The sequence below is a fragment of the Ctenocephalides felis genome, unplaced genomic scaffold (genome assembly GCF_003426905.1).
Source record: "Ctenocephalides felis isolate EL2017-DRISC unplaced genomic scaffold, ASM342690v1 CF-g0.4_SCAFFOLD_03571, whole genome shotgun sequence".
Lineage (NCBI taxonomy): Eukaryota > Metazoa > Arthropoda > Insecta > Siphonaptera > Pulicidae > Ctenocephalides > Ctenocephalides felis.
Window position 1 is genome coordinate 44,492,931 of NW_020539725.1, and position 72,089 is coordinate 44,565,019.

The 72,089-nt window shown below is 30.1% G+C and overlaps 3 protein-coding genes across 3 annotated transcripts in view; 2 read left to right on the forward strand and 1 right to left on the reverse strand.

The window, feature by feature from the left end:
• The first annotated feature begins 16,017 nt into the window (after window positions 1-16,017).
• On the forward strand, window positions 16,018-58,382 carry LOC113386109 (protein tiptop-like). The gene is made up of 4 exons (XM_026623915.1): window positions 16,018-16,117; window positions 55,002-55,248; window positions 55,632-55,714; window positions 55,783-58,382. The coding sequence occupies exons 1-4, from the start codon at window positions 16,018-16,020 to the stop codon at window positions 58,380-58,382; spliced, it is 3,030 nt and encodes a 1,009-aa protein (XP_026479700.1).
• Window positions 58,383-63,207: 4,825 nt separating this feature from the next.
• Window positions 63,208-72,089, forward strand: part of LOC113386825 (acyl-protein thioesterase 1-like) — an 87,764-nt gene continuing 78,882 nt past the window's right edge. The window contains exon 1 of the mRNA XM_026624588.1: window positions 63,208-63,412. The gene's annotated coding sequence lies outside the window, so the exon portion shown is untranslated. The remainder of the gene's footprint in view (window positions 63,413-72,089) is intronic.
• Window positions 70,393-72,089, reverse strand: part of LOC113386110 (TBC1 domain family member 24-like) — a gene marked incomplete at its 5' end in the record, with an annotated part of 1,782 nt that continues 85 nt past the window's right edge. The window contains 5 exon segments of the mRNA XM_026623916.1: window positions 70,393-70,550; window positions 70,847-70,943; window positions 70,946-70,982; window positions 70,984-71,073; window positions 72,070-72,089. The exon segment at window positions 72,070-72,089 is cut by the window's right edge and continues 85 nt beyond it. Coding sequence (XP_026479701.1) covers window positions 70,409-70,550; window positions 70,847-70,943; window positions 70,946-70,982; window positions 70,984-71,073; window positions 72,070-72,089 — 386 coding nt within the window.

Sequence of the window (72,089 nt, forward strand, 5' to 3'; positions counted from 1 at the left end):
AAGACAAGCAGAAAGTTCTTTGAATCATTTAAATAGGACGCTTAGTTCTCTCAAAAACTGCCATTTTTTACACATGTAGCTCCGTATCTTCGAAATGGTTGGCAGGTCCATTAGTTTTGCCAAAAACTAATAAACACTTCTCCCAATCATTACTAATTGAATGTTTTTTGATCATTCAAATCGGATACTCCGTTCTCTCAAAAACTCGATTTCTATTTTTCTGCACTCTTTGTTCCGTATTCCGAAACGGCTGGACCTGCCTCTGCCAAAAACTAATCAGCTCTTCTCCCTATCGATAGGAATCGAATGTTTTTTGAACCATTCAAATCGGTTGATCCGTGCGCCCGAAAACGTGACTGGAAATTTGTATCCATACATACATACACAAACACACATCCATTTTTTTTGAGGTATGCCAAAATGTTCAGAAACCTTCAAAACGTCGAGAAATGTAAAAAATTTCAATTTCGATTTTCGGCCCATTACAATAACTTACCCTACGGGAAGTTAAAAATATAGTTTTTTTTCAGTTTTTATTTTCGAATTATTTTAGAACTTTTGCAAAATGATACATAAATACTATCGAAACGTACAAAATCAATATCTCTTATTTATTGTTATTTTATCTTCAACATATGGCGTTATATTGCATGTATGTATATATAAAATATGCACTATCGCTTTTATTATTTTTGAATAGTAACAATTGTCTTGAAAAAAAACTCATTATCCAATGTGTTTTCCTTATATTTAGTTTAATAAGACCTAGAATTCATCTACCAAATTTCATTCCCGGTTTTCAGAAAAGTTGTAACTATATAGATGAAGTTAAGCTATATACGCACCAAAAACAGTATTTTATGTATGATGGTATGGTCGAAAATCCGACAAGATCAGTAATAATATTGAGAACTTTCGGAAGAGCTCAGAAAATGTTTGTTAATAAGAGTAGTTTGCGCTTCTGGATATAGACAGTTTTTCATAGCTTTGGGAACTATATAATGTAATTTGCGTACTTATCAATACTGTTTACATTATAGAAGTATTGACAAATATATAGAGCAGACTCGATATTTGAAAAATAATTAATTTATATTAAGATAGTATAATGATATTCCTAGAATAGGTGTATACAATTTAAATCTTTATGTAAAATCAATGTATGTACTTAAGTCAAGTAAAGCAAAGTTTCAAATAAAAAAACATTAAATTTAACCATTTTAATTTTGTGAAAAAGAAAGGTTTGCCCCTATATTTATTAACGAACTGCGAACGAAATATCTAAAATAATATTGTGCTTTCAAATTACTCGAAAACTTAGTAAACACAAAAAGTGAAGAATGTATAGTGATGAGTATTTCGGATTCGTAGAAATATATATGTATATGTATGTGTGTGTGGGTGCAGTTGTGTGTATGGACGTTGCATAAAAATATCCGTACCTGCAAAGTGATTTCTAAAAAGCACTAGCGCTCTGCTAATAAATGGCTCCTTGCTAACACACGTTTTTCTTTGTGTTGCCCCTTTGCTCCGCCGCCTTTTCTACAATACGCACAGACGGCTGTGATTTAATTTTATCGCCAGTTTTATTGCATATTAGGAGGAACTCCACTGAATTGGATTAATTTTATGCAGAATTCGTGAACCGGCGCACTCATTTCGCCCTGGCACTACAGAACTGGATGCAGAGCAAACAATATAGAACAAGTTAAAAGGTTTTATTTCATTAATCAGCCTATGTGTTCGGCTACATATCTTTATCTCGCAATATACGTGGATACGAGAACATTTTGAATATATTTGGGAAATAGGTGCGCTAGCAGATTGCTTGCACTGAATAATTCGGAAGAGGAAAGAATGACTTTAGAAGCATTATATGTGCTAATTTTCTAGCTCGCGCGCATTAGTATTTTGATTTTTTTTATTATATGCTGCAGAATAATGAATAATTCTATTTAACTTATTTCGGTTTGAGGGTACTTATTATTTGACAAACTTCAAGAGGTCTTAATTATTGCAACTGTCGCAAAAGTCTTTATGTTTTTAAATATTAATTATTATTTAAAATAATTTTATCATTGGAATTTATGAAACAAATATTATTTTCATGATAATAAAAAGTAACGTTGAAGAAAAGATAGTTATCTATTAGTTATACACCATATACTATTTACAGAAGTTTTTTCCTTAGTTTTTATCACATCACACAAATAAGTTTTCCTTAATTAATATGTTTGTATGAAATTTTTAATAAAAGTTTTGTTATTTTTCCAGTAAAATATTTTTATTGATGTGTTTATAAAGTTTAATATTTAGTTTGAAAATTTTGATTATTTTGTCTGTTTTTGGCAAAAATCAAATTGTTATAACCAAAATGTTAACTTTTTTAGATTGATTCTATCACAAGCTTCGATAATTATTTCAGAAAACAGTAGTAGGTAAAACAGTCGAGAATTGAAACGTTCTGCATTGCAGATTCATTGAGTTAATCCATGTAAGGGTGGTTCTCTTCTTTAGCGCATTGCCTATTACGCATATATTGAAATATCAAGAATAAGCTTTATATGCAGATATTTTCAAAAATAAATAAATAGTATTACTCATTAAATAATATAATCAACAACATAATTAATATTTAATATTTATATTTATATTATTTTGTTTATCTCCAGAAGTTTGGGTTAGTACAAATTACTGTAATTGAAAATTTGGTAATTAAAGACGTATTCTAAATTAGAATTTCATTTCATATATTCAAATATCGTAAACTAAACCACAGTACTCAAACCCAAAAAATAAACAACGAAAAAAGACATATACATTCAAAACACAAAACAACTATTGGCATATAATTACTATTGTTTTTTCCACAATTACAATGTAACTTTTTTGGAATATATTCTTCAATTATGAGCATGAATGTCTTTTGAAAACAAACATGTTCCCATTGTGGTGACATCCATCAGACGCGATGCGACGTGAGCTCTTCATGCGACAGTAGCAGCTTCATGTTATTATACGGATGTTTGCTCACATTTTTAATTTTTTGACCTATCCTTTTACATATTATTTTCATTATTTTATTATTATTTACCATAAAGTGTTTGGATATCTAGGCTCACAGTTTTATGCTAAAATAATATTTGTATTACTTTTTTTAATTTGATTCTAATATTTTTTATAGTAAACATTATTTAGATATTATCATTCTAGAATAATAGTTTCTAGATGATTATTTATGTCTCTATTAATAACAACCCTTGGAATATGAATTCCAGAGATATTGTTTTATTATACTCAGTCTGTTAAATTGATTGATAAAATTATTTTAATCAACAAATATAATATAATGCAACTTTTGTGAATAATTTGAGTTATTCTGTTTTGATATTCGTCAAAATTTTTATTTATTTCATAAGACACTTTTTTTTAGCTCTGTTTCATTTAGCAATTAGAAATACATAAAGATTCCTATGAGCTAAATTGACAATATGTAAGAGCGATGTCTAAGAAGAACTCCAATGAGGTCTTAAGACTAAGTCTAAAGGCCATTGTCGTTTCAATCTCCTTATGCCAAAAGGTTGAGTAATGTCAACTATTGATGGGTTCGAATGTGAGTCCAGTTTGAGTTTGTATTGTATTTGTATTTTTCCTTGAATTCTTTGAACGTTAATTGCACGGTTTTCATGTTGAGGTCGCTGTGAATGGTTTTATTTGTCACGTACCATGGAGAATTAAGAATTGTACGTAAAATTTTTGACTGAGTTCTCTGCTTTATAGCTATATTTGATTTGTTAGCACATCCCCAGAGCTCAATTCCGCAGGTCCAGATTGGTTTAATGATTGATTTATATAGCAGCAACTTATTTTCAACAGAGAGCTTAGACTTTTTACGCAGTAGCCAATCAAATACTTTCGTTTGATTTTTTTTTTGCGTGTGGTTTTTTTAATTAGACAGCCACACATACATAATTATTATGCATGGACGTGAGAAGGTGTTTTATAATAAACTATATATTCAAATAACATATTCAATAATCAATATTTTATTTTAATAATATTCAAGAAATTAATATGAATTTCAAATTTACAATTTTTGAATTTTTGAAACATATAAATTGCTAAGATCACTTTGATGATTTTTTCAACATTTTTTCAAAAGCAATAGTATTGAAAGTATATTTCAAATATTATTTAATTTTTAAAATGTATACTCATAATTTTTGTTTGTAATGTGAAAAGCTTTACAGATTTACCTCAAAAACCAATATCATACATCACTAATGTGTTTTTTTAATCGATGCCACCCACGTGATTATATATCTACAATATCAAGACAAGTTATATCCATATAGACGACACTCAGCATTGCATATTTATTCCCATTCATCTCCCGTATGATTCCTCATTTCGTTCCCGAGCCATTTCGTCGAATCTTTATCTCATATCTCGGGTCCCATCCTTGTCCCGCTCGTATAAAGTTGCCCGGTTTATGTGGTGTCTTCTCCTTCATTATTTATGTCGTCATTAGGATAGCCGGACTGGTGATAGTCCGGCATAACTCTACCGCGTGCCGCTCTTCGCTGTACTGCAGCTGCGAGAGGGTCGCCGGTCGCCGGTCGCCGGGATGGAGGGTTGGAGGGATGATGGCGGGATAGCGGCTTACGTGGTAGCTTATCAATAGCCATAAAACATAATAGAGAACTGTTTCTTGCTCTATTGCAAATGCGCATAGCGATGAACGAGTGTGAGAGGCTGTCGACAGAGTTTTGGGGATGGAGGGGGAGGGGGGGGATAGATCTGTAAAACTTGAGTGTCGTTTTTGGAGGTAATTCTTGTATCGTATCGTAATTTGTGGTCATGAATAAGACTATTCCAAACTTAATAATCATTTAGATTTAACTCGAGAGGCTGTCGACAGAGTTTTAGGGATAAAGGTCGGTTACATCTGTAACATTTGCGTGTCGTTTTTGGAGGTTATCATTGTATCGTATCGTAATTCGTAGTCTAGAATAACACTATACCAAACTTAATGATTATATAGATTTAACTCATAGTTACAAAATTGTAAAGTTGTACTTAGGATATTGCTCATAAAACATATTTTGTAGTAGTATCAAAATTTTCATGCCAAGCCTATAACTTTGACTACTTTGTTGGTAGTTAATTTTTTTTAAATTAATAGGATATATAATCCTAGTTTTCTAAATTAACACCGTTTTTTGAATATTTATTCCTTTATTTAGTTATTTAACGCCAATACCAATATTAAAAAAAAACAAGTATAGTAATATGTATTTGTTGTCATTAGATACTTATATATATAGTCAACAAACTAATACATATGGTATAAATTTAATAGACCTTATTTAATAGACAATCATTGAATTTCTTATTTAGTTTTTCTATTTAAAAAAAATATGGAACACATTAAGTTCTTGATTGCAATGAGCTACAATAAATTTATCTCCAAGAGCATAAAATAAAAAAAAAAGTTCTAAATTATTTGAGAAAATCATTATATTATATGAATTAACCAGATTTTTTAAAGTGCAAAAACAAACTTTATCTATAATTGATTCAATTTATTGTTTTTTTATTTTCTCACAGCAGGTATATTTTTTCAAATCATATACTGAATCTTTTTATACAAAATCTCTCTATAAATATTTTCGCAAACAATATTTTACTTATAACAAGGATATTTTACTTTGAATGTGGACGCTGTGTTATAATGGTAAAAAGATATTTTTAGGACTCTTCTGATTAAAAAGAAAATGTTAGATATTTAATGAAAGTATATTACAATACTTTAATGTTTGTTGAACTTACTTATCACTTAAACCGTCTAAAATTTGACTGCAACAATATGTTAATATAATTGATAAAAATTGATATAAATATTGATAAAAAATATTAAAATATATAAAGTTACTTAATTTTGTAGCATCTATAAAATTTCATGTTTCACCGCCATTAGTACAGTTTTTACAAAATTGATCTAAATTTTATATATATATAACTTTGGATTATAATTATTTCATTATTATCACAATATATAATACATTTATACGGATCGCTTTAATTGCGTCGTCGCATTTAAATATAAAGTAGATATTTCACATAGATGTTAATGCATGCAATCAATTCTAGTATTGCACAAAAATCCATTTCGAATTTATGCAAATTTTTGCTATAAAATTATGCAAAAATATTATTGTACCGGTCTATAAGCTCTAATCCATAATACGCAACTCATTACAAATGTAATAATAAATAAATAAATAAATGTATAAACTGAAATTAATATCCGGTCTCGATATTCATTGCAACTTGATTATTAATTTCAGGTATAAATTCCATAAACAGTCAAGTGAAAACCAACAATATTATCAAAATAATGTATTCAGCAAAAAATTATTCATATGCATATCGAACTGTATAAACATATCGAATGTCAAAATATGTAGAACTTTGTTTTAAAATCCCGCTGTTAATTCACAATAAAAAGCACATATACACACACATATCTATATATTATGAAATAAATTGCACTTTCACGTCGGTGTGTGAATTTCACACTTTAGCAAAGGTATTTTTTGTAATTTTGAAACTGATTAATGTCGTTGATTTTTAAGGCACAAATGAATCATTCAAATTTTTTTTATATAAGAACAATGTTTATTTTTGTGTTTTTTGAGATCATGTAATAGTTAATCAATATCGAACTTTCAGTCCGTAATGTTTTCTTAATTTATAGATTTTTGAAATACTTACAATTCTGCCTCTATAACTCTTAAATATGCAGTTTGAGTTTTAGATATGTATGTAAAGATATTTAAAAATGTTTTAGGTAAGTAATATATACTTAAGAAAAAAACTAGTATATCAATAATTTTACTATTTTTAGTATAATGTCCTTGTATAAATATACACAGCAACAACATAACAAATGCTAAAACTAAATCCAAAAAATCAATTATAATTGTGTGCCACTATATATGCCTGGGTGCACTATATATGCATGGGCATTTTAAAAAGAACTAGAAGATACGATGGAATTGTTTATTAGGTTTGAACCTGTCGTCTCTAATTCTCACGATAATTCTATCGTTTATTATGTTGTAAATAATGAAAGTCATTTTCGAAATGTGACAATTAGCCGTTCGAATTCGCCCTCCGCCGCATTGTCATTGTCAGTGTTCCCGCATTTTCGATACCTTGCATTTGAGTCAAGTTTTCTTGTTGAATATATATCGGCTTAATTAAAACGGGAACGACAAACGCTAGTCGTTGTGCATGAATATTCAGACCGAGGGTCGGCGAGTTATTAGAAGCTTTGTCTTATTTATTGCACCAAATCACAGAACTGGGAATTCAAGTTTGAGAATCCGCGAAGTAATGGACCATAAACTAAAATTATAGTCAGCGGGGATATAATCATTATATTATATGCATCTGTGCCACATACATATAACCGATCAGATTGATATATAGAGATAGGCCAGGACAGTCGGAAAGATACATTACGCTCGTGTACTAACTTACGTTTATTAGTAAAGTTAATGATTTATGATGTAAGTTGCTTATATTTGATTAAATTAAATTTGATAATTTGATTCCGACTCATATCTGATCTTCGATAGATCTTTGGTTTGTCATACTCTACTATTTGTTTCTCTTTTTTCGTATATGTACTCTATTTTTTAGTAATTTTGAATATTAATCTATCTTCTATTCCATTATAAAACTATTTATTAGAAAAAATAAATTGTGCTGTCGATTCATGCATATGTGTACTTTACATATAAACATTTTAATAATAATTTGGCCGCACTTAAATAAATCGCTAATTTATTTATATTATAGCAAATTTTAAAAACATTTTGCATTATTAAAGGAAAGATATCTTGTACTAGTATGCGTCACTATTGTTTATCGGTGCCGTAGTTTTTGTAATTTTGTAAGTGTAATTTGAAAGATAACAGTCGGTTTAAAATATGCATATTATCAAAAAATTGTTACAGTGATGAATTGATGATTGATGAATAGTTCAATATAATTTGCTAAAATAATTTTATATTCTTATTATTTAAATATATTACAACGCTTTACATATAATATCAAAAAATATACTCATAGTATGTCATGAAATTTTTTATGCGTATTTCATGAAAGGTCCGACTCGTCACTCTGCTTTGCAATATTACGGTGGAGCGATCTGGTACATTTCGCCACATACGCTAATTTTGTGTTCGCCATCTCTTATACATCACCACTTCGCATTATTCACCATTTAACTTAAAATCATAACTTCGTTCCTTGTGTTAACAAAATGCTTATACCGTTATCATTCGAGTGAAGATTTGCCATCTGCAGACATTGAATTTACTCGTGTGAGAATTAAGTCAACAAAGATGCAGCTCTAATTGTAAACCATAATGATAACACGTAACGAACATAACGTGTCTTGCACTGTAATTCCGCATTATCCAGTTGAGTCTTTTTACTTAGTCGTCCGCTCGGCGGGTGGAAGAGGTTGCGCTACCCATAATGCATTTTATTTAATTACACACTTAGCTACGCGTAGCACTCTGCAGACATTCGATAATACTCTTCACCACTCCCATTTCTAAGACAGGGATCGGAAACTTGTACGAATCATGCAGGGAGGAAAAATTTATTTTAATAGTTATAGTTTTAATATTATTGCTAATAACAATTCTACTAAGATACTACTTAAGATACTAAGAAAACAACAGTGTTTTATTAGTTTTGAACTTGGGACAATCATGAATTTATTGTCGTATGTTATTGTTTCGGATGAAACAACCATTGAATTCTATTTTTACAAAAATTAAAAATGTTTAATCAATATGATTCGAAATAATTATTATTTTGAATTTTGTTCTGGTTCACAATTATAACTGAAATTGACATTCAATTATGTTATTGAAATATGATTGTATTTGTGTTGTTTTGTAGATTGCAAGTGATATAGAAGTCCCTTAACCTATTTATTCTAAATTATTTGTACAATTTTATTCAAATGTCTACTGAAAGATAAAATTTATATACTATGAAGTTTCTTCTTCTATATCTGATTTATTGTACCATATGTATACCACAATTAGCATCTGTAGAACCTTACATAGTCTACTCACTAGATTGGAGCGATTGACTATGAAGGTTGCCGACCACTGTATTAGGCTATTTCCACTACAGAAACAATAGCCGTCTAATTCCATCTCGCGTTATACTTTCAGTAGATCTCTTACATTCGCTTTTATGACTTTTGATCTTGTTCAGTCTATTGATTGTATCTTAAGAAACGCATATTAAGCCAATCGTTTGAATAATTTACGTAAAATATTTGATACACTCGATACAATGAAAATTATCTATACTTTCTAAAAGAAGTATACATATATATTAATTATATCAATCATTCAATAAGTAGAACTCATATTGAGTTTTAAGGAATAATATTTTATTCACTGACTCAATATTACCTGCAGATTTTCATTGCAATTAAGGCTTTGTTTATTGACAACTTTTTAGTCAAATTTCAGACAAATTTTTAGTGGTTTTAAGAAATTAATAATTAATATATAAAATAATATATTTTAAATTCTTAATTGCTATAAGTTCTATCATTAGGCATTAGAATATCCATAGAATTGTAGGTGCATAACAAATTGATTATTTACAATTAATTTAATAGACTTGGAAACGTTTCAAAGATTTCAAAAAAGGAAACGTAATATCAGATTTGAAAATGTTAAATAGTTAGTTAAAAAGCTTCACAAATCTTTGGAGTTTAAGATATTACAAATACTCTATAATAATTAAAAATATTTGTTTTATACTGATTGAACACTTTTTCACACAGAGAGCTGTGAATTTGAATATATTTTATAATATAAATTATATGCATTGCAATGTACTCGTAGATAAAAGATTCTAGAAAATGTAATATTATATCTTGCAATTACAAATGTTTGTTTTGTAAATCTATTATATTCTAATGTTAATTATAATATTTGCAGTTAATAATAATCAAGTTAAAATCATCAATGACTTCCCCATCATCTCTCTCCGTATTACTGCTTTTCTTCAAAATGTAACATTGCATTTTTATATCAAAAGTATTTTTAGATTTGCAGTATGTTTAGATTTACGAAATATTTATTATACAAATAAAAAGTAAATGCAAGTTTCTCAAATGTATGTCTGATCATAATTAATTTTGAATTATAATAATGTTTTGCACAAAACAAACATTTCATTTAATAAAATTAGCCAAACGTTTGCCAAACAAAAATATTCATTTCGTCAAATCCTCGTATTCGCATTCGCATTTAGCGTCAGCATTCTCAACCCTAACGCATTTCACGGGCCAAAATCGCCCATAATTCTCCCCTCGCAACCCTCATTCCCTAGAGCCATTCCGAGCCGAGGTCCTCCTCGTCTAAGTCCGTATGATACACAAATGTGTAATTACTTTCTGATTTATGTGTTTTTTGTATAATACTTCTCGTCTGAATAAACCCATAACCATATATTTCAAAACGCACACTCCCGCATTGTCACATACACATGCACGAGTGGATTGTCGCTGGGAAGGCGCTCGAGAAGTCATCCCACGGGCCGAGAGGAAACTGGGAAAGAGGCTGATTATATACTCGCGAGCAAAATTATTTTCATACTGGCGATTTCAATTTCGAGCGAATTCGTATCGAATCAAAATTTCCTACGCCTTTTTATAGCAAATAATTTTTAAAAACTGTTTTCAATAAATCTACAAACACACACACACACTTACACACGCACGCACACACACACTCACACACACACCCATATATATATATATATATATATATATATATATATATATATATTTGTAATATGTTTGCAGCCCAATCGTCGAATTAAAAAAAAGATTAAATAACAAAATTATTTATTCCATTAAAAGTTTCAAGACTTGATGTGTGTCATCATTCAATTGAAAACAGAGGGACTAAATGGATTAGGACGACGATGTGTAATATAAGCATACGCATAATATTATAATAATAAATGGTTGTCTGCCAGAAGACAGGTCCATAGTATCAGATCATCACAAAATCAATGATTCCCTTGACCCAATCTCATCTAACGTTTTTATTTCAACTTTAAGGGGCACAACTAGTGTAACCGCCTAAAAAAAGGTGATTTTTGGGAATTTATATTAAAAAAACTACTTTATTAATCATTTCAAAATTTTAGGAATATATTTATACATGTTTTAAGAATACATAGTAAAATTTTTGAAGAAACAAATTAAATATTTTTTAAGTTATTGTCAGTCTCCAACGGCGCGACAAAAAAAGGCCCTTCACTGCTGCAGTGATTCCGGTCTTCTACGTGAATGAAATTAAAAAAAAATTCTCGTTAAACTAGATAATATTGTCTGTAAAATGAACTACGAGAAAGAAAAAAAATCAAAAATTGACAAAATGGCCGCGTTTTTTTAAAAAAAAAGTCGAATTTTACCCAAAATTTCTGTCGTTTTTGGACTACCAAAATTCGATCAAAAAATCGATAGTTCTTTTCACAGAGAACTATAAATAGAACATGTCAAAAAATTGAAAGTGATTGGATCATTTGTTTCTGAGTAAGTAAATTCGGAAAATGCTGTTTCGAGAAAAACGCATTTAAAGATTAAATGATCTTCTCTAAATATATACTCTTTAAATGGCTGTGACTCAAACCTATTTAAGATGTCGATTTAAAATTTTGGTATGTTATTTTTAAAGGTATAGCCTATCGAAATATGGTAAAATTGAATATTCGATTTTTTGAAAATTTCACACCAGTTGTGCTCCTTAATGCGTTTTCCTTTTCAAACTTCTGCTTCCATGCTTCCGGGTCTTGCGCTTTGGCTTTCTGTTTCCTGCATTTTCTCTTCACGATGGCACAGGTCATCAATAATCTGCATTCTTCTTCTTCCCAGTTCTTTTATTCTGACCCCGGCGACGTCGTGTAGGAGACACTCTTCATACCGGCCATAGTCAAGAAAGTTGAAAATCGAGACAGAAATCATGATAAGATTTAAAAATTGAAAAGATTTAAATGTAAATTCGGCAGGAAAATGTTGCATGGAACTACCTTCGTCAATCATTTGATGGATTTATGACTTTTTGATTATCAGTTTTTCAAGTAAAAAATGCCATTAATTGATCGGTTGAAGGACAGATCGTGAAAACCGTCGATAGTTCCGTCGCCGTTGCGGTGCATTCGAATCGTGTGCATTTCAATTTTATTCTCATTTCGCACAACGTAGCAGTACAAAGTGTTTTATGTGTATTAATGTTTTCCTGTCCCGGTGCACAAGCAACGGCAGTCGGTCCGCAGCAATGATCAATCGTTTTTCATTTTCCATATTACGGCAATGTACTTCACGACCATAAATATGCATATGGATTTTGAAATAAATGCGTCGTTACACGAGCCGAAAGCAACGGGAACGATTGCGAAAATTCTAGGCGGGAACTCTTCAAGCTTCTGTTCGTGTTCATATAAGATTAAAATAAAATTTAGTAAATGTATAGAGTACAAATAAATTATCAGGGATACATATGTTTCATAATGATTTATATTGCTTATAAAGACTACATAACACACTCCCACAAATAATACAAATAGTTCAAATAGGGAAAACATATGAATGAAACACTTATTGAATTCTTTTAAACACAATTTATGAAAAACTGTTGAAAATCCTTTTTTATTTATAACAATAATATTAAATTAATTGGTGAAAAACATCAAAATTTGGTCAAATGTAAACAAACTTTGAATATGTAAAATCATATTTTCAGTGCTCAAATATGATTTGGATTTGATGAAAATTACTTACAGGTTGCTCAAAAAATATTTTCACCCGGCTAAATTAGATTATTTTTAATATTAAGTAAGAAAAAATATTGAAGCTGAGTACTTCTTCTTGATTAATTTTATTAATTTCTTTTGCGTTTCATTCACTCACTTTTGAAGGCGAGATGCAAAATATATAGGTTACTCAATGAAATATGTTTTTCTGATCCCCTTGTTTTGTGAACTTGTGCATTTGATCTCTATTGATGAAAAAACATATTTCTCTCATTTTTTTTTGAAATTTGATATTAATCTTTTTAATAAAACATTAGTAATTCAGCGTTCATTAATAACGTGAGCGATTTTTTAAGGATTTTTTCTCCCCCTTGGTCAACCAAACATCGCTTGTAATTTTAGTTAGGTGATAAAACTGTAATTTTTTTTTTTTTTAATTTTTGATTTTTTTATATCAGTTAAAAAATGAATACACTAATATTTTTTTGTCAACCACCCCTCCTTCTAAAAACCTCACGTGATTAATGGACGCCACTTTAAGTGATATGAAATTTTAAAACTTTAATTTCTTGAGATCATATAATATCTAATCATATGTTTCTGAATCGAATTTAATAGGTAAACTATTCTCGGATTGATATTGCTTTTATACCGTTGTTTATAGTTTCTCATTATTGATATGTTAATTAAATTTTTTTGACCATTGTTTATTTTCATTTTGATAATAAAAAATTATTTAAGTGAAAATGATTTATAAATCAGCATCTTGGCATAAACTTCTGATAGGATTTCTAATACATTTCCATATAGAACTTTATATATCTATTCTCCCTATTTCTAGAATCCATTCAATGTGTAACATATTAGAAACATAGTTCCATATAAACTCGAGTGGCCGTCCAATAAATAACGATGTAGTTTTATTTTTACTTACGGCTTCGAAATATTTTTGTGGCATACGATAATAAAGCAAGCGACGGAGACGAATTTTTCATTTGAAACTTTTTCCAATTTGAGAGTGTGAATAGATCACTCCTGGTGCTAAACGACCACCCACTCAGCAACTTAAAAACTTTTAGGTGTATTGTATTAGTAAAAAAGTTTGTTCTCGCGTCACGCACGACTACAGTCGCTAAAGAAATAATGCCACGAGCTTTGTAAATATTCTGCGCGCTCTGTAACTCTCGCCTCCGGGATGAATGATACACTTTTTTATAGTTAACCATGCCAAATCGTAAATTTCGATATTTTTAGTGAATAATATTTTTTCACATAAATTATAAAAGTTTTAACAAACATAATGGGGACGGTGGACGGAGGATAAATGCTTTTGCTTATTTTGTGTAAATTGCAAATTGGTATTTACTAAGGTTTTTACAAAACCGACATTTCAGAAACCCGGTTTTCAAATTCTAATTTCCTCTGAAAACCGGTTTTAACCGATTTCGAATTTCATATAGAAAAAACATTTTTGTTCGAATATTCTGCAAGTCGAACAAAATAAATAACAAAAAAAATTAGGGTGATTAAAGCAGTTTTTGACTAATTTTATTTATCAATTAATTTTATTGGTAGTTAATTTTTATTCAATTTACTAGAACAGAAAAATAATTGTTGACCAGGATTAAAAAAGTTTAGAAACATTTATTCGTTGTTAATTCATAATTTTAATATAATTATGCAAATTATTTTATGACATTAAAACGAGTTATTTAACTGATGATTCAAATAAAAAATAATACAATTTCAAAATTGAAAAAAAAATGATTCATTTGTTAGATATTGTAGATATAATAGAGATCGATTGATGCATACTTATTTAAGTCAATTTTGGTATTAAAAATAATTAAGCAATGACCGAATATTTTGTATTTCGAGCAATTTTAACGCAATTATCAAAATATCAAAATTAATTTATACAGTACACAACGTTCCTTCTAATCAGAAGGAATTGATATGATTTCAAATGATAAAATGCCAGTTTTTATAAATAGAATTTCATAAAATCCGTCAAAAAATGGTTTTTCAAAACTGACAAACCCTAGTATTCATTAAAATATATAAATCATTAATATTAGAATCAACACTTCGACAAAAATCTATCATTGGGAAAAAGCTAGTTGTGATGCTCGATTTTTTTTTTTGATATCTTTGGTGAATGAATGATAGTTTGTAGATATTATAATATAAAATTAAATTTCTGTATATTCAATTTATTAACGAGTCTTTTATTTTTTCAGGTGAGTTCAAAATCTAATGCTGACGATTACTGAGACGTACGTAAGTCATTTTTGTGCATTTTTAAAAATCTTATTTAGTTTGGTTGTATGTATATTTTGTATGTATTCATAAGGTATTTATTATATATTTATCATACAAATAATATAAAAAAAAAATTCAATGAAAATTGTAAGAACTAAGAATTTTGAGAAATAATTACAAGTCAAAAGAACTTTTTGTTTGTTTTTACAACAGTACTATAGGGGGAAGTCCCCGAGTGCCGGACGCCTAAGGTTATTTATAAATAAATCAAAAAATATTTTACGAAATGTTTATTAAATTATGACTTATGTTAGATAACAAAATTAGAAATCAAACTAAATTAACAAAAACGCAATCTTTGCTAAATCATAATTAATACTATCAATCAAACTCTGGTAACGAAAAATGTGATTTTACGAAGTGGCACCTAGTGCCGGACATTTCAAAATAAGCAGCATTGAACACATATGTGTAGCCATCTCTACACCTTGGAATATCTGCACATTTGTGTTTGACGAACATTCTTAGATATTGCAGAAAAAAATCACTAATTATCCACCCTTTTGGCTGGGCCACACCGATGCTCTTAGCTGGAGCATTCATCATAAGATTTTCATTCTTTGGTTAGAAAATACGAAAAATGGGGGTATGTAGTGACCGTTAGCACTCATACAGAACAAAATTTAATAATTCGAATAAATTACGTCCATTCTCACAAGAAATAGCAATATTTTTACTTCCGGCGCTAAGGGACGACTTAGTGTCCGGTGATAAGGGACAAACAATTTTGTTCATATGGTGGTACCTACTAAAATTGTTTAAAATATCTAATAATATTCTACCATATTGGGGATAACAATTAAGTACTACTTTTATTTCTGAATGCCACTAATAGATAAATGCATAAATACACTAGAATTACTTCTTGTAAAACGCCTAAAACAACAAAGGGTTGCTCCCGCCGTGGCCGTGTGCGTTACAGGTGAGTTTTGGCGCATGATCCTGCACATGTGTGCCCCCCGCGCTCTTGTCACTTGTATTTTGAAATAAAAAGATTTATACTCGCTTAAATAATAAGGGGTTAAATAGAGTGTCCGGCTTTTAGTGCCGTCCGGCGTTACGGGACTTCCCCCTATATACAATAACTAACTTCAATATAGTATGTAATACATTTCATTTCAATATTAATGTGAGATGGGACGTTCATAGTTCCAAAACGTCGGCAATGAATCATATTTGTTGTTTCTTTTTTATTGTTTTTTTAGTCAAGATACTAAAGTCCGAATCACAACACAGCATACATACAAATCTAAAACTTATAAATCCATTGTGTTTTTATGTATGAATATATGTATGTGTATATATATTAAGAAATGCCTCTGATTATATTTGCTCCAACGTTTTGTTTGCATTATAATTGAACTTAACTTGTTTCCATTTATACACTCGTTATTCTCGTGCAAGTAGAATGATTTCAACATGATTGAATATATCTGCACATATTCCTATTCTCAATAGCAGATTAAACAGTTCAGTCAGAGCGCATTGTTCTCGTACGTCCAATCACCGCAGTCGTTGGCGTAATTAAATTTATAAAACGAGATTTAATTTTCCTCACCGGACTGTCGTCTTTCGAGACCATGGCCTGTCCACTCCCGTTTTCCACCCTCCGACCCCCCCATTTTGCCAGTTGCCGCCGACCGTCGAGTTTTGCCGTAACTCACGAATGCACACTGCGCAACATCACGTTACGGCAACGAGTGACATAGGAAACTTCAACGGATTTCTAACTTTCACGACCGTTGCGGTCATTACGTCATCGTCGTGCAGTTGACACGTCACGGCCGACGCCGCATTGTTATGACGCACGTCCGCAGCCGCGGGCCGTCAGCACATGACGTTTAACTAGAACAATCCCGAGCGACCCTTCGTTTCCTTACAGCAGACTGAGCTAAGCTAGCCGAGGATCGCTTTGGTCAATCTTCGTATGAAGGGATTTATAATAACCAAAGGGTGAAGACAGAGGTTCATTGTTCTAAATTCGCTGGACGTCTGCTTGGATGGATCGGTATAAGCGAGTTATATAATGGAAGATTGAGAATTGGATTCTTAATAGTATTTCACAATACACCCTAGTTTCAACTTTATTAAATTATAATTAATTTTTTTTTATTTTTATAATTATTATCTTCTAAATAGACTACATATATCGACTTTCATATGATGTAAGTTTAAAATTAATATGATGTAAATTAGCTGTAGGTAATTCGTTAAGGCAAGTTTATAAACTTCCTAATGTCTGAAATTAAGTGGATCAACAAGAATTGAACTCCCTTAGAAAGAAAACAGATTATCCAGGATTTACAATTATTTATTAAAAAACATCATTTTTTAAAATCGAAAAGAATTAGAATTTCCTGAGAAAATGTGATAAACGACGTCTTATTCTCTCACTAACGAAGAAATGTAATATACTAATCTACAGAAGTTCAACTTTCTTAGATTTTTTTAATACAGCTGTTAATTATGAAATAAAACAGATTATCCAGGATTCACAATTATTAAAATTGGAAAACTTATTTATATTTTAAATATTTTTTTAGTCGTATTAGGATTTTCTGATTATGAGAAAATGTGATAGACGACGTCTGATTCTCTCACTAATGAAAAAATATCATATACTAATATACACAAGTTCAACTTTCTTAGATTTTTTTAAAACAGCTGTTAATTATGAAATAAAACAGATTATCCAGGATTTACAATTATTTATTAAAAAAACATCATTTTTAAAATCGGAAAACTTATTGATATTTTTAATATTTTTTTAATCGGATTAGGATTTTCTGAGAAAATGTGATTGACGTCATTTTATTCTCTCACTTATGAAGAAATTTAATATACTAATCTACAATCTGTGTCTATGTGTGTGCGGATACAAATTTTCGTCGACGATTTCGGGAACACCGATCAACCGATTTGAATAATTCAAAAAACATTAGATTTGTATTGATGAAGATACGTGCTGATTAGTTTTTGGCAAAGGCAGGTCTACCCATTCCGAAGATACGGGGCAAATGTGCCAAAAAAGGTAACCCAGTTTTTAAGAGAACGGAGCGTCCAATTTTAATAATTCAAACAACATTTAACTTTTATTAACAATATGAAGAATTGATCAAATTTTCATGAAGGCACGTAGCGGTTTCGGAGATTTAATAAAAAATGTAAAAAAAATGCCATTTGGCAGTCAAAAATGATCATTAGACATATGCACATCAAATTATCAGATACTTTATAGAGATTTTAACAATAAGTATAAATTTTGTTTACATTTCTTTGGGTTCCGTACCAATGTTTTCCGTTTGACGGCGACGCGGCGCTGATGCGCTTTGACTCAAATTTTTGTTTCTCAAAAATCTAATTTTTTCGAAGTAAAATTTTTTCAAAAATGTTAATCGTTTTTACAAAAATAATAATTTTTGGTACGGGAAGTTCCAGCAATTTGCCTTAAGGCACGATGCCATGCGCCCCACTAGTTTTTCTGTATACTCTCATTCATGATGCAATATCTCGGTCTCTGCGCTGTAAATGCTAAAAGAAGTATATTATTCGAGGGGTAGTTTGTACAATTGTCGATCAGTGTTGATGTGATCTGTTATAGTTTGATACAATGTTAATTTTTTTCTTAATATTTTTAACCTAACATATTAATAAGTAATTATTAAAAATTAAATGTATTTGTTTGTAGACTCAACAGACAATTTTATGTTGTGCTCTGCATTAGGTATAATACATACATTAATTAAAACAATCTGTTCGTGTATCAATCAGTCATACCATGGTCTATTTTCCTTGATATAAAAAGCAGAATATAAATTGAAGTTTTTTGAGATACTCGGATCTTTTATATATTATAAACACCATTTTAATGAGAATTTCAATTCATGGCATCTCAATAATCTTCGCGTTCAAAAATATTTATAATTTTATTAAACAATTCTTTTTCTAAATTGATAATTGCGTTAAAAAATAACAAGAAAAACTTTGATCGGAATATAATAGGTTCATAAAGGCTTTGGCCAAATCATGGGTGGTTTGTTGCAGCCGAGCGGGACGGCTGGGTGACCGTTCGGTCGTCGTATTGATTAGTACTTCTGTCTGAGGCGCTGTGAGCTGTGAGCCAGTCGCCCACCTCAGCTCTCACTTGGACCCCGAGCTTTATGCACCACGCGACATGCATATCTTGCATTCTGTCACTCTTTCCAGTGCAACGTCTCCACGCTCTCGTATCGATGAAATAGACAGGCAACTGCAGTCTTAACGAAAATCGGACTTTTTCTATTCAGACACTCAACTAGTAGAACTGAAGGTCGATTATTCAGCGGGAGTAAAATGTTTTAAATTGTCGCTCTTTAATTTATTGGTACTTTTAATTTGTTATTTATAGTTATAATTTAGATTTTTTTGAGTTTAAGGAATAACTAAGTTCCAAATAAAAAAGTCTAAATTCTTAATAATCATAAGAAATATATTATTTTTTCTTAAGTTTATAAAAATTCAAACGTTTTGCCTTTTCGTTCTAGTCTTTATTTATATTTCAATGCTTACAATGAGTGTAAAAGAAAATTAATCCCTAATTGTTATTAATATAACACTATTATTTCGTAGTATGATGAAATATCTTTATACTAAACTTTATACTTTATACTTCATAATACTTAAAAAAAACTAATAAGACTAGTGGGGTGTGTTGCATCGTGCCTTAAGGCAAATTGCTGGAACTTCCCGTACCGTAACGAAATGTTCGAGGAATATTAAATGTTTTCAAATAGATTATCATAAATATTGTAACATTGTCTAATATTTATAAGAAATATATAAACTGAATTGCAAAGTCGAAATTATTTGTTTAAAGTATATTAGAACTATAGTCAGAAATAAAAATAAAATCTGAATTATTTTCGATATATAAAAAATGAAAAAAAATGAAAAAAAATTGAAACAATTTTTTTTTTTCCAAAATCAATTATTTTCTTAAGACAAGCAGAAAGTTCTTTGAATCAATTAAATCGGACGCTTAGTTCTCCCAAAAACTGCCATTTTTTGTACATTTAGCTCCGTACCTTCAAAATGGCTGGGCCTGCCTTTGCAAGAAACTAATAACCACTTCTCCCAATCATTACTAATTGAATGTTTTTTAGATCATTCAAATTGGATGCTCCGTTCTCTCAAAAACTATTTCTATTTTCTATTTTCTGCACTCTTCGCTCTTTATCTCTGTAACTGCTGGACCTGCCTTTGCCAAAAACTAATCAGCACATCTCCTTATCAATAGGAATCAAATGTTTTTTGAATCATTCAAATCGGTTGATCCGTACGCCCGAAAACGTGGATGAAAAATTGTATCCATACATACATACACACACACATCAATTTTTTCTGAAGTATGCCAAAATGTTCAGAAACCTTCAAAACGTCGAGAAATGTAAAAATTTTCAATTTCCATTTTCGGCCTATTACAATAACTTTTTCCCTACGGGTAGTTAATAAAAAGGAATTTTGTCATCTAATAATAATAAATTTTTGTTACGGTGCGTTCTTTATAAGATTTATTGTATATTGTAATTAAATGACTATTTTCATTATAATTCATCAAGTATTTTTACCAATATTTATATATGCAATGGTAGTCTTCATATATAAATTTTTATCATTTATTATAATATTTTATTACTTATTATCATAGTATTTTATATAAATTTAAAAATGAAATGATAAACCAATTTTAATAAACATCTTGAAAAAAGTGTGTCAAAAATGCAAATAATCTGTTCAGAGACCATTCTGATTCTCTCCACATAAAACATTGTCTTTTTTTGAATTTATTCAATTTAGTACAATATTTTAAATATAAAAAGCATGTACAACTTATAAAAACCAATTAATTTAAAAGTTTTTAAAATTAATCCCACTTGACATTAATGAATCTGTGTTGTATTTTTCCTTAGTCAAATTATGTCATGATTACAGAAAATCTTTCTGAAGACGTCAATATAATTAATTCTACGTTAATCGAGTTACTACCCCACGTTGCCACAGATTGAAAAGTCAATTTGACAAGCAATAAAAGATAATAATTTTATTTGTAAAAAAAGCCCCAGGAGAACGACTGTTCCCCGATATATTCATCTATGTCCGTTGTTATTCGGTACGGTAAGAAAGTGTCTGCAGTTGTTACGTACGTCAGCCGCTGACGTCCAAGTATTGCAAAGATGCACTGAGCGGGAGCGAGCGAGTCCCGCGAGCGAGAAAGCCGGAGTATTGAGTAGTGTTAGAACAAAATATCGAGTACTGAGTAAATATCGATACTTTGCGGTCGGTAGTGAGTACTTTTGCTATCGATTTTTTAGCTCGATCTATTTTCCAATATCGATTCTTTTCGTCGATAGTACTCAAAAAGAATCGACAGCATAATCTATGAACACCACTCATTGCAAATGCAATACAATAGTCTCTCTAGGTGGTCGTAACTGTTCTAAGAATTGTCCAAAAACGATCCCTCAGGGTCATCAGTCTCAAAAACCCAAAATGAATATGACCACACTAATAAATAAAGATGTTTATTTATTATTCTTATGTAAAATGAAACGGATTTTAAAATACCTTAAATGTTTTATAAAAACATATCCAACAAATAAAGTATGATTATTTTGCGTTTACTATATTTTGATTTTTTACGAAAAATACTAATATTAGGTTGTCAAATATCTCCCTTCCGCTTTTTTGCTTTTGGTTTATAATACGAAAAGGCGGAAGGGAGATATTTGACAACCTTATACATAGAAATTGATGAATATTATAATTTGAAATAATTATATTTCGATTCTTTTTACGCAAAATACTAATATATAGAAATTGATGAATATTATTATTTGAAATAATTATATTTCGATTCTTTTTTACGCAAAATACTAATATATAGAAATTGATGAATATTATTATTTGAAATAATTATATTTCGATTCTTTTTTACGCAAAATACTAATATATAGAAATTGATGAATATTATAATTTGAAATAATTATATTTCGATTTTTTTTACGCAAAATACAATATATAGAAATTGATGAATATTATAATTTGAAATAATTATATTTCGATTCGTTTTACGCAAAATACTATATATATAAATTGATGAATATTATTATTTGAAATAATTATATTTCGATTCTTTTTTACGCAAAAGTACTAATACATAGAAATTGATGAATATTATTATTTGAAATAATTATATTTCGATTCTTTTTTACGCAAAATACTAATACATAGAAATTGATGAATATTATTATTTGAAATAATTATATTTCGATTCTTTTTTACGCAAAATACTAATATATAGAAATTGATGAATATTATTATTTGAAATAATTATATTTCGATTCTTTTTTAACGCAAAATACTCATGTTTTGAAATTTTTGAATAAAATTTTTGACATATGGGTTTGAGTTTCTCGGAACCATTTAAACTTTAAACTTTAAATCCTTTATCGCTCCGAAGGGATGCTTCTCTACAAGTGTCGAAGATAATATATCTTGACCGTCATTAAAATGAATGTTTATTGCTTTCCAAAGAGGTTCTTTAAAGTTGCTAAAATTATTCATACAAAAATATTCAACAATTATAAAATATATTTTACTTAAAAATAATAAAATATTATTGTGCTTAAAAATACTTAAAAAGTATTGCTTTTTAAATATAGTATCAGACTATTATATTGTTTTAATCAAAAATACTCAACTATTATAACTTGTCTTTTTTTTGAAAAATTATAGAATTTGAAAGTAGTATTGAAAAATTACTGTTAAAATTTTACAATGTTGAAAATGATTTAACACATCAGATACAAGCAATACAATTCATTCTAATATTGTGATATGATATTTAATTAGTTTTAGATCTTTGTTGCACTTATGTTTGATTTTTATGAAAAGTACTCAAAATTCGATATTGAGTACTATCGATACTTTCGCCACGATATTTTTTTGGCATCGATATTTTGATTAGATACTTTTCAAAGTACTCAATATCGATCTTTTGCCTCGATACTTCTAACACTAGTATTGAGACGGGGGTGTTCGCAGCCGAGCGCTCACCGGAGTCCGGCATAAAACGACGCTGATGGGATGAAGTGTCCTGTCGTCTCTGTCAGTGAATTGACATGACGTCCTGTCACCTACATCGCATTCCCGGGGACATGTTCAGCTCGATAGCCGCACATAGCATTTCTCTTGATTCTCGCACTATTGAAGATCCTTCTGCGGATGTATATGCATATAACGAATATGCCATCATATACACAAAGTGAAATGTGTATTTTAATGACAATTTAATAAACATATATCTAGTTTATAATATTTTAGACAATTTATGAAATGTCTCTTTTAAAATATGTTTTTTCTTACTTAAATTACTTTTTTTTATTTACTATTATTATTACACTTTTACTATATTATTATTACATTTTATTTACTATTATTGTTTACACTTGGTGAGGATCACTATGATTAATTAGATATTAAGTGGGCTGTAAATTATAAATATTCCATCACCATAAGATATGTGAATAAAACCTTTTTCTAGTTTATTCTCGTTACTTTTGCTTGTCTCCCACTTATTATAAGTTACAGATATTTATATTCATACATTCATACCTCTTACTCCAAAGGGTCACGAGTTAAATAGACTAATCTCTGGTCAAATCTTGACCAACACTTTTGCTATTGGTTCAGTTGGTCCTTTTTACCCTGCCCACATGTAAGCTTTTTATAGGTTATATAAAAAAATTTATTGAATCTAACTAAAAATAACAATACATCTTATGAAACAATTAGATAACGTATACTTAAAAATTATATTAAGGTGTCGTAAACTAAACAACAGTGCTCACAATCAAAAAAACTAACAGCGAAGAAAAAACCTCTGTTATAGATTTTCAAACATAACAGTTCATCTCCTGATAGCGGCGTTGCTTGATTTAAAGCGATGGTTGGTTACACATCTTTTTCCTTTTACTTTCAAATATTATTGTTGAAAAATTTCTAACTTTTTTCTCTTCCTTACAAATTATAATTATTAAATTATACCAAATTTATTACTGGCAAAACTCTGGGGTAAATTAATATACATTTGTATAGGATATTCTTGATGCAATTTTATAAATCGCTTTTTGGGAACTATATTATACAATTTATTAAATTTATATGTAAATATATCAATAAATACAAAATAAATAAAATATTTAAATGTATATGTAAAAAAAGTTATAATGTGTATAAAAAAAAGTTTTGTATGATAAAATGAACAAAGATTAATTCTATTTATATAATTCAAAAAATAATATCATATAATTATATAATAATAATTATATAAATTATTTTATATTATTACATTATTTAAATTATTTTTTGAATCCAGGAGTTATTTTGCAACTTATTTCTGAGTTGCTAAACATGAAAAATAAAATATGTAGTTAATTACTAATATATTGGGTACATGAAAACTATTTTTAATTTTGGGCATTTTTATCATCTAAATCAAATCCGAAAATCTAAACACAAAAAGGATGTTAATTAAAATATTTGGCATAAAACTAAATCATTCATTTAATATTTAAACTCGAACGCTTTTATTAACTTCCCGTAGGGTAGGGTAAGTTATTGTAATGGGCCGAAAATCGAAATTAATTTTTTTTACATTTCTCGTCGTTTTGAAGGTTTCTGAACTTTTTGTATACCTCAAAAAAATAGATGTGTGTGTGTATGTATATATGGATACAATTTTTCGGTCACGTTTTCGGGCGCACGGATCAACCGATTTAAATGGTTCAAAAAGCATTGGATTCCTATTGATAGGGAGATGTGCTGATTAGTTTTTTGGCAAAGACAGGTACAGCAGTTAGGGAGATGAAGAGCAAAGAGTGCAAAAAAATAGAAATCGAGTTTTCGAGAGAACGGAGCATCCGATTTGAATGATCTAAAAAACATTCAATTAGTAATGATTGGGAGAAGTTTTTGTTGGTTTTTGGCAAAGGCAAGTCCAGCCATTTCGGAGATACAAGGCTAAATGTGCAAAAAATGACAGTTTTTGAGAGAACTAAGCGTCCGATTTAAATGATTCAAAGAACTTTCTGCTTGTCTTAACAAAATAATTGATATTGGAAAAAAAAATATTTCAACTTTTTTTTTTCAAACAAATTTTGTATATCGAAAATAATTCAGATTTTATTTTTAATTTTGACTATAGTTCTAATATACTTTAAACAAATAATTTCAACTTTGCAATTAAGTTTATATAATTCTTATAAATATTAGACAATGTTGCAATATTAATAATAATCTATTTGAAAACATTCTGTATTCCTCGAACATTTCGTTACGGAACGGGAAGTTCCAGCAATTTGCCTTAAGGCACGATGCCATACACCCCACTAGTTTTTACATAAAGTTACAAGAATGGTATAAATATAAAGTATTGCAATAAGCACGCTGAAAATAATGAATGAAATTTGATTAATCTCCCATCCCTAAGCTCGCCAAAAAACACAAATCCATCTGTACCGATTCGCTTCGAATAAATAATAGAACAATATGCGTCGGGGTTGTGTATTACGTATTCAGGAATCAGGAATGAACCCTGATTCCGGTCTATCCGTGTCCCGTGTCTGCCGCGAATAACTCCTCCGCAAGCAAATACATGTCCGCGAACGCTAAACGTTTGACTGACAAAGCGTCGCAATTTATACGACCAATAAAAAGCGTGGCAGACATTCTTGGACGATCGGACTTTGCTGTGCGGCTTCTTTGTTTTATAAGCAGAGAGGTCGGGCTCTGTGTGACGTGCGTTTTGCGATGTGATATCTGTTGAATTCACTTCTTTGACCTTATTACGTTTTTCTCGTGTACATTTTTTGTTTCTTTTAGGGCTTTCGTAGAGAGATATTTTTCTTCGCTTTAACTTCATAGATGTGAACACACTGCGGACATAATGTCGCGTGTTTATTTGACGTTCTGTTATATATGAAAACTGAATAAGTAGAATGACCGGCACTGTTTAAGAATTAATTTTGAAAGCTTAATTTACAAAATAAAATCAATTACAAATTGAAATATCAGTATGGAGAGAAAATTTTCGTATCGATCTTTGAGCTCAGGAAAACAAAAAACTTGCTTACATTAGCGAGGTGCACTCGTTAATTCAATTTGTTATGAATTGATTAGACCCGGTTTGATTGGACCAATAAGGTTTGAATTGATTAGTTCATAACATGAATTATAGAAAGAGATCGTGATCTACCAAGACACTGCCGAACTTTGTTAAAATAGTACACTTTTTGTCAATAATGCCGAAGGACCCAATATAATTATAATTAATTATAATATAAATCTGACCGAAAGATGATGTTTAGTTTAAATATTGTGTATTTAGATAAAATAATACGATGTTAAAGATAATTAGATTGATATTTATATTTCAGTACTTCGGTGTATCAGTATTTTCTCGTGGGTTGTCAATTGCTTTGTACAATTTTTTAATGTAATTACAATTAATGGTTAATTAAAATCTGGAAATTGTAAGATTGATCAAATATAAATAATATGAAATTACATTCATATTATTACATTACAATGTAAAAATATGAATTACATTGTAATTTAATTTACATTCAAATTCATATGAACTCCTCGAAAAATGAGGTTCTCTGAGTTTTTTTTGGAAAAACAACTTATAGATGGCAATAAATTCGATTTGACAATTGTAAACCAATCATTACTATTCTTAAGCAATCATTACACGTCATGTCGTTCTTATCCCCCAGTGTAGCATATTCTGTTAGTCCTCCGTGCCTGATTCTTTATTATGTCGTTCGGCATTACTACCTAGAATGATTGTTAAAGCGAACACCTCTCTACTACACGGGTCTATGAGATCAATACCGAGCGAACCCGTTCAATCAACTCGAGACACACTAAATGAATCCACAATCCGACTGGGCACACAGTCCGGTACGTCTGTCCGTCTCAAACAAAATCCCAATTTCCTCTTCCGGGTCGTGGGTGCGGTTGTGCTGCAGCCCACAACGCAATCCGTCCCGCGTCACGGGAGAAATGTACAATGCCACTTGCAGCGAACGAGGCACGAGGCGGACGAACCGCGATGACATTTCTTACTACGTCGAAGGTTACTTTTGTCTTGTCTCTAACAATAAGTGATTTTTTGGGACGTCTTTGGCTGGAATACAGAGGTCGAAAAGAGTTTTTGACAGACGATATATAAGATGAATACGTTTTTGAAAATCTAAAAATAAACTTATGAATTCATAGTATTGATGTTTGATCCACATATGCTGAAAGAACAGCTCCATTTTAATATATTACTTTGGAATGTTAGTATAAAACTCAAACTAAATTTGAAGTTTGAAGCTTGAAGCTGACCAAAATCAGTGAATATATTGTCAGTTTATTATATGATTTTACATGCTATTGATTTGCAGATTAACTAATCATGAAATATAGCATTTAAAAAAAACTAGTGGTGTATGGCATCGTGCCTTAAAGCAAATTGCTGGAACTTTCCGCAGTGTCACAAAATGTTCGAGGCATATTAAAAGTTTTCAAAAAGATTATAAATACTGTAACATTGTCTAATATTTATAAGAATTATATAAACTGAATTACACAGTTAAAATTATTTATTTAAAGTATATAAGTGAGCTTTAGAACTTTAGTCAGAATGAAAATTAAAATCTGAATTATTTTCGATATACTGAACCGTTTTGTCCAAAAGCTATTGTTTTGTCAAATCAAGCACAAAGTTTTATGAATCATTTAAATCGGAAGGTAAGTACTCTCAAAAACTGTCACTTTTTGTACATTTAGCCTTGTTTCTTCGATATCAATAGGAATTGAATATTTTTTGAACTATTCAAATCGGTTGATTCCTGTGCTCGAAAACGTGTTCGAAAAAATAGAGACACACACACATCCATTTTTTCTAAGGTATGCCGAAATGTTTAGTAACCTTCAAAACGTGAAGATATGCAAAAATTTTCATTTTCGGTTTTCAACCCATTACTATAACTTACCCTATGGCAAGTTGAAAATGATGAAAAACTTTCATATTTTTTATATTTGATCAATCTTCCAATTTCCAGATTTTAATTAATTATAATTGTGATTGAATTAAAAAATTGTACAAAACAATTAACAACCCACGAGAAAGTACTGTTACACCGAAGTACTGAATTGTACAAAGTAATTGCGTTAACGCAAATATAACATATCAATCTAATAATCTTTAACATCGTATTATTTTATCTAAATACACAATATTTAAACTAAACATCTTTCGGTCAGATTTATATTATAATTAATTATAATTATATTCAAGTGCAAAAAAAATGATAATGTGTATTCATATTTACACTTGGAGATATAAATTACACTTGGAGATTTTTTGAAATTTTGGATGCTTTTTATATAAATAATAATCATAACCAAATAAGTTATTATTATCTTGTTTTATCTCATCAGACTTTATAGCTGAATCGTATATATTTTAAATGATAATCTAAAATTTAATCGTTGCTAATAAATTCACTTAGATTTTTTTTGATTTTTTTTTACTAAATTATCTTCTGAATCCTTTATACTTACTTTGTATAAAAAGAATAGATCGTCGATTTTGTCCGTTTCTCAATGCGACAGGACTGTACATTATTAGCTTCAATCCGAGGATATCGAGATACAGGGGTTATTTGACTTATGTGACATGGGCAGCCAAATACAACAGATAATATAAACATTGCATAGGCTAAAATAAACCAGATACGATATACATATATATATATATATATAATTATATATATATATATATATATATATTTGTGTGTGTGTGTATAATATCATTCAGAATATTTTTTAAAATATTTTAAACGAAAAAATAGTTCTTTATGAGGCGCCCAATTTTTAAGCTAGATTCAATACAAATCCTTCTATTAATATAATTAAAATTATGCAAAATAATTTTTTAAAAAAAAAAGGTTTTATCATAAGTTTCAGACCAAAGGGTTGAATCAAGTAGTTTTAGGAAAAAGCACAAAAAATCGATTTACTGTAATATTTCCATTGCATGAAATGCTGGTTGCACTGTTTGACTAGAAATGTTGCAAATTGTAAAATCTGCCTTCACTCAAGTGCTTCGCATGCAAATACATATATACCCATTACATTGTATGTATGCACAAGAGTATCACTGTATATATGTACACCGATGATTCGATGATAATGATAGATATTCTCCCATAATGAGTCGCGACATGTTCTCCCCGTTAGTTGTAACCCTCTTACAGTGTACATCTATCGTCTATCGCGTATTGCTGTGATTGAATCAGGCAGAATTAATTAAAGTGTCGTCAGACGGACTTAGATTTAGATCCCGATGCGATGCCACTCTTCGCCCACAATAGATGTGTATCAGACTTTATTGACCTACATGCCGATATTACCTCGACAGGACTTAATGCGTAATTCTTACTGAATTATCTTAATGTAATATAAATTGCTAATATACATAACCCTACACATTTACTTTATTTAGATACAATTTGAGAGAGTCTGAGAAAAAAAACATGAATTTTTTTAAAAAAATATTATAAAATTTATAATAATAATAAATGGTAGTCTGTCCGAAGGCAGGTCCATCGTGTGAGAGCCACCACAAATCAACGATTCTCTTTCCTTTTCTCGTCTATAAATCCCATAACCACTATTCCCCTTCTTTATAATTTTTTATGTATTTCCTTTCCAAACTCCTGCTTTCAGTTCCCTGTATTTTCTCTTCTCGCGTAAGCCATCAATAATCTGCATTCTTCTTCTTCCCATTTCTTTCAATTCTCTTATTTTACCTTCGACTACGTCGTGTAGGAGGCACTCTTTTTGCAGAATGGGTTCGATCCAGTATCTTTTTCTTTTCAGGATTCTCAATAAAGGTTTTTCTTCGCTCACTTTGCTCAGTACTTCTTCATTTATTTTCTTCATCTTCTCCATTCGTCTCCAATACCACATTTCAGAACTCTTCAGATAATTTAATCTAAATTTTATTTGAAATTTGTTTTTTTTTGAAATCTTACTTTTCTTGTATGTATCCCTAGCTAGTCTAGAAATCATACATATTGCACACTCACTCTTTTGTAAATATTGTTATGTTAATTTTGTAAAGTTTTTTTCATTAATACAACAGTATTAATTTGTATTTTATATAATGTAGTGTATTACTATTAGCCAGATTATTTTTTCTGTGTTTTTTATATATATTGAGTTTGTTTTTTAATGGTGTTTACTGGATGTCAAATCCGGCTCGAAGGACCAATGTTTTTTGTATTAGATTTTACTGGATGTCAAATCCAGCTCGTCTGTACCAATGTTTGTATTGATTGATGAATTTTGAAGAATCAATAGTAAAATACTTTAATTATAGCTGTATATATTTATTTTATATTAATTACAAGTTATAATTGTATTTACAATAATTTCAATGTGTTTTTAATATCGTAATGATTGATTTTTTATATGATTTTGGATTGATGATATTTTGTTTATATCAATATAAATCGCACACTTTGATATGGCGCGAACAGAGTTGTTTTCTTGAAAATTAGATTATTTTAAAGTTTCAATTTCACTTTTGTTAATGCAATGGTCAGCTTTGATAAGGTGACCATATTCTTTTGCATGAAATCCGGGACGGATTAGAATTTGTGTGAGAGCGGGGTGGGGGGGGGTAGTGTTTGTGAGCTAAAAACTTATATGCACATCTATTTCTAACGTATATGCCATATATTTAAAAAATATGATGTAATATATTATATACTATAAATGATAAAATATATATAAAAAAGATTTACAACAGGTCAGATAAAATGTCAAAAATAGGTTAATAAATATTAAAATAAAACTATAAAAATGCAATAACGAAGGACACGATAATTAAATTCATTTCCTGATTGATGATTGGTTATCACCAAAACTATATAATATTTATATTAGTTTACAAGTTATTATTTTAAGCTTCTTAATTATTACAAATTATAATTTTAATATATGAAAAATTTAATAACAATTAAATTACAATGAAAAATTAAAGTGATGAACCAAAAATAAGATTATTCGTAATGTATTCCATGTAAATAAGCGCAAGTTGCCTTTCTTTTTTAACCAAGTTCGGTTACCATGAGTATTTTATTTATCTATTTGTCAGTCCGATGTCCGTCCCGCTGTCCGTCTATCACAGCCTACGACCTTCCGAGGCAATAACGTTCGGAATTTGAATTTAGCAGCTAGCATGGGGACTGGAGAAGCCGAAATCAACTGTCGTAGATAGAATTTTGTGAAACGCTACTTAGGGCAAAGGTTCGGGCACTTATGCATGAAAAGTGTGATCATGATATTCTTTTGTCGAGATACAACAGTGGATAAGGATAAGGATAAGGAAAGGGCAGGGTGTGAATAAGGCTATTTGGGAAGCAAATTGATAATATGGTGAAAATATATCAATGTTAAAAAATAGATAAAAAATGTATATCCATTCAAGGGACTATTATTTGTTTCTACTTTTTACTCGTTTTTTTTCAAATGTAAAATTTTTAAGAATTTTAATATTTTACAATTCCGATACATACTTTGCCAACATGCCAACGAACTTTAGTACATTTTTTTACGGAGGTGCTTCTCAAAGTTGACCGATTTTAAAAATATTGAATTCATAGTTCAACAATATTTGTTAAAATTTTGGGGCTATGCTCATTATTTTTGACTGTTGTCTTAGAAATGTTATTCACGTTATGGTTCCAAAGTGTAAATGAGCCAAAGTAATAACTAGTGGTGTATGGAATCGTGCTTTAAGGCAAATTGCTAGAACTTCCCGTACAAGAATTAAATATTCGAGCAAAAAAAAATTAATAATCAATAAATATTGATCAATGATTAATTACAATTGTTTTTCAAAGATAAAATTAATATTACTATATATTTATTCGTTCATATAAAATACAGTGACGATCTTATTGCTCAAAACACTTGAAAATGTTTACATTAAAGAGAATCCATCTGAGGATATATTTTATACGAAACTTAAACTGAATTAAATATGTAAATATATTTGTTTGAAAATTTTGAAAAAAAAAAATCTGAAAATTTTGAAATTTATTTGAACCGTATAAGTGAGCTTTAAAAATTGAAAATCTTGATACGGAACCCAAACAAATGTCATAAAATTAGTCCACATGTTCAAAATCTCTCTAAAATATCTGATAATTTGATGTACATATGTCTAATGATCATTTTTGACCGCCAATTATCTTTTTTTTTTTACTTTTTCCTCTGTATCGCCACAACCGCTAGACCTGACTCGCCAAAAATTTTACCAATTCTTCAATTCAAGTAAAATGTTTTTTGAATCATTCAAATCAGGTACTCCATTCTCTCCAAAACTGAATTACCGTTTTTAGCACTTTTTGCCCCGTATCTTTGAAAGGGCTAGACCTGTCTTCACCAAAAACTAATTGGCACGTCTTTTCATGAATAAGAATAGAATGTTTTTGAATCATTCAAATCGTGGAAGTTGATTCGTGCGGCCAAAATCGTGGACTAAACATTGTATCCAAACATACATACATACACACACACGTATATCATTTTTCGTATGCCAAAATGTTCAGGAACTTTTGAAACGTAAAGATATGCAAAAACTTTTATCTTCAATTTTTTGCGGTTACTATAACTTACCCTACGGGAAATCAACCACAATAACAGAAATGTGTGTGTGTGTATGTATGCATGCATTATGTTATTTATATGATATATCTTATGTTATATGTATACATTTGAATTTTGATAGGGCTTCTGTGGAATTTTATGTTTTCTACCTCTAGTAAAGATATAAATTCACTGATGCAGTATAACTGCAAGTAAGGAATATTCATAAATTATTCAATGGATTTGCGAGAGAAATAGTGAAATAATCTAAATCCAAATAACGAAATCTCGATCCTAGTTAAGAAAACACGAAACTACCACCGCGTTCTCTAGCCGTCACCGTAAATGGGGTCGCTCAAAACGAGCCCCACACTGCGCGCGGTGTGAGTGTGGGGGGGGCGATAGGGGATACGCGTACTCTTTTCTTGTACGAGAACTTTGCTTGGCTGTCCATGCCATGCAGCGGCTGCCTGTTTGTGCGGCGGTGTGGGGTAGCGCAGAACGCGACAGACGTCAATCGATTGTCACAAGTCCGTGGAGTCGCCGTCGTTGCGCCGATCTCAAATGCACAGTGATGTAGCCTTTTTCGATCATACGGTCATCTCGAATACGAGCACCAGTCTGGGGAGGAATGATTTCGATGGGGTTTCTTATGGGTGTATTTTGATTCGAAAAAAAATAGAACTAGCTGTAAGTGGAATTCTGTCTTAAGGTAATTAAGGCATCGTGCCTTAAGTCAAATTGCTGGAACTTCCCGTGCCGCAATTCAAAATTCGAGTAATTAAAAATAATCAATAATAATAATCAATAAAAGTTGATCAATGATTTGAAACTTTTAATAGAATTTCGAACCATATTAAATCATTCTATCTTAAATCATTTATTTTGAAACATTTTGGAAATTCTGAACTTTTTTTCAAAGCAATCGTACTGCTTTAACTGCATAAAGACGAAATATCGAAGCGCGTAAGCGCCGCGTCGCCGTCTAGCGCGTAAACATTGGTACGGAACCTATAGGAATGTAAACAAAATTTATACTTACTGTTAAAATCTCTATAAAATATCTAATCATTTGATGTGCATATGTCTAATGTTCATCTTTGACCGCCAAATGGCATTTTTTTTTTACTTTTTTTGTTAGATCTCCGAAACCGCTAGACCTGCCTGCATGAAAATGACCAATTCTTCATCTTGTCAATACAAGTAAAATGTTTTTTGAATTATTCAAATTGGACGCTCCTTTCTCTTAAAAACTGAGTTACCGTTTTTGGCACTTTTTGCCCCATATCTTCGGAACGGCTAGACCTGCCTTCACCAAAAACTAATCAGCACGTCTCCTTATCAATACGAATCGAATGTTTATTGAATTATTCAAATCGGTTGATCGGTGTTCCCGAAATCGACGACGAAAATTTGTATCCGCTGACACACACACACATACATTTATTTTTTCTAAGGTATGCCAAAATATTCAGAAACCTCTGAAACGTAAAGATATATGAAAATTTTCATTCTCGATTTTTTTTTGCGATTACTATAACTTGCCCTAAGGTAAATTAAAAACTTGTCATTATGCCAAATATAATTCTTTTGCAAATTATTGGCATTGTGCATTTTACTTTTATCCTTATTAAAATACGAACTAATCTTTGAATTTGTATGAACTAAAACTGTGTCTGGTTCATTTCTGTTTAGATTATTTCTTTCTACTGTAGTATTCAATTATTTTTTACATAAAATTATTTGGTATCTATCAGCTATAACCTTGTAACTATTATGCATAATAGTTTGATTTCATTATACACCTTACATTTCTTTATATCCATTTTAATCATTTTATGTAATTTTGTTCTCATATATATAATTAACGTTGTTTTGTTTTTTCTTGCACTTTTATATTTAAACTTTTTGTGAAAAATTTGAAATAGTAAATTAAAAATTAATGAATTACATGTCATTACATATATATTTTTTATTATATAAGACTAATGATAAAAAAGACTCGATGGGGTACTGTGGTGTGAGAGGTATTGAAAAATCAACAACTGTCTGAAGAAAGTCTGCTTCTAGCTTTTACGTTTATCACTATTATATACATACACTTTATATATATACACATATATATAAATTTCATAAAATTTTCACTACAATTTAAATCAATGATCGCTTATTATTAATTTTTATTCCTTTCGTTAATTTTTCAAAAGTACACCTTGATCTCATTTAAGATTAGCAATTATCACAAGTTCCTTGAGACATCTGATTTTCAAAAATATTAACGCAATGCTTTTCTTTACTTCACTATTATTTAATCATGGTGGCTGAGTAAGATTTTTTTCGTTTATAGTTATGATAAATCTTCAAAGAGTATTCGCATTCGTCTAATTATCGTTGACAATGCGTAAATGAAGTTTTTAGTGCAGAAAAACACTCATTATCTAAGTGACTTTGTTCTTTATCTGGAATTAACCTGAACATTTTAATTGCGCAGCTGAATTTCTCGTGGCTTATTCTTTGTTTAGTTTGTTTATTATTCTTAGTGTTTCTGCATTATTGCTGCTTTCTTAGATGTAAAATATGTGTTTGATAAAGGCGTTGTATATGTTTAATTAAGCTTAATATTATCTTTGAATGCAGGATGATTGATAATTAGATTAGAGGCAATTCGTAAATCAAGTTATCGATTTTTAAAGATTTTTGGACCCATTCCTCGTTTTTGGAGATGTTTTGAGAAAATGGTAATCTTTCGAAATTCAGCCACCGCACCCTCCCAACATCACGTGAATTTTACCTAAAAAAATCGTAAAATTTCTTGGATATTTTTAAAATTCAGGTAAAAATTAAATACATGATATTTTGTGATTTTTTTGTCAACTCCCTCTTATATAAAAAGTTGGATATAACATGTAATTAAAATTCTTACATGCACAACATAGAATCTTTCGAATATATATTTTTTTCTTCATAATTTTAAAAATAATCATTCAGAGTACTAGATCGTTCGAAATATTATACTATGAATATAATTTAATGAGATAACTAGTGGGGTTGGCAAATTGCTGGAACTTCCCGTACCGTAACGAAATGTTCGAGGAATACTGAATGTTTTCAAATAGATTATTATTAATATTGTAACATTGTCTAATATTTATAGGAATTATATAAACTGAATTGCAAAGTTGAAATTATTTGTTTAAAGAATATTAGAACTATAGTCAGAATTAAAAATAAAATCTGAATTATTTTCGGTATACAAAAAAATTCTTTTTTGAAAAAAAAAATGAAAAAAAAAATTTAAACAAATTTTTTTTTCCAAATTCAATTATTTTGTTAAGACAAGCAGAAAGTTCTTTGAATCATTTAAATCGGACGCTTAGTTCTCTCAAAAACTGTTATTTTTTACACATTTAGCTCTGTATCTCCGAAATTGCTGGACCTGGCTTTGCGAAAAACTAATAAACATTTTTCCCAGTGATTACTAATTGAACGTTTTTTAAATCATTAAAATCGAATGCTCCGTTCTCTCAAAAACTCGATTTTTATTTTCTGCACTCTTTGCTCTTTATCTCCGTAACGGCTGGACCTGCCTTTGCCAAAAACTAATCAGCACATCTCCCTATCAATAGGAATCGAATGTTTTTTGAACTATTCAATTCGGTTAATTCGTGCGCCCGAAAACGTGACTGGAAATTTGTATCCATACATACACACACACACATTTTTTCTGAGGTATGCCAAAATGTTCAGAAACCTTCAAAACGTCGAGAAATGTAAAAATTTTCAATTTCGATTTTCGGCCCATTACAATAACTTACCCTACGGGAAGTTAAAAATTATAATGTAACAGTATATTTTAATCATTAGATGAATTTCTTATTGTTATATTATAGTTAGTTTCTTAGCACGTACTATTATATTAAACAACTTAAAAAGTACATAGTTCCACCTCAAAAATCATCTTACCACCCAGTCGATTTACCTGTGTATCCATTAATAACCAGTCTATAAACGTCAGCGAGCATCTAAACCGATATATTACCCCGACTGCAGTAGTTAATTGTGTATAACTGCAATAACAAACATTTCACTTGCGTAATCTTCCCCTTCTGCATTGTATTAGCAGTTTATCAACCCGCTTGTAATTTCCACTGATCATCATATTCTCTCTCTGAACGCAGTATGTAAACATATGCGAGCGATTTGCGAGTAGGTTTGTCACGCACCTAAACCCCTGCATGCGCCGCCGACGGATCCGTGCAGTCGCGTGTCAAGGTGGAGAATCGGGACTCTTGAGGACGATAATGGAAATATATAAGTAATGTAATCTTTATTCGTGAATTGTTGTAGCATAAGCTAATTGTTAGTTCGAATTTTTATAAATCTTCAAAAAATGTTTGTTGCTACATTTGAATGCAGTTCTTAGTTTTACTCTATTCTATATCATACCCAATTGATTTTATATCTCATGTAGATGGATGATCAAATATAATCAAACCTATAGATGAAAAGTGTATATCAATTTAGATGACTTTTTTGGTTTTTACTTTTTACTCGTTTTTTTCCATTATAAAATTTTCAAGAATTTCGCTATTTTACAATCCTGAGCCAACATATTAGGTTGTCAAATATCTCCCTTCCGCTTTTTTGCTCTTGGTTTATGATACAAAAAGGCGGAAGGGAGATATTTGACAACCTTATACTTTAGTACAAAACTTTGATGAAATTTGCCAACACACTTTAGTACAATTAGTACAAGAAGTGCTTCTCAAAGTTGATCTATTTTGAAAATATTAATTTTTTTATATCCCATGTAGATAGATGATCAAATAAATATAATTAAAGAAAATTTAAAAAAAAATTACATTTTACCAATTATAAAATTTATCAGGAACATGTTTTGGGAGTGACATTTCAAATTCAAATTCAAAAATTTCAAATTTTGGTAGCTTGTAAGAGAAAGTTGATATGTAGAGGAGACTGGGTACGGTTGTGCCAGGGTACGGTAGTGACAGTCGCTATAATAGCTAAACTATATCAATTTTGAGAAATTATCCAAGGGAATAAAGATATAGTATGAATTTCCGAACAAGTTTCCATTATAGCTTTCAGTCAGCGCCATTTAAAGAGTCAAAATTAGGTTTATCCACTCGATTTCTTCTAATAATAACTCTTACTTGTATATAGCGAGATCACTTTAATTATTATTTTGCTGTAAATTAAATATTAGTAGTTAATTACCAGAAATTAGTTTTTGCGTGAATAATTTAGCTCGATCATAAGGGGAAGTCCATTAATCACGTGATCGATTTTTTAAGGATTTTTGGACCCGCCCTCTCCCTTGGTGATACATGGTGATATTCAAAATTACACCACCGTCCCTCATCAAATATTACGTGTATTTTTAGTTACGAGAAAAAATTGTAAAATCTTTGAATTTTGTTTGAAAATGTTTGGATTTTTTTAAAAAATATAGATAAAAAATAAATACATGTGATATCATACTTAACCCTTCCCTCCCCCACGTGATATTTCGTGTTTTTTATCAAACTCTCCCCTCCTCCTAAAAAACCACGTGATTAATCGCCCTCTAACAGCTAAACTATACTAATTTTGAGAAATTGTCCAATTGTAAGATGTAGTATGTTTTTCCGAACAAGTTTCCAAAATTCTTTCAGTCAGCGCTCTACATTAACATGATCTGCAAGACCGCACTGCTTTTAAAAAGTCAGAAGTTTTTTTACATTTTAAAAATTTCAATACTTTCCTACAGGTATTGAATAAATAATACATCTTGGATGTGTTTTCTGTAATGATGTATTGTCTAAAAAATTTTTTTGTGAAAAATAATTGAATTAATTAATATAATTACTGATTGTATTTTTACTGGACGAATACAAAGCTCAAACATTCTGAAGGTTTTTCGAAATTAGTTTCAATCATAATGCAGAGTGCCTCACATTCTTCCAATGGCTACTACGTTTATTGCACGAAGTTAATATTAGCGTCAATTTGTTTTATTTAGAAAGTAAGTGTTAGTTATTAGAGTCACAGTTCCATCTTTAATCATAAAAGAAATAACGAAACAAAACATCTGCGATATCAAGAAATTGGATTGACGTAATATGTACCACGAAATAGAAGCATCAACAACTTTTTATTACCTTTGTTCCCTAATAGCGAACCACGTTGTCTGATATCACTGTATTCTTGACACAGGGGTTGGCAACCTGTTTGTCTAGCTAATGTTAAATAAAATATATTATGACTGCAACCAACTCCATGCAACCTTTTATGGAGACTGAATAAAAAACTTATGAATATAACTTGAAACAAATAAATCACGTTTACATAAAACCTATAGTCAGATATGGTAAACTCAAGAATAGTGCCTTAAACCAAAAAACTAGCAGCGAAAAAAATATTGTTAAAAATGACAATGTGGTCGTTTATCTCATGAAAAACGTATAGTCCTCTACTTTAAAGTAGTATCATTACAAAATCTACACTTTACTTGCTTTTGAGATAATGGTGGTGGTACTTCTTGCCCATGGACTTTCGAGCCCCGTCTCACCCTATTATATTTTCTAAAGTATAGAATTATTTCTCTTTTATTTTGATGAATATTGAATCATATTTACAATGAGATTGCCAACCCCTGTTTTCATACAAGTTGTGAAGTTCGTTTGCTGAAAGTAATCGGCAGAGCATGATACACATTTGTTAATACATATAAGGAATATGAAGATATCCTTGTTAAAGTTACATAAAATTTACCTTAAAGTTACGTAAATTTATGTTTCTAGACATTTTATTTTATTTTAATTATTGGCCATAATATCAATATTTTTCAGCAGTATATTCGTTATATGCTGCACCCTTTTATGGGCATTTTTAATTCACACTGTACAAATTTTTTCGAAAAATAGTGTAAATAATTATATCTTGATATTAAACTCTGTCTTATAACGTTTACATTATTTTTCTGGTAGTTTATGAAGTTCATATTTTCATGTATTTCAAATTTTTAAATTTTCAGCGATAATTGATCCTAATCTTCATTTATTGTTGGAAATGAGAAAAAATTCTATAAGTAAAAAATGAAATTGAAATAAAACTTCAGTAATTGGTATTAACAAATTTATTATATATCGATTAACTATCTACAACTTTTCTTATTTTTTTATATATCATATACTTCAAATAATATAAACTCTTTAATCAATAGCCTCGCCACATATTTGTTCTCTAAGAACGAAATATCATATATTTTGGGGGTCTACTCCGTTAATTGATATGGGCGCAATCAATTATCCCGCATTATTAGAATCTTGGGTACTTAATATTTCAGTCATAAGATCAAGAGAATATCATTTAGATAAAAGACCCCGCATAACGTCTTCAAACTCGAATAGAAGGAAGGACTTGTATCCAAGTTTCATAAACAAATTAGTTTCTCTAAACTATAGTAAACTGTATTGAAAATTACCAGCTAAAAAGATAGAATATAAGTCAGAGATGTTTTGCGATATAAGCTTATTAGCAATATTGCTTATGTTGCTAATAAGCATTACATACAATTCTATACTTGTCAAGAACAATTATTTACAGAAGAGATATATTCACTTATCATTTATTTTTTTACGTAATTTTAACTTTGTCAAAAAAATCAATACAAAATTTGTTAATTTTTTTAACGAGGTGTAAACGGCATTTTGCCTGAAGGCAACTTGCATGAACTTCCCCACATGTGTAAATAATGGACTTAATTAATATAAAATCAATATATTAATTGAGGTGAAGTGATTCATAAGTATACCAATTTGCTGTAGGACATTATAATTTGCGGAATAATTGATTTTATTAATTAAACCACTTTTGTCGTAGGCCTTTAATGTTTTAGTATGTTCATCAAGACTAAGAACTCTATCGCCATACAAGATTTTATCAAAATCGCCAAAAAAACTTTTTTTAACAAAACAAGTAAGTGATTTGATCTAGTTTCTCTAGATATAAGTTGAGCAAAACATTGTAGAAATTGAATGTAGACAACTCTGCATGCTAGGAGAAGAATCTGTCAGAGAGAAGTCTGTGACGCTGATGTGCGATTAGAGGACGGGTGACGGACAAGCCGTCGCTAGTTGAGATGTCGTTGACGGGTGCGTTCGCATCGTATATTCCATATTGTGCCACAGTTGATTCACCCATATTAATTATATACGTCTTATATGATACTAGATTACCTATAATACTATGATTATTATAAATATTATTATAATACTGGTGGTGCATGGTATTGTACCTTAAGGCAAATTGCTGGAAGTACCGTACTAAAAATTAAATTTAAAAAAATCACTTTAACTTCGAAAAAATAGATTTTTGAGAATTTTAATTTTTTTTATTTGTTTTTTTATATATTTTTTGATTTTTTTTTATACTTTGAAATATTTTCAGAAAATCTTGATACGTTAGCTACGTAGAAACGAAATATCAAAGCATGAGAGACATGTCTGATAATTTGATGTGCATATGTCTAATGATCATTTTTGTCCGCCAAATGACATTTTTTTTTCACTTTTTTATTGGATCTCCGAAACCTCCTAACCTGCCTGATATTGTTAGTTGTTGTTCATTTTGTCAATACAAATAAAATGTTTTTTGATTTATTCAAATCGGACGCTCCGTTCTCTCAAAAAATCAGTTACCATTTTTTGCACTTTTTGTCCCGGATCTCCGAAACGGTTCGACTTGTCTTTGCCAAAAACTAATCAGCACATCTCCTTATGAAAACTAGTCGAATGTTTTTTTTTTAATTATTCAAATAGGTTCTTGAAATCGTCGATGAAAATTTGTATCCGCACACACACACATACATCCATTTTTTCTAAGGTATGTTCAGAAACCTTTGAAACGTAGATATGAAAAAAATTTCATTTTCGATTTTTTTGCGATTACTATAACTTACCATACGGGAAGTTAAAAGTGTATGATCAGGTGTAAATGATTATCGGCAGAACATTCTGAATTGCTAGTTGATTGAGAGACTTATTATTATTCAGGGGTTTCAGAAGAACTCAACGTCAAGCCGAAAGGTGGTGATGGTATTGATCGTATCAATAATGAATAAAATTTATTAAAAAAATAATAATTAATTAATTATTGAAACTGCATTCTCTTCTCCTCTCAGGCAGATTCCTCTCCCAGCATGCAGAGCTGTTGACATTAAATTTCTACTACGTTTTTCATAACTTATATTTCTACTATGTTTTTCATAACTTATATTTACAGAAACTGATCAAATCTCTTACTTGTTTTGTTGAAAAAAATTTTTGTTGAAGATTTTAATGAAAACTTGTACAGCGATAGAGTTCCTGGACTTGATGAACATTTAGTTTGAAAATTACGAGCTTTTAAGAGCAAACTAGAGCTTTGGTAAAACTGTGATAATTTTTTGGTTATTATAGTTAATTTTGTTCATTTAAACTTCAGATCAATAACCGTAAATAACATAAACTAGGACCACAGTCAAAAACAATGACTCAATTGCTTCAAGTTTTTAAGTATTAAAACTTTTTGTCAAAGTAAACAGTCTGTGCTTTAAAATTACTATAGTGTGTTGGCAAGTTCAATCAGAAGTTGGAGCATTTGATTAGAATTGTAAAATGATAAAGTACTTGATAGATTCATTATAAAAAATGAGTAAAAAAAATAAAAACCGAAAAATAACATGATTTTTGTTAATCCCTAGTACTCACAATCAGTTCAAATGTTTCTTTCTTGCACATTGGAGCTTAAACGCACAACAAACGTTTCAACTGATTGAGAGAAAAATGGATTAGCAAAAGTTATGTTATTTTTAGATTAATTTTTTTATATTAGTAACCTATCAATTATTCCAATACTCAATTTCAATACTATTCCAGTAATGTGAATCGACTGATAAATGATGATTATTTAGAAAAGTTTCTATGATAATATCACAAAATGTGATTATTATTGTGTATAGTTATAATATAATAACATATAATTAAAGATAATATACATGTATAACGTCTATTGTTATCCGATTTTGTGATAAAGAATTGTGCTCGAATTTAATTACAAACTTCACCTCATTCCTCTTATACTCTAATAAGCAAAATTATATGACTGCACCTCTATTTAAGCGCATGATGCAACGGCCCCCTTGACTGCGCCCCCTCACGGTGTGCGATGTCCGAATCCGCAGGTTTTGCAAGGAAATCATTTCGTTTCACGGATGGAATGAGCTGGGTAGAGGTTAGAGGATGCGAAGTGAATATGTTGGGGGCGACACCAAGCGCTCTCGGGTCCTCGATTGGTCTGCAAATAGATTTCAGCTGCCGTCAGCTGCTGACGGACTCGAAATATCCGCGCACAATGAGAATCTCAAACTCTAGAATCGAGATGAGACATATGACATTGATAATAATTGTCGCAATTATAATTAATTAAAATGAAGTTGCAGTAGTAAAAGAATAGTAGTACACCTATACCCCGTTTTACACGTTGTCGATCCTACAAGGTTTTTGAAAATAATTTGTTTTCTAACGAAATTTATTAATTTTGCGGTTTACAGTCAAAATACAACACTGCAAAATGTATGTTACAATTACGATTTTTTAGTAGTCTATGTCTATTATGAAAATATGTAGATAAGATGGGAACTCCTCGTTTTATGATCAAAACTAAATTTTATGTGTATGTAAGCTAGTTTGTTTGAAATATCAAAACAAATAAGTTTCAAGAAAAGGAATATCTATAAATCTTGTTAAATAAACCGCATTCTATTTGATAAATACTTTTTATAAATTTTGTTTTTAGAACCTCTTTTTTAACTTCCCGAAGGAGAAGTTTATGTTTTCATCAAAAAATCCGATTCGCTAATTTTATGTTTTCTCGACGTTTCAAGCCATTCTGAATCGAATGAGATCAAATTTGGAAAAAGTATGTGTGTGTGTGTATGTAAATCGACGTTTGCTCGAAAACGGCTGGCCCGATTTCAAATATTTAAAAGCCATTCGATGTATCTCGATGAAGACTATTGTTTGTCAGTTTTGTGCAACGATCGGCCAAGACGTTTCTTCATAAATAGCAAAAAAGTGAAAATTTTTTCGTCCACGTTTTAGCCCGCAATTCTGAATCGATTATGAAAATTCAAAAACCGTTTGAAAGATATTGGTTGGGAATCGTGCTGATTAGTTTTTGGTAAAGATCGGCCGGGCCGTTTTCTTGTAATATAGTGTTAAAAAAAACTATTCGACGATTTTTATCATTATTTTTTTGACTGTAGATACCATAGTCTTCTAGATCATTTAGATCAAACTAAAATATTATGGTCCTACGACAATTGGTTTAACTTTAAAAAGTTGTCAAAGTTTGCAAAAATTGGTATCGTTTTTTGGCATTTGTCAAAATTAGACCTTTCATTGACGTTTTTTCAAAAACGCCTGAACTGATTTCAGAAATTTAAAAGCCATTTTATGTATCTCGATGAGGACTATCATTTGTCAGTTTTGTCGACGATCTGCCAAACTGTCTTTTTGTAATTTGAAAAAAAGTGTTGAACTTTTCGTTCACATTTAAGCACAAACTACCGAATCGATTTTAAAAAATCAAAAACTGTTCGAAAGATACTGGTTGGGAATGATACTAATTAGTTTTAGGTAAAAATCTACCGAGCCGTTTTCTTGTAATTAACTGTTGAAAAAAAAATTAAGCCGATTTTTATGGAACTTTTTTTAGCGATATAAAACATGGTCTTCTAGAACTTACTGAAATATTACGGCCTTACGACAAGTAGTTTAATTTTTAAATTTCATCAAAGTTTGAGAAAATAAGTAGATTTTGTGACTTTAGCTGAAATTAAAACTAGATTTTAATTTAAATAGAATTAGTATAACAATAGAGTACTTGGTCTTAATGAACATACTAAAACATTAAAGTCCTACGGAAAATGGTTCAATTATTTACGTATTCGTTCGTTTTAATAACTCATAAATTAATTTATTTATTATTGAATAAGTCGATTATTTACACATATCGGGAAGTTCATGTAACTTGCCTTAAGGCTAAATACCAATACCAACTAGTTAATTTGTTGTTTTTTTGGGTTCAATTTTAATGTGATAAGTCGACTTTCATACAGATTTGTTTTTCCCATGTTAGCATATTACAAATGAATTTATGAAGTTGAGTATTTGGTCGATATCGTAGACATACAGAGTTTCAGTTGCTGGCTCATTTTTATATTGATCCTACTACATATTTTTTCACTTCAAAGAGTCATATTATCCAACTATCTTGCCATATAACAAAACCAAGCCTCTACAATTTACTGTCAAAAAACTCGAAAAAATTTATGAATTCATATTTCAAAAGAACGGCTTGGATATGTATTTAACATGAGCTTTTTGAGAGCTAAATTCACGATTTATTTCTAGACATGTGTTTGTATAGTGCGGTATATAAATATTATTCTCAAGCACCTTCTCTGAAACATAGTGGTTGGCGAATGTGCAGTCAGATTTTTTTCCAGTGCATGTAAAAAGTCGAAAGATGTGGCAACACCACTGATGTAGTGCGAATGCGGGCGTCCGAAGCCAGTGGCCGAAGGCGCGGGCCGATTTGCGGACTACGTGAGTGCGCGTTTTAGGCGAAAGCGGGGCTAATAGTAATTGATAATGAGGAATACATAGTATGATTTGATGACATATAAATGTTCATACACGTAACATGGGTTAGCATATTTAAAAAGACTGTATCTTTTAATACAGTTTGATTATTTTTTATATTATTTGATTGAATTATTATATAATTTTTATTAATTATCCATTAACCGCATGAGGGGTTGGGGTTAAAAGGGTGTGACAAAAAATCACGAAATATTCTAAAAGAGAGGGGTTACTTGATCAAACATTTCCTAAAAAAATTCCAAAAAAGACACGGATTTTTCTCAAGGTACTAAAATTGCCCTTGTAGCTCATTGGCGGAATTAATAATATCACACCTTAATCTTCCTCTTATTATACGCTATATGATATATTATTATTTTATACAACACTATAAAGTATTAAACAGGATAGCTGAGTATTTTAATTATATTGATGTCAAATTGCTAACCAAATGGTATTTTATAGCAAATTTCGTTTCTGATTCTTTATTATGTAATATAGTCCAGTCATTACAGTAAGTTCACCTCGGAATTCGAGATACCTAGATGTAAGTCTGTAAATACTTGTATATTGACACCTAAAAGTTGTCTCAAAATCTACATATGTTACGTACACCTTACCATATGTAAGTTTTGAGACAACTTTTAGGTGTCATTATATAAGTATTTACAGACTTACAGCTGGGTATCTCGAATTCCGAGTTTCTTAAATAATTTAAGCTTAAATGACTGGATTAATAGGGTTATTAGACATATAGATTAGATTATTATATACCAACAATATGCTATTAGGATTTCTCTTAGTTAAAGGCTTATCTTTATATAGTAAGTATCCTAAAAATTGGGCTCATTACTTTCGGAGAATTTTGGAAAAGACATACAAATGAACAACAAAATTATTGTAGAAGCTTCGGTTAAGAAAGTTTTAATAATTCTTCCAAGTTGCTATGTCAACAGCATTTTGTTTCTATTATTATTAACGTCCCGTAGGGTAAGTTATTGTAATCGTCCAAAAATCGAAATTGAAAATTTTTACATTTCTCGACGTTTTGAAAGTTTCTGAACATTTTGGCATACCTCAGAAAAAATGGATGTGTGTGTATGTATGTATGGATACAAATTTCCAGTCACGTTTTCGAGCGCACGGATTAACCGATTTAAATGGTTCAAAAAACATTCGATTCCTATTGATAGGGAGATGAGCTGATTAGTTTTTGGCAAAGGCAGGTCCAGCAGTTACGGAGATAAAGAGCAAAGAGTGCAGAAAGTAGAAATCGAGTTTTTGAGAGAACGGAGCATCCGATTTGAATGTTCTAAAAAACATTCAATTAGTAATGATTGGCAGAAGTGTTTATCAGAGTCCACATGTATCAGAGTCCTGCAAAGGCAGGTCCAGCCATTTCGAAGATACGGAGCTAAATTCAAAGAACTTTCTGCTTGTCTTAACAAAATAATTGATTTTGGAAAAAAACAATTTTTATCTCAACTTTTTTTTTCAATTTTTTTTTTTTCACAAAAAATTTTTTTTATATATCGAAAATAATTCAGATTTTATTTTTAATTCTGACTAAAGTTCTAATATAGTTTGAACAAATAATTTCAACTTTGCAATTCAGTTTATATAATTCTTATAAATATTAGACAATGTTACAATATTAATCTATTTCAAAACATTCAGTATTCCTCGAACATTTCGTTACGGTACGGGAAGTTCCAGCAATTTGCCTTAAGGCACGATGCCATACACCCCACTAGTTATTAATTTGTTCTGGGTAATTTGCATCCATAACACTGGCAGTCACATATTAATCACATTCTTTAAAATTTGATGCGACGTGTTGTAAAAATGTGTTAATTGCATTTAAAGACTTGAAGTTGTAAGAGAAGAGGCTGTCAGCAGGTCAAAGAGTTAAGTTTCGACTTATTAGTTGTAAAGCGCAAAATTGAAAAAAATTATAAAACTATTGCTCAATTATCCGTTACCCTCTAAAGTCGACCATCAGACCACCGTCCCATGGTTGTCGTCCGGTCTCCCCTACCTGGCCTCTCTGTGTACGGTCATGGAGTCAGTCTGTGAGGGTTTCGTATGGGGCTTGTTCTACAGTGGGCGGCTTGTACCGTGACACCGGGCTTTTTAGATATGATTTACGTCTTAACCCGGTTTTAAATTATGTGAACGTACAGTCGCCGCTCCGAGATGGGAGGCGGATTGGGAATTAGGTGGTGCGCGCTATTGTTCTAGATAAATATAGGCGAGGGCGAAGCGTAACACAGAAACCCTAGCACATAAATACTCATACATAAATGATATTAATGACAAACTTTATATGTGCTATATAGATGCATATAATGCTACAAGCTTTGAGTTATGAATAATGCGGATTATATTATTTCGTACATTTGTAGATTATAGCGAAATAAATAAATCTTTAGCGGTTTTGTGCCTGCGAAATGTGTTTCGAAAACTCTAATAAATTAAACGTTTTTATTTTGTCTGGAACGATACTGTGAATGGATTGCCGTTTATGAGTTTGATTCTGAACACGTCGCGGATGATCTAATTCTATACTAATCTCTAATATCCTTGTTAGTCACTATCATTTTGTGTTATCATTTCATAATGATATGTAAACAACTGAAAAAATGAAATAAAATAGTATAATTGCATGAAATTCTAAAACGCAAGTGCAATGGAACTCCAAAAGAAGTCCAACCTTTAAAATATATGAGTTGAAAAGGTCGTATGCTAAAATGATATTAAAAAACGTTTGACATAAAAAATATTTATTAGATTTTAATTATTTGTGCCATGGAATGTTCTACGTTGATTCAAATTCAATCTTCATTTGTTGTTAACAAATTGCAATTCTTATAAAATCTATCCTTATATTGCTCTTATATTCATATTGCTCTATAAAATTTATCTTTTCAATTCTTTATTACAGTAGACAATACTAATGGAAATAAATGTTTACCTAAGCATTTTATTCCAAACTCGGGATCCGTTTCAACTAGGGTTCATACAAAAACCGACATTTCAGAAAACCGGTTTTCGAATTTTAATTTCAGTAAAAAACCGGTTTTAACCGGTTTTCCAATTTTATTTGAAAATAAATTTTTGCTCGATTATTATGTAATTTATCCGCAAATTTAGTCTAATTTAGAGCAGTATTTGACTGAATTTATTTATTTATTGTTTAATTTTTTAGATAGTAAACAAAATTATTTTAATTTTAATTAGTATAAATAAAAAATAATAGTTTATCTTGATTAAATAGCTTTGAAAATAATTATTCGTTTTTCAGGCATCATTTTCACATATAAGAATGAAAATATTTTTATGATAGTGAAAGGAAAGTTTTCGAATAAATAAAAATAATATATTTTTAAATAAAAAAATGCATCAAATTAAAAAAAAAATTAGATACATGTTGATACATACTTGTTAATATCAATTTTAGTTTTAAAAATAAATCGGATATTGTCTGTTCCGAACAATTTTAATTGATTAATTTTAAACAATCTAATTGTTTTTTTGTTTAATAAAATATGATTTCAAAATACTGAGAACGTCTATCGAATTGCTACTTAGACATGACCTTTATTATTTCTAACAAAATTTTCTGAAATAGAAAATACTCTCATACTTGCGGCCAAATTATGCTTAATTGTTTTTAAAGGCTGATATAATAATTCTAAGTTTTTTGTTCTTTAATTTGTGGCTTCTAGGATTTAAAACTCTTTTATTTAGTTTGAGTAGAGGAAGTTGCTTCTTCTAGAAGAAATCACACTGGTATAAAAATCTAAATTAATATATACAAAAACTTTCTGAGATCCATTGCAGTCTGATAAGATATTATAGGCTATATTGAACCGATATGATTTCAAGAATCAAAACGCTTTCATCTATCTTTTATATTTGGCTATATTTGCTATTTTCCATTTATACAGTGAAAGCCAACTTTTTTCACTAAAAACCGGTTTTCGAATTCCATAATTTTTGCCAAAAAACGTTTTTTTTAAACCGGTTTTTGAAAACCGACAAACCTTAGTTTCAACTTACTTTTTGTATTACACTCATGCAATGTGAATTATTTATACTTATATAGGTATAAAATAGAACTATTAAAGCCAATCAATTTTTACTGCATAATAATTATATCCAAATTATAAATAAAATATATCCAATGCATAATCAATCTAACAATTGAAGTGAATACAAAACTGTATCAGTCTAAGTTACAAGAGTGTGTGGTAAATAAAGAGAAAATAAAAATAAATTGAATCTAAAAATTAAATTGAAGCAGAGTAAAAATAAAATAATCTAGTAACCTATACTTTTCCAAAATAAAAAATGTGAACGATATAGATCACTGAAAGTGATCAGTACTTATATCGCACCAATACTTTGTTAATATAAAAATTATTGATAATATTTTAGTAAGCTTCTACTGTTATGAGAATGTTCAGTATAAAATTCCTAACAAATCAGCATCCCCAAGCTTTACTTATCATTTCACCTTTCTTTTTTTGTGTGTGTATTATTATTTTTGTGCAGACGTATTAATTTTGGCACTCATACCTGTTTTTAAAAGGCACAAGCCATTATTATTCATATTCATATACAAAAGGTTGTGTATAACGACCATCCTACTATTTCAAACTTATAACCCTTACATGATTTGCAGTATCAGGAGCGTCCAGGGGTTTCTCAATGCTGGCAACCGAGGGCGAGATTTATCACCGGCCATGGGGGTGACATCTCAACGTTTAATTATAATACTTTATTGCCCAATAAATCAGACGTTAGATGGAGTATAGTGACTGCAAGTCATACAGTGTTGTGACTCTGGCACTCTTCGCGCAAAACGCGATACTTCGCCTCTCGAAATCATAACTCGCCGGAAAATGTTTTTCAACTAAAATAAAATATGTAGAGACAAACTGATTATTTCACTATGGTATTTATTTACTCAGAGTTGTGATGTCTGTGGCCTCAATAAAAATTGTCTTCCTTACAAAATTGGAAATAAGATCAAATTGAGTTATATTATTCCTAAGACTTATGACACCGAGCATAGTTTTTTTCAGGAGGTGAATTTATTGTTCACCTTGCAGGTCATGACATGGGTCAATAATAAACAGATTTTATAATTCATTTTGTGATTATTATAATATTTAGCATCGATCATGTTACATTAATTGATATGTAGAAATGTAGCAATCATTATAAATATAAATTTAATTAGAAATCTGGAGTGATAATCAAATTTATTTTTGTTTATCTTTTATTTCATGGTAATACAATTTGATATTTGTATTTTACCAATCGACTATTTATTAACGGCGGCTAGCCCGATATTGCAATTTAATTAATGCGATCCGCCGCCAAGAGAGCGTATGCAGCGTCCAGAATTTGAAGGCGAAGCTCAAATGACCGCACTATAAATTGTTTGACGTCCTTGTGCTTATGTTGAATTACGGGCCAAATTTTACAGCTCGGTATTAAATGTGGTAGAAGCATTAATTTAGGGAATAAGTAATTCTAATAAATAAGCATTATGGAGGTAAATAAGCGGGATACCATACGGACTTGCTTCGGGCTATTTACACATACATCCTGAGTTGAATTCAAATCTGTCTGGACGATTTTGAAGATCACGGAATGATACTTATGTAATAATATAGGAACATTTAAAAACGAAATTAAATCAAGCATTGCATTAATATCGTCTGCTTTAGAGGCTTAAAAATCGATTTTTTTGCAAAAATGTCTTATAAAACTAGGCAAGAATATATCCCTAAAACTTCAGAAACAAATTCAAATTATTTTCGGAATTACAGAAAAAATAGTGAGCAATCGTCAAGCATGTATACAAGCAGAACGAAAACTTCGATGCGCGATTTCTCGGTTTTTAATTTTTTCGATTCTTTCTAATTGGCAGGAAAGATAGGAAAAAACTAAACGTCCTATCGAAACGAGACAAAATTCATTGTATTTAGAATTAAATTCTATCCTAGTTGAACGTAAAAAAACTTTAACTTAAACTTTTACTTTTCTGGATTATTTCAACTAGAGTCTTTACTGAGTTTCAACTAGAATCTATACTATTGAAAATTTATATTTGTTTTGATTTTTTTGATTCGTATGGAAATTGTGACCTGCATCTTCCTCGCCAAATGACCCGGCATATTATGACATATATTTAATGAAAAAAATTGAGAAGAATGTTGAAATATATAACAATAAAACCTGAAAGTTTTGTTTCAATTAAATATTTATTTCCTTCCCTAAACATTCCTCAAAAAAGCGATTTTTTTAAGCTTCTAAAGTAGGCTCACCCTTTAAACACTAATATTATACATAATCTAATGATATCTACTACAAGAAAGGATTTGTTCGATATATATTTATTTATATGGAAGTAATTATATAATTAGATATGTCCCTAGTTTTTTTAACTACACTGACAATTCATCTATAGACTCTGTTTTTACTGTTTTAACTACAATTTTCAATAATTTCTTATAAGCGACTAGAACTTAAGGGTTCTATGAGCCATTATATTGTCATTTCTAAGTTTTATATTAATCCAAAATATTATCCCATCACTGTGTGATGAATTTTATATTGTTACAATTTCTGTATTAGTGATGAATTTTCATTGATACAGAAATACCCGATAAAAGACTCAAATTCACTTTAAAACTTATTGCTATTTAAATTTCCAAGTAAAAACCGATGTCACTACTGCTGTTTACATTGACGTGATGTTCGCTCAATAGTAGATTCTATTCCTACTCCATAAAAGTGACATACGCAGAGTTCTACCATTTGAGTAATGTATTAATTCTATTTAGATGTCGTTTTCTGGACAATTTTTTTTGACGGTCTCCGACTAATCGTCCGAATGTAATCGGTCATTTGTAATTAATCACCGATGATTGGCGAACGATTAGTTGCACTGTTATAATTGCAATCGAGTAAAACGATCGCGATTAACGACATCATATATTTTTTCGAATATTAGTTACAAAACTGTTGATGGCATTGTAGGAGTTATAAAGTTGCGAATCTGTCATAGTAGATTTATTTTTGGTGATAACGCTAAACCTACTTTTTCAAAGTATTATGATATCTGTTTCACAATAATTAAACCGTTTTTTGAACTTTTATCTCTAGTATCCAGAAATACTGTAACAGTCTTAAAAAGCGAAAAGAAACATAAGCCTTTTAACATGCAGTATTTTGGATCTTCACAAGTCCAAAAATATTGCGTCCATAAATAACTTTTCATGTTCATTTACAAATTTTATATGTGACTTTTTGTTATAGATAGTATAATATAATAGATATTGGGCTCATAGACCTACATTGGTTTCTGTGGGCTTTGCAATTTTATTTTTGCTGACGTGTGGACCCCTTGAAAGTTGTTATGAACCTCATAGTAATTATTAAAAATTTGAAAAATCCACAGATCTATAAAAGATTGAAATCTTCAAAAATTTAAAAATAATATTAAAATTTAATTTGTTACTGAATTTTACTCTATTTCCTGTAGGGTAAGTTATTGTAATGGACCAAAAATCGAAAATGAAATTTTTTTCATATCTTCACGTTTCGGGGGTTTTTGAACATTTTAGTATACCTCAGAAAAAAATGGATGTATGTGTGTGTGTGTGTGTGTGATACAAATTTTCATCGACGATTTCGGGAACACCGATCAACCGATTTGAATGATTCCTATTGATAAGGAAACTTACTGATTAGTTATGGTATTATAGATATGGAGCAAAAAGTGCAAAAATGTCTGTTTCTAAGAGAACGGATCAACCGATTTGAATGATTCAAAAAACGATTCATAATGATGGGGAAAAGTGATTAGATTTTGGCAATGGCAGGTCCAGCCGTTTCGGAGATATAGAGCTAAATGTGCAAAAATAAAAGTTTTTGAGGGAACTAAGCATCCGATTTGAATGATTTAAAAAATTTAGATTCTGCTTATGTTGACGAATCGATTGCTTTTGGGGAAAGATTGGTTTTTTTTTTTATTTCATTTAAAACAAAAATTGTTTGAATATCAAAAAATAATTCGGATTTCATTTTTAATTCTAGCTAAAGTTCTAAAGATCACTTATGTACTTTAAATAAATAATTTTAACTTTGCAATTCTTTTTATGTAATACTTAGAAATATTAGACAATGTTCATCATTTTAAATCCGATGGATTAAGTTTTGTTTATTTACTGTTTATAAAATAAGAATAATGGAAATTACATTGTTTATAAGAATCTATTTGAAAACATTTAATACTTTTTCAATATTCCATTAAGGTATGGGAAGTTTCAGCAATTTGCCATAAGGCACAATGCCATACAGTACTAATTTAATATTTATTTATAACTACTAATTTAATTATAACTAATACATAACTAGCTCAATGTTACATAAAATTACATTTAACAAAAAACACAATTCAATCTCGTTCTACTTTCAAAAAATCTTCTGCCTAATTTACTTTTAACGAACATCACGAAACGAACCGAAACGAGTCTATTGCACATTGTTCAAAAACTGATCAGTTTCAACTGATATTGTATAAAATAGCAATGATTGTATTTTCCGGCTGCAGACGTAAATGATGGACGTATTCGGCAAAAAGTTCCCATTGTCTGCGCAGGCGGTGGCGGTGTGGCAGCGGCGGCACCGAACTCGATGACAAGGCACCGTCTGCTTCTGCATCCAAATGACTTGTTTTAATTTCCCCAACCGACTGCGAATCAGTGTGTTGCTTTTCATGTTTGCAGATATCACTGTTTCGAATGTTCCGAATGTTTCGAGCTGTACCTCTTGGCAGCTTCTGCATTCATACTTCTTACATTTATATCTGACATTGCAAATCCGAATCAAAACACGCTATTGAAAATGAAAACGTCATCGTTTTTGTTACCTGGAAATATGAAATTCTTGAACCTAAAGAAGCGATGCGAGTTCAGAGATAGGAGTTCATGTATTTCGAGGTTATTTTAATGAAATGTTGTAACTTTTTTGAAAGTTTAACATAGTTTCGATGTAACTGACGCACTGATAATGAATTGAACAAACACAATGAAGTGAAGTAGATAGTTAGATACCGAAATAGATATTGTTTTACAAAATTTGTAAGAGACGATACTTAAGTTGTTTTTGGTAATTACACAAACAGTTATACATATAAATTAATTATTAATTGGTAAAATAATTAGACATAAGATTAGAACCCTTTTTTTGCCAAGGCTATATCAAACGTTTTATAGTTGTCGATATGTAAATTCATGCAATTGCCATAATCCATGATATTAATTTTAAAATATCTCTCTTTTCCAGATGAGCATTTTGATCAAGAACCGGATATCAATACCGGACAGCAGGACCCTTTAGGCAATACAGAATCAAAAGAAGACTTGCTGCAGCAGCAAGAAGTACAGGAAGACAGTGCCCAGGAAGAAAAGGATAGCGGCAAAGTTTGTGATTTGAATAATAGCGCTACCCACGACTCTAGTGAAATAACTAATAATTCCGACGTCGAGTGTAGTATACCAGTATCCCTTGTTCAAGATTATCAAGTCAATAGGTAATAATTAATAATAAGTTTTAATTGATTGTTGATTTGATTTTAAGTGTAGTATGTATTCTTATTATTAAATCTTATTACATTATTAAATTTTAGTAGCGAATGTTAATAAACTCTAAGACTTTAATCTTATTATATTAATAGATCAAGTTATATTTCAAATTATTTTTTTTTTAAACTTGATACTCATTTTTTCTTTGCTGTTCCGTGTATTTTTTTTGAAAAAAAGTTAAAAATTAATATCAAATTCTTTATTGTGACCTAATGCGAAAAATATAATTTTAAATTCGTATCATACAAATGCTATTTTTAAGTAATTTACATCTATGTTTTCGAAGTTTTAGATGATAAATTTTATTTATATCAATTTATTTTTATTCCAGAGAACCCAGCCCTGGTTGCCCGTCGTCACGAGAGTCGCCTATGAGTGTTCTTTGTCATTCAAGTGAATCGCCCCATTCTTCTGGTAGGGTATTTGGCAGCGAGTCCTCGAGTCCTGCAAATCAAGCAGCAGCAATGGCAGTTATCTTGCAGCAGCACATCACAATGCAGCTAAAACAATGTCAGAATGCCCACCATCGCCCACAGTAACATCATCAATTTCACCGCCAGGGGAGGTTGTATTAGATTTTAGTACAAGGCGATCACCACGTTGTGTCACTCCCGAGAAAGTGGCGCCGATGTCAGAAAATGGCCCTCTTGATTTATCAGTAAGCAACCGAAAGAGAACTACTCCCGAACCTATTTCTCATGGACAGAGGAAAAGTTTACGCACTAGTGTCGATCAGCCGCCAGCAGCGTGGCCTTCGCCGTATTTTGCAGCGGTTGCGGCAGGTTTAGCCAATGGCAGAAATACTTCGTCTATTAAAGCAAGTACTAATGACGGAGCAAAAGCTCTAGAAAAAATGGGCGAATTAAGTCGTTTAGGATCTAGTGATGAGTCACAGCGAGGACGGCATGGAGCATGGCAATCGCATTGGTTAAGTAAGGGAGCTGAACAGGCACGCGATGTACTTAAGTGCGTGTGGTGTAAACAAAGTTTTCAAACTTTAGCCGCTATGACAGTTCACATGAAAGAAGCCAAACACTGCGGGATGAACGCGCCCGCATCTTCGCTGACAGCGTCTTCCCCTCAACCGCCACCATCACAAATAGCGTCACCTAAACAGCCACAAAATGAATTAAGCTTACTAATTAAGGATAGTATGCCATTACCTCGAAAATTGGTCAGAGGTCAAGATGTTTGGCTGGGAAAAGGCGCAGAACAAACAAGGCAGATTTTAAAATGCATGTGGTGCGGGCAGAGTTTCCGATCTTTAGCAGAAATGACTAGTCATATGCAACAGACCCAACATTATACAAATATTATATCACAAGAACAAATAATCTCGTGGAAATCATCAGATGAAAAAGGAGGAAGTGCTCAAAATTCATCCGGAAATTCTTCAAGCGCTGCACCGCATGGCCCAGGAGGTCACGTGAGTGCTGTACTAACGTGCAAAGTATGCGATCAAGCATTTTCTTCCTTAAAAGAATTAAGTAATCATATGGTAAAAAATTCTCATTATAAGGAGCATATCATGCGATCTATTACCGAAAGTGGAGGCAGAAGACGCCAAACCCGTGAGAAAAGGAAAAAATCTTTACCGGTGCGGAAACTTTTAGAATTAGAGCGTGCTCAAAATGAACTTAAAAATGGTGATGCTCCGACAGGACGTATAAGTTGTGAAAAATGTGGTGAAAAAATTGATACAAGTGTTTTTGTGGAACATATTCGTCAATGTGTTGGTGGTAGCACATCGCAAAGAAATTTGTTAAAAAATGCTTTGTTAGTAGGCGCTCCTGGCGGAGAGCATATATTGCCTCCGTCGCAATTGCCCGAAAATAATGAATCTGCAAAAGCTGTGTCGCCAACATCGTTGGGAGGTTCTTCTCCGCCCTTACCAGAGAAAAGCTCGTCGCCATCTGTTCTCAATGCTATAGAGCAGCTGATCGAAAAGAGTTTTGATTCTAGAACACGTCATGGCGCTAATTATTCGCCACATTGCGCGCCAATGGGAAGCAGTATTTTAAAACGGTTGGGGATTGATGATAGTGTAGATTACACGAAACCTCTTGTAGATGCACAGACTGTTGCATTGTTGCGCAGCTACCAGCAGAACCAAAACCAACAACAACAATGCTATTCTAGAAGAGAACGTAGTGGTAGCGAGTCAAGTTCCGTTTCGGATCGCGGAGGTCGTCAAGAGTCTTTGACACCTGATAGTAAAATGGAGCCACCAGCATTTGCAGGAACCCCACGTTCTACACCAGACAGAAGGGTATCTACACCTCAAGCGGAAGAATCTCCGACTTTGGTTAGGGTAAAATTGGAACCAGGAACCTCGGACATTATGAGTACAGATTTAAGTAAGATTTCGATGAAAAAGGAACCTGATGATGAGTCTCGAAGCCCACAATCTCGTCGTGCCACACCTAGTCCAGCAGCGGAATCGCCGCGTTCTACACCTGGGACCAGCGGTCGTAAAGATGGAGGTAGTTTAGGTGCCCTTTCATCTATGTTTGATAGCCTATCAGGAACATCATCGACATCTCAAGCGCAAACGGAAAATAGCAGCGGTCAGAAACGACCAGGTTCCCATCCGTTAGCAGCGCTACAAAAACTATGTGACAAAACGGAAAATCACCATTCAACACGCAGTCAGGTTACACCTGCAACTGCGGCTTGTTCCACATCGAGTAGTACTGGATCCGCCACAGGAGCGATTTTAGCATTCAGCTGGGCCTGCAACGATGCAGTTGTGAACTCCGATTCTGTTATGAAATGCGCTTTTTGCGATACTCCTTTTATCTCGAAAGGTGCTTATCGTCATCATTTATCTAAGATGCATTTTGTGAAAGATGGGGCATTGCCCGAACCTGTGGCAATAACAACACCTAAACTAACAACTTCCGAATCTGGTCCTAGTCCAGTGGCAACAACAGCTACAAATTCAAGCAAGTCAAGTGTTTTGCAAAGCAATGCGCAAATTAGTAGTCCGTCATCGCAGTCTGCAAGTTTTGATGAGAGTCCCCACTCTAAGTTCCTCAAGTATACTGAATTAGCTAAACAACTATCAAGTAAATATGTTTAGAAAAAAAGTGTGAATGATCATTGTGATAATACCATATCCCATATATTGATTGAGTGTGTTAAATAACTATCAGCATAATGCCATATATTATAATAATATTGAAATAAAATTCTAAATTGGATCATTCTCACATCAAGTTCGTTTATAAACTGTACTTAAGTGTAGTACCAAAAATTTGTTTCCAAAACAACACGTGGTATACCATTTTCATGTATACTTCATATGTGTGAATTATATTGGTTAAATTTTTTTATCAAATTGATTTTTGGTAAAATTGAACTAAATTATTATCAGCGGCTTATCATGAAAGTTCATAGAATTTTGATTTTTTGCTATAAATTTGGGCTAAGCACATAATAAGATATACGCCATTTGTAAAAAGCAGATTTGTGATTTCAAACATAGTTTTAGAACTCTTAAAACATGTATACTTAGTATTGATTAAGTTGATACTCTTACTAAGTATTGGTTTTACAATAAAATCTTATACTTAAAATAATATTTATATTTTATTAGAGTAAAGTGTAGTTTAATAAATATAATGATAATATTCATTACATGCAATTATACACAATGTAAAAACTCATAGTATCTTGAAAATATTTAAATTTCTTTATTAAATTATTTCAATTACGTAATTAAAGGGAATTGATTTCCATTTGTCGAAATGTAAAATGCTCATTTATGGAAATATTAAATCAGTCTTTATGTTTAAATCGAATGCATTTAGAAATTGTTTCTGAACATCATGAGTCGTTCTCAAAAATCCAACTACTAAATATTTTCATGTAGCGAATGTCGCTGGCTAAAATTATCACTTATTTTGTACTAAATATGTTTAAAAATTCTTATTATGGTACTTATAACAGTGATTCTCAACCTTTGTGCCGCACAAATATTTTGTGCGACGTATAATTTTTGAAGTGCGCCGATAAATATTATAAATGCAATATAATGTTATACTTAAGAAAACTGATTTATTGGTTAATTTGAGGCAGCAGCAAGTGAAAAATAGTTGAGAATTATTGGCGTATGTTTAATATTAAAAAAATAGCATTTAATTTCGTGGTTAGATTTATGAAAACGCTTATAATGAATATTTTCAGAATGATTATACGTCCTCACAAAAATTGATGAGTAAAAACTAAAAAACTTGAAGTATCGATGTGATGCATAATGAATACTGAAGTTTGAAAATTTGTATAATTTTTAGATGAATCATTAGATACTAAGCCATACACAAAATAAAGTATACGTAATATTTCAGCATTAATTTGTACATATGCATTATCAAAGCATGCTCATGAACATATTATTCTATCAATGTAATAAATTTATATCCATTGAAAAATCTTGATCAACATTTTATCGATTTTCAGTTCAAGTTTTCCGAATCTCGAAAATGAAGTTAGGGTTCAACATTAAAAGCTGAATATAATCATAATTTTGAATTCTACTATTGTATTGCAAAATTTGATACTGCCAGGTTTATATTTCATTAATTGTGGAAGAACTCATACTAATTTTTATCAAATCACTTCCTAATATTTATCAATTATTTTCCTAATTTTCGGTATTCAAGAATTAATTAAATTTGCAGTTTTTCAGATTGAAAGCAACAATATGATCAACCTAGTAATCATTTTACAAAAAGACGTGTATATAATACACATTTAGTTAATAGATTAATAATATTTTAAATTTAGACCACTTTGAAATACAAGATCATAAAAATTTATATTTCAAATAAGATCAGATCTTTGAAAATAAATTAAATTGAAATTTCAGTAACTTAAATTTTGGAAATTCAATACTTGGATTTGTACTCAATAATTGAATTTAATTCAATATGAATAATATAATATTATTTGAATTTGGAAATTATTTATTTGGAACATTTTTTGTGCACATTGGCGTGACATTCTTTGATAACTTTGTAATTCCGTATTGAAGTAAATGCAATTTCTTATTTTTTAGAATTTTCTTTTGCATGATTTCGTAAAGAAAAATATTTTGGACGCTTAACAAAATGAAATTTAATATTATAATTGTTATATTTATTGTGAAAATTATTTATATATTATTTATTACTAAATACATTACAATTTATGTAATTTACTTATCCATTTACTATCTATGTATACGTAGAAAATTATAAAAATTCTTGAGTATACTACAATTTGTTGTAAGCAAATCAAAATACGTAAAATTAGTGTTAGGAATCGCAAAAATCTCTTCGCTTTAAAAATAGATTAATATGTTCATGAGCATGTCTTTGCAAATTGTAACGAATCCTGCGTTTGATTTTCGAATATGTAATTTGTCAGTAATGTTGATATAAATTAATATTAATAAATTAAAAATATAAAAATTATATAATAAGATTACAATTATATGAAATTAATACTAACCTCTAAAACATGATGTATACGCATAAAAAAGAAAAAATCACTATTCAAGTATTTAAATTATGGTTGTTTTAATCGAATATAGTTTAAATGAAATTATTATTTATGCCATTTTTAAACTCAAATAAAATGTATGTTATGGATTCATCTCTCTATTTTATTTTAATACAGTGAAATTTAAGTATGACTTTTTTGCAGGTTTATCTTACAGGTTTGTCCTTACGAAATTTTGTAGATTGTAATTTTTATGATAAAGGTTGTGCAAATAGTCAAAGAATCATTGTCCTATTTTCATTAATGATATTTTTTAATTAAAATTAAAAAGTTTTAAATAGTCGATTCAGTGTGAAATGGTATTAATATATTTTAAAAGTCATTGAATGTTTTGGTGAGAGATCCTCATTGCAACTAACCTAACTATGGATTCCAACCTAAATATGTTCCCAAGTGAAAATGGCGGTTCAGGGATTAATTCAAGGTAAAAATTTCATCACAAATTTAAATTTCATCACTTATTTAAATATGTTACTTTGACTGACATCTTGAAATGAATTCCAAATTCGTGTTTTAAACGGGTTTGCAGCTAGAATACACGAGTATGGATGAAAACAACAATGGAATTAGTGGCTTTAAAATGAATAACTTTTATACAAAAACTATAGTATACCTAAAAACAGATATTTTTATATCAAATTAAACTTGTTGAGAAATATACTATATTAGAAATAAGTAGGTTTTTGTTACTCTCTGGCAGTTGGAAAATTCTATGTAGCAATTATAAGTAAGAAATCTAATGCGATATGACTTCAAACAAATCAACCTTCCAATAACGCGAAGTGCGTTCTATGGAAAATGGCTATCACGTTGTTTGGGAATCGTGAAAAACTCAGAATTAGTACAAATTAGTATTCGTACGATATCCAGTTGGTTGTATATCAGCAGGTTTCGCGGAAGGAACTTATAGGCTGTTGAACAAAAATCGTGTTATACACGATACTCCGTGTTATCGAAAGGATGTTGCAACTTCAGCTCCGTGTAGTCGAAAAACCAGGTTTCTAGAATACTGCATTATCGGAGGAATGATTGTATATAATTTATTATATTATTAATGTATTATACTATTATACTATTATATTTTCTTATTATACTTCATTTCTCATTTCAATGTTGTTGACATTTGGTAACCCTCGCAGTTCAATATTTATTTTTACAACATCATAAATAAAGTAATTACTAGTAGTTTAGACTGTATATAATTTATTATATTATTTATTTATTATACTATTATGCTATAATATTTACTTATTGATCTTCATTTCTCATTTCAATGTTGTTGACAATTGGTAACTCTGGCAGTTGAATATTTATTTTTACACTATGATAAGGAAAAGTAGTTACTAATAGTTTAGAGTACGTAATTACTAATAGTTTAGACTGTATATAATTTATTATATTATTTATTTATTATACTATTATGCTATAATATTTACTTATTATACTTCATTTCTCATTTCAATGTTGTTGACAAGTTGTTGAATATTTATTTTTACACTGTCATAAGGGAAAGTAATTACTAATAGTTTAGACTTTATATAATTTATTATATTATTAATTTATTATACTACTATGCTATAATATTTACTTATTGTACTTCATTTCTTATTTCAATCTTGTTGACATTTTGTAACCTTGGCAGTTGAATATTTATTTTTACACCATCACACGTAAAGTAATTACTAATAGTTTAGACTGTATATAATATTTTATATTATTTATTTATTATACGATTATATTTTTTTATACTTCATTTCTCATTTCAATATTGTTGATAATTGGTAACACTGGCAGTTTAATATTTATTTTTACACTATCATAAGGAAAAGTAATTACTAATAGTTTAGAGTTGTATAGTTTAGTTTAAACGTAAAGTAATTACTAATAGTTTAGACTGTATATAATTTTTCATACTATTTATTTATTATACCATTATATTACTATACTTTAATTCTCATTTCAATGCTGTTGGCTATTGGTAATCCTGACAGTTTAAACGTGAAGTAAAATCCTGACCATCATCCGTGACGTGATTTCTAATAGTTTATAATAATTTGTATTTAATAGTTATAAAATAAAAGTGCTATAAAAGTACAAAGGAATCTACCATAAAAGAATCGATTTTAATGATCGTTGTTATTTCTTGAATACCAGCAGCATTTTTTCAAATGTAAACATCAATAGCAATACAATTGCGAATGTATGTATCGATGGATGTTTTGATTTGATAATCTAACTATGCACTTTTATCAAATATAAAATTATTGCACATCTTGCATCCCTCTCTAAGCCGCCTACTGTTAGGTCGGAGCACGTGAATATTAGATTCTGTCGATCAGTTATGTGATTTCGGTTATGCGGATCTAACCTGTAAAGTGTTGCTCGACTATTTTTAATTTTTGCTTACGCGAATATTAGTAGAAATAATAATATTTTGTCTAAAGCCTAGTGAATAAGTGTGATTTTAAATTATTTACTATCTAAAATTTATTACGACGTTAACGAAGTGACAACATGGTGTGTTAGTTATAAGAAAGGACAACCGCGCACTTCAGGGGAGGAATTTTGGTAAGTCAAATAAGTTCTTATTTATTTTATTATTCTTATTGATGATTCAATTATAATGCTGATGTTTTAATTATAGAAAAGTTAACGAGTCGATAGCAATTAAATTGTTCTTGTTGTTAGTCGAATTAGTTATGACCCTAGACAATATAATAATTATTATGACATTAGTCATGACAAGTTATAAGGGCATGTCGCCTTTCGTCAGAATTGTTGAAATGTAAATCTATTGAAATGTCAAAACGGAAAATTACGTATTTGTTCACATTTTATTATTTTTTCCAAATGGAAGTCAGCCATTGAAAAAAGTCGGAATAAAGATTACGTGCGTTTTTTCTTTCTTGAGCATTGTTCTTCCTAAGTCAATGATTTTAATATATATATATATATATATATATTTTGATGATTTTTTGTTCGACGTTGAAACATATTGAAATGAATAAAACAGCCAATGCGTCGAATGTAAACAATTTAATTTATTTTTTATACGTTTCGAGACTAGATGTGTCTCATCATTCAGCTAAAAGAAATTTACAATATAAAGAAAAGGTTTCAAAAAAATGAATTTATACAATGGAAAAATTAATTGAAAAAACAACAAATTATACACACCAGATCAGGAAAAACCCACTTTACTAAAACATTTTACAACACCACAATCACATGACACTACTGTAGGAAAACAAAAATAATTTACGAAAAGACCGAAAAAGGTAGATGTAAAAATGTATAAAATACATAATTATTTGTTTTCAAAGCATAGCAACACGAATGGACTAAGAATGCGTCGAGAGACGTGTAGACGGCTATGCGACCAACACGCGTGCATGTGGGAAGGGATATCAGGGGTGTAGTATGGCGTCAGATTTACAGAAATTAATTATATTTTGATAACTTTCTGAGAGTAAGCTAGAAGAACTGCGTTTGTTAACACAATTAGAATGTAAAAAGATGAAACATGATTCGGAAAATCTTCTAAGGTCTACATTTTTTTCTTTATATAAAATTATAGGATGGTCAGTATTAAACGAATGTTTGAAATTAATAATGTGCTCAGAAAACATTGTTTTAAATTGTCTAGGGTTTTTTGAATTATAAATATGTTGATTCATTCTCTTGCTAATGTATTGGGAACTTTCACCGATATAACAACTGTCACAATCTAAACAATTAATTTTATAATATATAAATTTAATAAATCACCGATGCCGTTTATAAAATTAATTGTTTAGATTGTGACAGTTGTTATATCGGTGAAAGTTCCCAATACATTAGCAGAGAATGAATCAACATATTTATAATTCAAAAAACCCTAGACAATTTAAAACAATGTTTTCTGAGCACATTATTATTTCAAACATTCGTTTAATACTGACCATCCTATAATTTTATATAAAGAAAAAAATGTAGACCTTAGAAGATTTTCCGAATCATGTTTCATCTTTTTACATTCTAATTGTGTTAACAAACGCAGTTCTTCTAGCTTACTCTCAGAAAGTTATCAAAATATAATTAATTTCTGTAAATCTGACGCCATACTACACCCCTGATATCCCTTCCCACATGCACGCGTGTTGGTCGCATAGCCGTCTACACGTCTCTCGACGCATTCTTAGTCCATTCGTGTTGCTATGCTTTGAAAACAAATAATTATGTATTTTATACATTTTTACATCTACCTTTTTCGGTCTTTTCGTAAATTATTTTTGTTTTCCTACAGTAGTGTCATGTGATTGTGGTGTTGTAAAATGTTTTAGTAAAGTGGGTTTTTCCTGATCTGGTGTGTATAATTTGTTGTTTTTTCAATTAATTTTTCCATTGTATAAATTCATTTTTTTGAAACCTTTTCTTTATATTGTAAATTTCTTTTAGCTGAATGATGAGACACATCTAGTCTCGAAACGTATAAAAAATAAATTAAATTGTTTACATTCGACGCATTGGCTGTTTTATTCATTTCAATATATATATATATATATATAAAGTTGTTCTTGGGCATCCATCCAATATTTAAAACGATTTTATTGTAAAAAAATGTTTTTATTGTAATATCATACGTTTTGGGTCCTGATTTGACCCATCTTCATAAATTTAAGAGAAATACTAATAAATTAAAGAGAAAAAACACGAAAATATATGAACACCAATTCATATAAAACATCAAGTTATATATATGACAATTTTTAATAAATATTAAGTTAAACAAAATAAAAATAAAATATTAATTTTTTTTTTAGTAAAAAGGCTCTTCTCATAAAGACATGTTATTCATTTGGAGTTTGTTTTACAAATCAACTTTTTACAAGTTCACTTGTAAAACAAACTCCACACAAATAACATATCTTATTGAAAAGAGCTTTTTCTAAAAAAGAAAAGTATTATTTTATTTTTATTTTGTTTAATTGTTTTATTTTGTTTCATTATTTGTTTAATAAAAATTGACATATAACTTGTTGTTATATCAATTGGTGTTCATATCTTTTCGTGTTTTTTTTTTGTTTCTTTTTAATTCATCTGTATGCACTGAAGATGGATCAAATCAGGACACGAAACGTATGATATTACAATGAAAACATTTTTCTACAATAAAATCGTTTTAATTATAGGATGGATTCCTAAGAACAACTTTATCATAATATTTCACCATCTGAAAAAAACCTCTCGCTTTATATATAGGGTCTTCAGTGCCCGCAAGCCATTTTTTCCCTAAGGCCTCCTCTGTTTTTTAACACTTTGACATTGAAATTATATGAAAAAGTACGTTATTTTTTCAATTACTATTTATTAAGTATTCTATAGGTTATATATTTGAAAAAAAATCATATTTAAATTATGTATGATAACATATTTTATTATCCGAATCTCGTAATGGCGCCCCATCGACGATGCGCCTGCATTTTTCGCATGCAGGGTAGCGTTATAGTCAACCCTCCGTTAACGCGGTGAGTGCGTACCGCGTAATATGGAAACCGACCTTTTTAGAAGCTTGGAATTAACTATATTGACTATTTAGTCAGGCAATCCATTGCGTGTATAAAATAACAAAAGCTATTTAAAGATACATTTTTAACTCAGTTTTATTTAGCAATCAGAAATACATAAAGATTCCTATGAGCTAAAGTGACAATATTTATGAGTGATGCCTAAGAAGAACTCCAATGAGAACTTCTCAGTTTAACAATTAATATGATAATATTATATTAGACCTAATCTAAGACTAAGTCTAAAGGCCATTGTCGTTTCAATCTCCTTATGCCAAAAGGTTGAGTAATGTCAACTATTCTATTGATGGGTTCGAATGTGAGTCCAGTTTGCGTTTGTATTTTTCCTTGAATTCTTTGAACGTTAATTGCACCGTTTTCATGTTGAGGTCGCTGTGAATGGTTTCATTTGTCACGTACCACGGAGAATTAAGAATTGTACGTAAAATTTTTGACTGAGTTCTCTGCATTATAGCTATATTAGATTTGTAAGCACATCCCCAGAGCTCAATTCCGTAGGTCCAGATTGGTTTAATAATTGATTTATATAGCAGCAACTTAGTTTCGACAGAGAGCTTAGACTTTTATATGAATCATTTTTTATTAATCAAAATTACTGACTTTTGTTTCTATGTATTTTTTTCCTTTGAGCTTTAAAAAAATAGCACTTCTTCGTTCGTTTTAATTATTTTTGTTAATTTTAATTTTAATTTTCGAAAAACCGAAACAACCCGGGACACAAGGCGGAAATCCGGGAACGTTCCGTCCAGACCGGGATGTATGATTACCTTTTTTATAAGCCCTTTATAAGTATCCCGATTTGTTGTAGGGCATCCTAATATGAGAAGCCATTACAAATTCTTCAATTTCATGCATATTTGCCAAACATTTTACTTAATTTTAACAAATAATTTAAGAATTAATCATTTTTTAAAAGCAAACATGCATTGCCCTTGTGAGCTCTATTGTCCTCATAAAGTATCAAGAGGTTTTTATATTTTTAAAATCGGCGCAAACGTTTTCGAGAAACCGCCGACGAAAAGTTGATGTTTTGGTTTACATACACACATACATTTTCCAATGTTGATCTCCAACGATTCAGAATGACTTGAAACGTCGAGAAAACATAAAATTAGAAAACCGGATTTTCTGGCGAAAATACAAACTTCTACCGGGAATTAGTGAACAGTTTGAAATGAATTTATGTGATTGAAACATAATTATAATAATTAATTATAATTATAATTGATAATTAACATTATAACGGTTTTTATATGTTAACCATAAATTTGAAACTAAAAAAATTCAATGCAAATCTCATTATTTATAATATCCTGTTTTGCAGGGTATCATTTTACACAAGAATTTAAATTCTTACTAATTTAATTGAATTTATTACATTTTTTGTTCAATGCGTGAGTTACTATAATATAATTTACTAAATACTAATTAGTAAATTATGTGAAGAAATTTTAAATTTTATAAAATAATCCACTGTTCTTCATCTGATGTCTTAACTGCGTAACTTATTCTCGATTGACGAATATAATCGTCATGAATCGTTTCTGACTGCACAAAACTGTTCTCAAAATTAAAATTAAAACAAAATGAACATATTATAATTGATTTATATTTTCTAGTCAACTACATATTACAAATTTCGTGTGAATAAATATCTACATAGACTTGAAGCTAGACATTTATACAGAATGCTTAATATGACTGCGATGTTTGAATACTAATGTTTACAATAATTTATACTTGAATTAAACCTATGATAAACGCGTAGTCACAGAGAATATAATAATTTTAGATATGTTTTCATATACTTTTCTAAACTAATCACTTCATAATTGATACATGAGCAACACTTTCAGTGCATTTTTGATTATTAAACATTCGTTCACGTTGCGGCTCTGTACAAATATAAACTTTGGCAATAAATAGGGAGTATGTAGAAAAAGGCTGAATATTTGTGCATTTTCAGTAAAACCTTATATGAAAGACATTCAATTAATTAATCAAGCACATCTATTAATACAGAATCGGTTGAACCACGTAACTAATTGAATATTTTTAATGGGTCCTGAATTAAAAATTAATTAATAAAAATCAGCGTTCAGCCAAAATGACCATATGAGAATGTAGTCACAACCTTGGCGAATTTACAATGCATTGGTCGATGTTTGATTCTAGAATTCTAAATAGTTTAACATGGATATATCACAACTCACAACTTATAAATACTTTGTGGTCATCGGTCTATTAGCAAGTGATGGCTATTATAATCAATCGATTAGCAAATGACTATTCAATTATGTTTATTCGATTTAGTTTTTTTATCAAAATTCTCTTGCTAACTTTATAACATTATATGGGTTAACCATATCGGTAGATATTTATGATTGATAACACTTTAAGATTGTTCTCTTAATGAATAAAATGTGGCAATATCTAACAATAAGAAATTGCATTCAATAGGAAAAAATAACCCAATGACTGTTAAACAAAACATTGAACTAATACAATAACTCTAATGTTGTTTTAAATCTGATGATTTTTCGTAAAGAAAATTTTATTTAGATTTACTAACTAATGACTTTTAGAAATTCTACATGAGTGTATTTATTCATTGCTCTTCTCTTTAACAATATTATAAATTTGTGCACAAATAGATTTTGAATAAGGTATTCAACATTTTTTTAATTAGTTCAAATCATTTTATTTAACCTCATTACTGAATATTTATGTAATTCGATCTGAAATCTTTAACAGAAATAAATCTTACTAAAAAAAGATATTGAGTAATGAATTAATTCTTTACCAAGAAGTAATGCAATGCAATGCAAAGCAATTCTCGGATGTCTTATAAATTTAATTTTAATCAAAATGAATCTTTACAATAAATAAAAAAGTATCGGAAGTAGATTTTGGATGCTGTTAAATACCCATTACAATTGCGAGAAGTAAAATATCTTTTTTATATAACTATTTTGATCTTATGGTAGTTTTGCCAGTTTATAATTTGTGAAATTTATTTGAGGTATAAAATTTGATTGGCTGTGATTAAAAATACTGTAACATACTTGATATATATGCCATCCTTTCAATGATATGCTGATAAAATGAATGCTACTAGTCAATGTTTTTAAAACAATAAGAAAAATCCAAAATCCACATATGTGATCACATATTCATGACTATTGTAAAAATTAGAGTATTGAAATATGAACAAATGAAAATACTGATTTAACCATGATCATGTGATATACTGACAGTAATATACATTTTATCAGCACACCCAAAATATTTTAAGAGTAACATGTTAAACATTCATGTTTTCAATTCAATTCAATAGTTTTGATTTAAAGTGTTTATATGTGTATATATTTCTTAATTGAATGTGTTCATAATCTCAGCTCTTGTTTCTGATATTCGTGAGCTGTATGTTGATGCTAGAATCAAATTTCTGATTTCACTGATGACTTGTTAGTTTAAATTTAGCTAGTTGGAATAGTTTATTTTTGATACGCCGCACTTTAATATTAAAAACTTGTATTTAATAACAAATAACGAATATATTTATGCATTATTTTAATCGCAAATCAACAGTCGAATAACATCACGATAATTATTTTTATAACTCCTACTTAGTGCTACCTAGTGACTAAAAATTTATCAGACATCAAATATATAGGCATAATAATTATTTTAAAACTAAATTAGTAGTAGATAAACATTGATCATAGATATCTATGTACACAATACAATAATTGCAAACAATATACATTGAAATAACATAATAATGCTGATAGCATTATTTAATAGAATTATTATGATGTATTATGAGGACCTATTGTTGTACTCATGCGGAATTCAAAATAGGTATCATAATATATCGAAAGATAACAATATTACACAAGACTATATAAATGTTCCACACAGACATATGTCATAATATATTTAAATATATTTACAATTTTCTTCTTCATAACTCTTCAATAAATAATTACAAATCTCATGCTCCAGAGAACCCATAGACTTCCAAAACTCGAACCTCAAAATCACCACTTGCACACAGTGGGGGATTGTTAAATGTTTGGCAATGATCGGTTTTGCCAAAGCGAATGTTTTCATCCATCCAAATCGCTTGCCCTTGCCTGAAAATAGAAATAATTATATAAATAATAATTGAACCTTATATTTCTTTGGATATAGCATATAGTACATGTTATTGTTGTTGAAAAGCTAGGTAACTAGAAAAAATATATTTATTGTGAGCTATGATTGTTTTTATCATGAATCGATTGAGTTGGGGTTGATCCCAGGTTTACTATTCTGGGATTTTGATAAAACTTTGCATAGTGAAATAATTGATAGTCAAAAAGTACATTTCATAATATTATAGGCCTATGAGAAGTGGTTTATTTTAAAATTCTTATTAATTTAGACTTACCCTCCGCCGATCGTGATCATTTTCGAATCGGCTGCCATAAACAGTTCAGCAGCATGGCCAAGTGACTCTTTGTCACCACTTCCCATTCCTACCCAGGATACTTGGCACGTTCTGGATATAATGAAAATAAAAATGTTTTCTCCCGTTCCAAAATAAGCTTGTCTGTTTCCTCGATCATCTTTCATATTGCGCTCATACCAACGGGAAGAACAGTAAGCACCAAACACCTATAAGAAAAATAATATTAAACCCAATTAAACCTTTATGTACAAGTTCATATTCTTTAGGCTCAATTAATTATCCCAGGTTCCCCAATTTCAGACTTCAAGCATTCATTGTCAAAACAAGTCAAAACTGGTTTTTTTTTTTATTTTCGGTTTCTCAAAGTATAAATATTGTAGGAATCAGGTGAACATTGTTTTTAGATTTTTATAACAACAAAATGTCGTGACATTTCTAGAGTTTTGTAATGAAAAATTTTAATATATTTTTATACAATGCAAATTTCTTTATACATATTTGGTGACCGACGACGTTGAAATGAAGATGCAAATATGCGCGGATCATGAATTTACAAATATAGATTCTGGTGCAACGCGCTAATCACTGGTCTTCCATTGGCTACCCTAAAAGTACGCCCAGTCCTCGGTCATCAGGGCTAACGCGTTTACAAGCCCGGCACCGGACTTCCGTCGGTATATTTATTCAGTATGTCCAGACCTCTACTCATCGCTGACACCATAACTAGTTCTGACTACCAGTTTTTCACCGGCCTATTTTTTATGCCAAGACTTCAGGTCATATCAAACAAGGGATGTCAAATTCACAACACTCCTACAATCGATCTTCCCATCAAATAAATACAACGTGTTTCTGATCACCTTTCGAACTGGCTTGAGATCAACATTGAGCGGGGAGTATGTGGGAATCACTGAGCATTGTTTTTGGATTTTTATAAAAACAAAATGTCATGGCATTTCTAGAGTTTTGTAATCAATAAATTTTAATATATTTTTATACAGATGGAAATTATCTTTTATAAATTTACTCATTTCCATAATATAAATAATTGTTTTGCTAGTATTGTACATAAAATTTTTGCAACATGCACTCATTTAAATATGTATTTTTTGAAGTTGCGTCATCGCATATTTTATATAAAAAGTATGATATAATTTCTCAAATTTCTATTATTATATAAGTTTTTTTTAATAAAAACATACCTCGTTATTACATGTTTTGA

Coding starts and splice junctions, on each gene's coding strand:
- LOC113386109 (XM_026623915.1), top strand. CDS start 16,018: ATGCCACTAATAGATAAATGCATAAATACACTAGAATTACTTCTTGTA. Junction 16,118..55,001: donor CGTGGCCGTGTGCGTTACAG/GTGAGTTTTGGC, acceptor TCTCTTTTCCAG/ATGAGCATTTTGATCAAGAA. Junction 55,715..55,782: donor TGAATCGCCCCATTCTTCTG/GTAGGGTATTTG, acceptor GTTATCTTGCAG/CAGCACATCACAATGCAGCT.